Source organism: Ceratosolen solmsi, unplaced genomic scaffold (assembly GCF_000503995.2).
Source record: "Ceratosolen solmsi marchali unplaced genomic scaffold, CerSol_1.0 scaffold15, whole genome shotgun sequence".
Classification (NCBI taxonomy): domain Eukaryota; kingdom Metazoa; phylum Arthropoda; class Insecta; order Hymenoptera; family Agaonidae; genus Ceratosolen; species Ceratosolen solmsi.
The window spans coordinates 3,684,487-3,752,454 of NW_011948434.1; the positions used below are offsets into that span (position 1 = coordinate 3,684,487).

At 30.1% G+C, this 67,968-nt stretch overlaps 5 protein-coding genes across 6 annotated transcripts; 2 read left to right on the forward strand and 3 right to left on the reverse strand.

The window, feature by feature from the left end:
• Positions 1 to 3,835: 3,835 nt before the first annotated feature.
• mRpS30 (mitochondrial ribosomal protein S30) lies at positions 3,836 to 6,237 on the reverse strand. The gene is made up of 4 exons (XM_011502833.1): positions 5,640 to 6,237; positions 4,932 to 5,536; positions 4,333 to 4,723; positions 3,836 to 4,098 (listed from the first exon to the last, which is right to left on the reverse strand). Exons 1-4 carry the CDS (start codon positions 6,149 to 6,151, stop codon positions 3,846 to 3,848), a joined length of 1,761 nt encoding a protein of 586 aa, XP_011501135.1. The 5' UTR covers positions 6,152 to 6,237; the 3' UTR covers positions 3,836 to 3,845.
• Positions 6,238 to 7,485: 1,248 nt separating this feature from the next.
• LOC105364807 (uncharacterized) lies at positions 7,486 to 8,938 on the forward strand. Its single transcript, XM_011502834.1, has 3 exons — positions 7,486 to 7,659; positions 7,900 to 8,061; positions 8,435 to 8,938. The coding sequence occupies exons 1-3, from the start codon at positions 7,590 to 7,592 to the stop codon at positions 8,665 to 8,667; spliced, it is 465 nt and encodes a 154-aa protein (XP_011501136.1). The 5' UTR covers positions 7,486 to 7,589; the 3' UTR covers positions 8,668 to 8,938.
• Positions 8,939 to 10,059: 1,121 nt separating this feature from the next.
• Positions 10,060 to 22,319, reverse strand: LOC105364808 (uncharacterized). 2 transcript variants are annotated; one of them, XM_011502836.1, is made up of 5 exons: positions 22,239 to 22,319; positions 14,220 to 14,460; positions 12,622 to 12,938; positions 11,161 to 11,497; positions 10,060 to 10,352 (listed from the first exon to the last, which is right to left on the reverse strand). In XM_011502836.1, the coding sequence occupies exons 2-5, from the start codon at positions 14,299 to 14,301 to the stop codon at positions 10,228 to 10,230; spliced, it is 861 nt and encodes a 286-aa protein (XP_011501138.1). In that variant the 5' UTR covers positions 14,302 to 14,460; positions 22,239 to 22,319; the 3' UTR covers positions 10,060 to 10,227. The 2 variants fall into 2 exon arrangements, with proteins under 2 accessions (XP_011501138.1, XP_011501137.1); XM_011502835.1 differs by lacking the exon at positions 22,239 to 22,319 and adding an exon at positions 15,967 to 16,310.
• A 26,047-nt stretch (positions 22,320 to 48,366) lies between these two features.
• Snx17 (sorting nexin 17) lies at positions 48,367 to 51,621 on the forward strand. Its single transcript, XM_011502838.1, has 8 exons — positions 48,367 to 48,998; positions 49,100 to 49,215; positions 49,429 to 49,794; positions 49,865 to 49,952; positions 50,026 to 50,273; positions 50,512 to 50,721; positions 50,916 to 51,197; positions 51,273 to 51,621. Exons 2-8 carry the CDS (start codon positions 49,156 to 49,158, stop codon positions 51,459 to 51,461), a joined length of 1,443 nt encoding a protein of 480 aa, XP_011501140.1. The 5' UTR covers positions 48,367 to 48,998; positions 49,100 to 49,155; the 3' UTR covers positions 51,462 to 51,621.
• Positions 51,622 to 55,891: 4,270 nt separating this feature from the next.
• Positions 55,892 to 60,078, reverse strand: hpo (serine/threonine-protein kinase hippo). The gene is made up of 10 exons (XM_011502839.1): positions 59,918 to 60,078; positions 59,061 to 59,141; positions 58,504 to 58,684; positions 58,051 to 58,278; positions 57,584 to 57,902; positions 57,369 to 57,502; positions 57,135 to 57,297; positions 56,868 to 56,959; positions 56,569 to 56,763; positions 55,892 to 56,484 (listed from the first exon to the last, which is right to left on the reverse strand). The coding sequence occupies exons 1-10, from the start codon at positions 59,929 to 59,931 to the stop codon at positions 56,326 to 56,328; spliced, it is 1,566 nt and encodes a 521-aa protein (XP_011501141.1). The 5' UTR covers positions 59,932 to 60,078; the 3' UTR covers positions 55,892 to 56,325.
• Between the last annotated feature and the right edge of the window lie 7,890 nt (positions 60,079 to 67,968).

Sequence of the window (67,968 nt, forward strand, 5' to 3'; positions counted from 1 at the left end):
TCTGTACAGTAGGACATATAAAAATTAACCTCAAGATGAATAAAAACATAACAACAATTCCAACGATATAATACAAAATATCCTAATAGCGCGTTCCTACGAACAATTCTTTTAACACCAAGCGTATTTCATTTTACAAACAAGATATATTTATATGCGAATCAATCCTTTGTCCACTTTCATCATTAATTAAGTGTACACTCATTGCAAAAGTCGCTCTTCTATACTATAGTGTATGAATATAAATATAATGGAACAAATTTCCCATTAAAACTAATAAGAATAACATAATTTCTAGATGCATTTCAACTCATTTAAAGTTGAAATAATTATGTCAATGAATTTCATTCATCGTAATTCAAGAAATACGATAAATGAAAAAATAACGAGAATTAAACAATGCGATACAAAATTGGGACAAAATTGTTAAAACCGAAGCATATTAAACTATCGTTAAAATAAAAATAAAAGTAAAATTTTATTTAATTTTAATGTAAATAGTTCATCAAAAATTTAGATATATATTCAATGTTAATAATGATACTAATAATAACACATGATAAAAATATTTCCATAATGAGTAATCGCTAATTACATAAATTTTTGAAAAACAAACAAAATTTAGAATCTACAACAAATATGACCTTGCTCTATTCAAAATTTTATAACGCTACGTATAAATACATTTCAATTAATTCTATTGTACTAATTAATTTATGCTAAGTATTAATATATTAACTATTAATACAAATCTTGAAATTAGACAGATTTCATAAAATACTGCTATTTTTACTTTATTAGTTGTTCAAATTAACTCTGAATTCTCTTTTAATAAAAATTACTAATATTACTTTTTGATTTCTATTTATTCATATCCAAAGATATACAATGAAATAATATTTAATAATACATTTACCCTTTTCCTTGTAAATATATAGGCAAGCATTGTTATCTTTCGATTAGTAATACCAGCAATCATTTCATTAATGTAGCACATGAATTCATTGATATTTGAATAGTAAACTTCATCTTTCTTTACGATTATTTATAAGCTCACAAACCGCTTTATCAAAGAAGGAGTGAATAGCAGTACTATGATTTAAATAAATGGATAATAATTTTATTCTGAGTGTCTTTTGAATATTTTCTTCGTTTATGCTCGCAATTCTTCAAAGCATTTCAACTGTTCCAACTTTCGGAGTGAGATAAAGATAATATATTGCACCATTCTCTTCTGACGTATTAAAAGATCAAGTTCTTATTGTACTAATTTTTTACACTTATAGCAACACCATAGGATCTCTCTCTCTCACTATATATATATATATATATATATTGGATATATATATATATATATATATATATATATACATGTATACATATATATCCAATTCGTTTCTTACTAAAATTTGCTCTTCAACCATGACATAGTATCAAAAAAGCATACGCCAACTTGAATCTCATAACATTCTGAATAAAAAATTTTAATTTATTCCAATTATTCTCATATTCACTATCTAGTTGTCTCTTTTGTACAATTTCATTATATATATTTTATCAAGTAAATCTGATCGCTATAATAATATTATAAAACTACAACTCATTTATCTCTATGAATAATATTATTGAGACAAATAAAATATATTATATATTATTGATATATATATAACTTTGATTTAAAATTTATCATTTATTAAAATTATTGTGCGTCTCTTTATTAGAATCATATTATTAATTAATTTTTAATAGCAAAACAATGCTAATAATCACATCATCGATCCTTAAAAGTTAAATGTCTTTCGATACCTGTTTATTATTTTCAAAAAAAAAAAATTTAATTTACAAGATATGAAACCAATGAATATATAATATAATATAATAAGCAATATAACAAAATTAATCTGAATGAATAATATTATTTATACAATAAATAATCCATAGAAAAACGTATCATAATAAAAGCAGCTTATCGTGTTAACCAATTACACGTACATTAATAAGAAAAATATAAGAGAAATACAAGAAAAAAAAAAAAACATTTTACAAGTAATTCAATAAAAATATTTAAAATTTGAAACGAAATTTTAATAATCTTGTCAATATTGAGGTATACGAGATAACATAAGATTTCTTTTATTCGTTCAATTACATAATATTCATAGTACAAAATTAATTTTTCCTTTATATTTCAAAAAACGTAATTTAACATGGAAATTAAAAATTAAATTCTTATAAATGAACGCTATCATTTAGTTTATATTATAATGATATGATAAATATATTACCGTAAGTAACTCATTATATTTGCGTTCGACTGCCCATGTTAAATCGTTTTCTTAATATCTTTTAAGGAATAATTTGCAACAAAACAAAAAAAAAAAATTCCAATTAAAATATAAATAGTTTTAATAGCCCTATTGATTTCACTTATCAAAAGCGATAATGTTGCCTCAATTTCTAGAAAAATTCATCAAACTTTACTGTTTAAGCACTCACGTCAACTACAATATCATACTGCCATTGCCTATAAAGCAATTATTGCGCTATATTAATCTACTGTCATTAACATATTCTTTTTCGTTCGGTACATTTTTGTTTGTGCAACAAATACTTTTTATTTAATTCTTAACAAATAATTATCATATTTTCAGCTTTGTGTCTTACCTTCCCTAAGTTACATAAATTTAAATCTATTATATCAATGCGTTCTTTCCTCGCAATTATTTACTGTTTAGTACTGCTGACATTTCACAAATAACCTTTAATATTCAATAAACTTTTTAAGTCTCTATAAAAATCGATAAAATAAACTTTGAAAAAAATGGATGCTTTATTATACTTAACTTTACTAAAGCTTTAGATATTATTTATTAAAATTTTCGCTAAAGTTTATTTAGTAAATTTATGCAATGTCAATTGCTGATAAAGAAATAAATAACTTTTAACTTATGACTAAAAACATCACTTCGAGCATATAAAATTAAAAAGTTCTAATAATTTAGTTAATAAATATGAAATTTGTTATTCAAAAATATCAACTTGATATGTCAATCTTAAAAATCTTGTTAAAATTTGTGAAAGCAAAATAAACGATTTTCATAAAACTTGCAACTTATACTTACTTTTTTATCAAGAAATTGTCAGTGAATATCAGTTGGAAAATGGTTTGTCTCGTGTGACATCATGTAATGCCTAATTCAAATTTCTCGGAGAAGGTAATTTGAAAGAATAAACGATAAGAAATAGACGATATTATCTACGTTTAAGTAAAATATTTTGATAATTTGAAAAGACTCCTTATAATTAAGATTGAAGATAATTTTCATTTTACGAAAAATGTATACGAATCAATTACTAATATTACTAATGACATACAAATTACGCGTGAAAAATAAAATTACACGTTATGATCGATTCCACGTAGATCAGATAAATTAATACAAAAATTCAAAAAAATAATACACATTAAAATATACCTTGAATTGTATCTAAGATATTTTAAATCACAAATTTCTACAAATGTGTGCACAGTTTAGTATCATATGCAATTACCATTAAGGTGAATATAAAATTAAACTATAATTTTTAATACGCATTAATAAAAAAAAAAAAAAAAAATGCGATTTTTGCAATAGTATGATTATTAAGAATTTTAAAAGGATTATAGGAAAATAATTCACTTTACTAAAGCATCTTGTACTATTAATATTATAATAAATAATAAGGTACTTATTGTAGATATATCTATATACATATTCATTTATTTATTTATTTATAATTATATGTTACAAACGACTTTTATGTAATAAAATTTATATTTATAAATGTTTCTCGACTAAAATATATTACCATAAAGTAAATATCGGATTTTTCGTTAATTTTGGCGTTTTCTTTTCAATTTCAGGATAGAAAGTTTTACCCCACTTCAATTTACGATTAGTCCTCAGACATCTGGGTATATACTTAGGAGTATGGTCATCAAGTTTTCGATTGTACACATTAATTCCCTTATCATACGGAGATTTTCTGTACCAAGGCAAAAAATGATTAAATTTCCTAACATATATCCATTGATAATGATATTGTTCTGGAGGTAATCTGCAAAAACAAAATTTATTTAGTGAATTATAAATTTGTAACAGAATAGAAATTCATAAAAATAGATAATCAAAGTATATGTGTGCGTAAAGCAATAATAATATTTCATGTTATTAAAATTAAAATTATATATTATATAAAAATTACATAATTTCAATAAATGTAGACTTGGAAACGTTTTGCAATGCCACTTTGTAATTAAAATAGTAGAGTTAATAAGTTAATAATGCTTACTTATGTCGAGGTCGATTTGATAATAAATGTTTATATTGTTCTTCAAGCCATATTCTACGTTCAGAATCTTCGATATTAGCAATTAATTTTTCCTTTTCTAAATATGGTTTCATATTCACGCCTTCTTTTATTTGAGGTACATTTGCGTAAAATTTAATTAAATTCCTTAAAACATCCTCGTTAAAACCTTTAACCTCCCCATTCTCTATGCGATCAAATAATTTCATCGAATCAGTTACCCAACATATATTTTTTCTTGGATTTGTCTGAATGCAATCTTGATGCATTGTTGTTGTATTAAGTTGATAAACACAGAAATTCCATAATTGACCATTGGTAAGAATCATTTGATTTACCAAAGGGTAGGTAGGATCTTGAAAGGTTGAAAATCCTAAAAGATCAAGTATTATTAACGTTAGAATCATTTTTCTTTCAAGTATTTGTATTTTTAAAAAAAAAAAAAAAAAAACTTTTATATTCAAAATTCATTGCCACTTCATTGTGATTGGAATACAATTTAAGTTTATGAACGACTCTTACTGGTTAAATTTATAAACATATTTCTAATATTGAATAAAATTTTTTAAGATGTTTTATACCCTGATAACAGGCTTGTGTATATAACCAACTATAGGAACCAAATATGGCTTGAGCAATTATGGCATCGACATTATCATTGAACTGTTCTGGCCTATTTTTAAGATGTCCAATACTATGATATGATAAGAATCCAAATTCACTGTAATCTCCAGGCCAGAAGCCTGGTATAATCGTTGCTCTTTCACGACTTTGAAAATATCCCATTTTTCTTAAATCAAATTTGTTAATAGGAATATCTAACTTTTCATCTTCAGAATCCTTCAAGGATATTATTTCTTTCAATGGTAAATTATGCCTTAAATGTAATATGGGTTTGCCAATATATTTCATATATTGATTAAGACGTTCAGGATACCGACGATGAATACGAGGATTACAAAATTGATTGAATTTTTTATATTTTTCCGGTTGCTCCAGACCACCAAAGGCCCAAAAAGCTTCGATACGAGGTTCGATATCTATTTGTGTGTCTATCAAATGCACGTTGGTTGGACATAAATTAGAAATTAATATGCTATTAATTTGTTGACTTACGTTCTTAGCTAATACATTATCCATAAAACACTTATCATTTAATTGTTCCGAATTATATTCATGGTCTCGGCTATAAATATATAAAAAGAAAAGAGAAAGAAAAAAAAAAAAACAAATCAATAAAAATTAAAGAATAAAAAATTATTTCATAAAATTGTAATAAATACACTTACTTTCTATAATAAAACTCAAAAACTAAAGCATCTTTGACCTGATTTTTGATCTTTTCAACTAAGGAATTCAATTCTTCAGCGCTCAATACAGAATCGTAATATTTGGGTAAATTGACTGTATTCGCTAAATGAGTCCTTGTGATATATTGTGCTTGCGGTAATGGATCATACGGTAAAACACCTTCTTCAATTTTATTTATTTTCCATCCATAATACTTTGGCATATTTAATTCAAAAATCTTTTCCTCTACTATACCTAATTGCCTAATTTTATCAAACCATCTTTGACGCTTACGCTGCTCTTTACCAATTTCGCTATTATCAATAATTGGTGGAAATTTGACATCGTCTTCTTCTATTTTTTCTACTTTTGGTTTAATATAAGATTCAAATAATTTCTTATCGGATTCATCGATTTCAACCTCAGCAGGCGCACTTAAATATCTTTGCGTCTGGCTAATTAAAGAATTAAAGCGCGACAACAGTCGTGAATTCACTTTATAGCTATTCATCTTATAAACGACAAACTAATTGACCCTTATGAATTTCTTTACATATTTTCTACAAACCACATTACGTTTTTTTTTAAATATATATTTTTAAGTACCAGCGTTAAAAGCACACGAAGTAAAATTAAGGTTATGATGCTGGCAAACATGGACGATGAACATCACATCGAACACGTTAATACATACAAATTGGTAATAAATATAAGCCGCTCAAGCGCACGATTTAAACACTCGAAGAAGCAAAAAAACATAAGATATCTAGAAGAGTTGTATTTAAAAGCATTCGCAATTAATATAAAAATTACCTCGAAGAAAAAATAATTTATCTTTTAGTAGATGATGATAGATGAAATGATGGGCATTAGACATTAATCATGAATTTAAAATTATATAGTTTTATAATTAACGAATTCATTTACTTCAAAATAGTAAATGGCTATCAAGACAATGTTTTCATTATACGTATAGAAATTACTTACAATTATACAATTGTCAAATACAATTGTAAGTTAGATTATTACACGCTACTAGGCATGATCAATTTAAAAAAAATTAAATTTTCAAATGACCCTTAAAATTGTATAACTTTAGATTTATTATCTATCGAAGACTAATTATCGTCACCTCGGACGGACGAAGTAAAGCTGATAAATGAAAATGAAAATGAAATTAATAATGCATTTAATGCTGCATTAATCGCATCTGGGAATCGCTATTTTATTAATACATAATATTATACGTATATATATATATATATATATTTTAAGACGATTGAGTTTTTAATACTGAGAATATAAAATGGGCTGACAAAAGAAAAAAAAAATATTTCTTTTTATGCAAATGTTTAAAATTACCTTTTAATTTTTAATTACCCCTACACAAGTTTCGTAAAAACGCTATCTACTATCGAGGGCAGTGTGCACGCGTTTGTCGATCCACTCGGGTGATGTTTGCATTCCGCTGTATTGGCTCTGGTTTGCCAATTAATGGCAAAAAGGCGGAGAGGCGAAGGGAGTAATAAAATAATAGATGTGATATAAACATTGCATCCCTCTCGTTTCTATTCGTTCGTATTAGCGCTTAAGCGCTAGTAGATCGTGCTTGTAAGTAAAAATTGAGCTCTGACACGGTCGATGACGACTTTAATAAGTGAGCCTGTACGATTTGGCCTTTCGGCTTACGGCGAATACCAAATGCCGGGTGTATTAATTATAAATATTTGTTTGGAATGGAATCGATGTCATGGAACGAAAAATTTCATAAATTTAAAATAATGTAATAAGGTTAATTTTATAATGCATCACATGACCCGAAGAGGACCGAACTTAACCGATCCAATGCCTTAACTGAAATACCAGTTTAATAATAATAATCGATGTGTTGACTGTAGGCGTGGTTCTACTGGTGATTTTTCTTACTTTTTAATTTTAATTTATTTAAAATGGAGTACAAAAAAATTGTTTGGACGCAACTAACTGTTATCATACTGCTCACGTGTTTCATTGAAAAAGGTATGTATATTATATTGCTTAAGGATCTAATTTGTAAAGTAATATTTGTGAAAACAATAACTTTCCTATTCGTCAACGTTTTTCATAAATTCATTAATATTTCGTTTAACTTACCTCGATAGCTTGTCGTTTAATATGACATTTTCATAAAATAATTTCATTACTTTAAGTTAATATTCAGACGACTTAACCTTACATTTTAGTCAATACTATTTAAATTACAATGATAATTTATTGCAGGAACTTCTATAAAATGTTGGGTATGTCGTTCCGATTCTGATCCAAAATGCGCCGATCCATTTGATAATTCGACAGTTCCAATTACTGATTGTAGCCAAGAAAAAGAATTAGAACACTTGCCTGGAGTTAGGCCAACAATGTGTAGAAAAATTCGTCAAAAAGGTATATTAAAAAATTATTATAAACCAATAATTTAATGATAAATAATTAAAGAATGTCGCATCTCAAATATTTAATTTCTCTAATGAACCTTTATCCAAATTATTATTATAACATCGCTAATTGACATAATATAAACTTAAAAATTAATTGAATACCATAGAACATTTTTAACGTTGACAAATATAATTTATAATCTTGCATAATACGGCTAACTATTTTACAAATATTTAAAAAAAAAAAAAAAAAAAAAAAAAAAAAAAAAAAAAAAAAAGCATATAGTAGAACATGCTATTTTATAATTTATATATTATTTTATGTTCCTTATTCAGTTGCATTATTTATTGCTTTTATATATTATATTTTATTTATATAGTAAGAGGGGAATGGCGATACTTTCGTAGTTGTGCATTTATGGGTGAACCTGGTATCGAAGGAGATGAAAGATTTTGTCTAATGAGGACAGGTACATACAATATATTTATGGAATATTGCACGTGTAACAGTAAAGATGGATGCAACTCATCTTCAGGACTCCATTGCAATTTATTCCTTCAATATGGTGGAATAGTTGCGATCATTGCCATGACTTGGTTCATAAGAACCTGAAAATTTAAATAAAAGTAACTGCTATCGTGTATATGAAAGCCAAGTATACCAAGTATACCAATAATGTAATAATTAATTACAATTATCCTTCCAAGATTTTTTAGTCACTGCAATCTTATATTCTTGTGACTAAAAATTTATTTTTAGAAAAAATTTTTTCATTAAATATTGTGCCTCATTAGAGTAATAATTACATAGATAATGTTACTGTTATAACTTGGTAAAGCCTTTAATACAGTATAAATTTATTTACGGATCTTATTGGTCAAAAAAAGAAAAAAAAATAGATTAAGTACAACAGGAATTAAATTAAGTAAAAGATGTGTTTATTTCATTTATTTAATTTTCTTGACTCTAAAAAGAAAAACATGGATTTATGCCAAATAATTTTAATTATGTTCTTAAATATTACATAAATATTTCCCAATTTTATGAAACTCTTACTTATCGTAAGTTATTGAATTAATGCAATATTACATTAATGAAGCTACATATAATTATACACATGTACACTAAGAAGACTGCCAATTCCGTCCAGAGTAACTTAGTTCATGACTAGAATAAGTATTACTGTAAACGACTAATATTTTTTTACATAAAGTTGAAGTAATAAGGCTTTTTTGCCAAATAAAACTTTTTTGAATTGTGTACATAACAAATTAGATTAAAAATTTTAACAAATGGAACATACGAATTTTTAATATCTATGCAAGACTAATTCTTATAAATGTACAATAAATAAATAAATATATAATTAATACAATTAAATTTATAGCATTATTTTCCATTGAACAGAGTTAAGTTTACATATATATGTATGTTTGCGCGCGACGTGTGTGCTGGCGTGCGTGTATGCATATACATATATATGTATACGCATATATTATATGCGTATGCATATGTATGTGAATGGATATCGCATACACTAAATATATTCATAGAAAAGAATATAATGTATTAATTGCAATTAAATATACATACGAGGATATTGTTAAAATTTATTATGTCACTGAATTTTAAATACAATAAAAAACGAAATTTTACCTTAATAAGATTTATTTTTTTAATATAGGTACAATGTATCGTTTGGAGAGAAAAAAATGTGAAAGTAGAAAAATAAAATATGCAAATTCTTTAAAACTATATAATGGCATTAGTGACAGTAATGAGTAATTACCATACAAAACAATATCATTTTTAAAACACTTAAAATCTTATAATTTGATTGCTTATGTCTTACAGTTATAAATTTTACATTTGTACATCAACGAATTTCATAAACACTTAAACAAAAAACTTAAGAAATACCTATCTGGCGTTTTCAATTTAATAATATACAATTTACAACATGTAAATTTACATTTCATATAAAATAATGGACGGTTATGCATTTATCGTAATAATTATAAGTAAGGTATAAAATATGCTAATTCACTTATATCAGCATAACGTCAATTAGTGTAAGAAATTATTTTTCAATGAAACGAGATCATTGAGGACAAGATTCTAAAAGATTCATTTAAAATAAACGGTAAACATAATGAAGCGCTCCAGATCTTTTTATTCGAAAGACTGCCATTTCACGATTTGCTGTCCTGGTTTAGCTAAAGCTTGCTTCCATTGATCACTATATGCACCACCAACTTCTGATCCAATTACAAAATGCCCGACAGTAATTTTCTTACCTTAAAAATTAATAGCAATTAAAAATTCATTATTATGGGCAATATATGTTTTATTCGTAAAAATAATCTTTTATTAACGGTTAATTACAAAAATATAATATTTTGTTCGACGTGCGTATGTGATTATCAAATTACTTCATCATTTCATACATATATGCAAAAATCTTTTAATAAGTAATATTTAAAATAACATAATGCAATGCTTTTATTAAATAGATGAATAATGCAAATAATGCAGTTGACTTTTCAATACTTCTTATTATATCCTCTAATGTACAAATCTCGAGTCTCATAGATTACGTATTACATGCTTCTATTACATTATTATTTGCAATTATCTATTAGACACCATTGCGCAATTTTTTTTTTTTTTTTTTATTACATTAAGTACAGATAAGGGTAAAAAAGAAATCCAAACATAATTAAAATAGATTGAATTTTGCAAACATAAAGAGGACGAAGATTAAAATCTATATATGATCAAATCTTATAATTAATGGCAATTTAAAGCTTAAGAGAAGAAAATAATGAATAGTGAATTAAGCTTTAAAAGTTTCCGTACTATCAAGTTACAATTTTCTCTATACAAGTAATTTGACCTTATTGAGTAAACATTGATATAGAAAAGGTGAAATAATTGAACTCGGGCCATCCCCCCTGCCCCTGCCCCTGCCCCTGCCCCTGCCCCTGCCCCTGCCCCTGCCCCTGCCCCTGCCCCTTCACTAATCTGCTATTAACATAAGGATGCGAAGCTCTAAAATATTTATAAGAACCGTAATGAAAGACTCGCTGGCGAATGTCTACCTACCGATCTTGTTCTTCGAGACGAATTTGATAACGAAGCTAACGTCGTTGAAGGCACCCTCGTAGTGATTCTCCGCAATGACCTGCGCTTGCTCGGCGTCGAATTTCATGGTGACGCAGGGCGCGAAGCGATCGCTCTTCCAAAAGTGCGTCACACGGGCCCCATCTACCACCGACATCTTTATGTACATTTGGCCCTTGAGGCCCTCGTGCTCGTGCATCGACTGCAGGGAGCAACGCAGTCGCAGCAACGTCAGCACCAGTCTACCGTTGCTCACGTCCTTCTTATCGCTCCTCTCCTGGCACAGTGATACCTCCACCTGGCCTTTCTTGTTCTCCCTCTGCAAGCAGCCAAGGGGATTAAATTGTTAAGGCGGGCCTTATCGAAGCATACATACCGAGCTACAAAATCCTACAACCAACTATCGATCCTTCGCCATTTACAGACATTGTCTCCAAAATGATATTCGTTGACACTTCGCATCATAATATATATGTTTTTATAATAAAATACACGTGTGTTAGACACCCACAGGCGATAAAAATAACTTTAAAAGCTTTTCCCTTTAAGTCGCAGTCTCGATAATTATAAGACACCGTAGGCAGTCTACTCTTTTTTTATTACTCCTTTCCCATTATTTACCTCAAACCGAGTGCCGTGCATTTTGTCGAGCACCTTATCTCCTCTAAAGAATAAATTATTACTAAAATTAAATAAGTTACCGAGGCAGAATTTCCTCGACGTTTCCAATAAAATTAATTCAAAAAAATGTTTGTGTATCTTTTATTTTATACCAATGCAAAGTTTATTGCGACGCTAAGAAGGCATTAATTATTTAAGCGCGTTTAAGCTTTCAAGCAAGAAAATAAGCATGCGAACTTTGAATTTCGAATAAATAGTACAAATGCTTTTCGTCCGCATTAATCAACATTAACACGTCATCTTTATTAATTGGCTCCATTAGATTTTAAGCCTTCGTTATTTGGAAGTTACGTCACCACGCCTGAATTGTCAGCGAAGCTTTCTTAAGACGTGTCTGAAGCAGATATTTTAAAATAAATTCACACTTTCGTACAAATTGAGTGTAAAGCAGTAAAGTCTTATATATCTGCAAATGTTGTTAATTCAATACAGAATAAAATCTAAAAATTATTTATCTAATAAAAACTTAAATTAATATGAAAATAATGAATTATCCAAATTTACTTTTATACCAGCTAAATATTAAATTATAATCGTAAAATGTTAGTATGTTTTTTTATTAATATCAATATACGATTTCACAAGTTATGAAAAAAATGTTCTAAGACAACGAAAAATATTTAATTATCAATAGAATTTGAAATTCATATAATAATAATTAAGTGAAAAAGGCCTCGATTCTTAAACTAATTTTCTATGCGAAGCATTAAATCATGAACATTGAGGGAGAAGTGCAAGAGCGATTGAACATATAATACTAACGCGTTCTTCGGCCCCGGAAATGCCGCTGGAAATGGGCTTAAGAGTCCTCCACATGTCGCCAGTCGAGACATCCTGCGGATGTTTGGGCTTAATCGGCTTAGTCGTGAAATTCCGTTGATCGAGGGGAATCGTTGTTGCCCCAATTGTTCGCCGTTTTTCGAAAGCCTTCCTTTCCGAGCCCACGGACTCGCTAATCTTGTCCGACCCCTTGCCAAAAAATTGGCCAAACAGCCTACCACTTTTGGACTGCTCTGGCGCCATCGTGGCGTTTCCGGGATTCCGGCTCTCCTTCTTCTTCGTCTCCTTCTTGTCCTTCCCTGCGTTTCATTTCATTATCAAGCCTTTATTCTGGAATTTCACTGTTACGTGATTGTAAGTGCCCTCTTTTTATTTCTTTTTTTTTTTAATTTTTAACAAGATGTCTATTATATAAAAAATAAAAAAAATAAAAAAAACAATTTGCCCAATTGTGCTTTTTATTTAGCATTATTATTGACGGTCCCACAAGTATATTATATCATGCGTTTATATTTTAATTTATAACAAATGCAAATATTCATACAAATTGAAAAATATATTAGTGCCATATCCTAAATAACTTAAATGTATCAAATCATAAAATATGGTTTAGTATTCCAATTGATAATAAAATCATACGAAAAATGCATATTTTTAAATTGAGTGCAAAAATATAGATCAAATAAAAACTGCAAATTCTTTCAAACAACTATATTGATTCAAACAATGACGTGCACTATCCTCAAGGATGAAATACCGAAAAATTCGTTCTATATAAAAGGACATATTTTTCTTATTAATACCACAAGAATTTTACGTGAGACCATAAACGAAATTGCGAAATAACCAAAAATTATATCCCAATGTTTTAATCAACAACTAAGAAAGAAAGCGTGTTTATTTACAGAGGTTAATTGGTATTAAGCATTAATAAAATTATACTCGTGTAAATAATTTCTTATAACTAAATGGCAATGAAATAAGTTTTAAAAAATCACAATTGCCATAATATTAAAAACAAAATAATAATTTAAATAATATAAATAAAGCTTAATACTGCATCGAACATAAGTTTTCAAAAACTGATTAAATCATATTATAATATTCACATTATATATATATATATATATATATATATATATATATATATATATATATATATATATAATAAGGTTAAGATTTGATTTAATAAAAAAGATATATTGTATCAGCAATTAAAATTAAATTTCAAATTGTTATCTTGGTTAAATATTTAATAATTTATCGATTTATGCCTATACTCGTTATTGTATATTATTGTTACTATTTATTCTATTATTATAATTAATGATTAATACTGTATGTCTTTTTCATTACAGAAATTATGCTGAGAATATTAAATATATATAATTAATATATATTGAGAATATTAAATGAAAAATAAAAAATAATATGCAATAATTTATATTTTGTTAACGTAACTTATTTGTTAACGTACAACTAAAGATACGTACACTTCTATAAATCGGCATGATAAATTAGAGATTTGAAAGGTTCCTAAAGTAAAATTTATCAGTTAAATTATTTCAAGCCATCTTCACCTTTATTATCCTTTTCATTTTCTTTTTTCTCAGTAGCTATCAATGGTTTGTCTTCTAATATGGCATATAGTGTTGCAACCATAAATTTGGATGCCCCGATTTCTTCCTCCACGATTTTCGATTTACCAAATTTCGTCTTTATCTCTTTTCGTAAGGAAAACACGAATTCCTCGTTCCACTGAGGCCATGATTCATTGCGCGTCGTGGTTTCGAATTTTTCTTTACCAGGAATAAGTTTTACCTTAACAAAAATACAAGAATTAACAATCATAATTTATTCATAAATTTATATAAATTTATTCATTATTATATGAGTATCAGTTAATTTCAGAAACAGTTATTGAAATGCTATTTTTATTAAATCATTGTTCGGTTAGCTCATCTATGCGAAATAAGTTATAATAATGAATTTTTTAAAAAATCAATGTATTGTTATTTAGTAAGTTATTTGACATAATATATTTAATCTATTTCAATTATAAAAATAAAATAATGATATTTATTGAAAAGATTGTGGTTATGTATTGTACTACAACTGAAAATGTAAAACTTAATGATCACAAGACTGAAAATAATATAAATATTTTATATGACAAAAGTGTCAGTCAAAGTAAAATCAAATAAAAATAAACATTAAATTATATAAAGTAATAGTAAAATTGTTTATTTATTTTTTTTTTTTTTTTTTTTTTTTTTTTTTCCCTTTTAATAAAATTAATAAATAATATTTTATTTTATTTGAATTTCAATATAAAGTTACTTCCCTTAAACGAGTAACTTTTCATTACTTCTCTTATGAGAATAAAAATAAATTATTTTTTACTCTTTTATAAGATTAAAAATGAATGTAAAATGATAAAACAGTAATGAGATAAGTGAAGAAAATTACTTATACATCAATTAATTATTTTCAATATAATTTTACTTTTTAATCGAATCTTTTATAATCAAAATTGATTTATAATTATAATGTTATCGAAGTAATAAGTCATATATTAAAGTAGATGTAACAGCAATAATATCGAATTTACAAATGAATTATAAAAATAAGATAAATATTACTATTTACATCATAAAATGAAAGCATTCGTTCTCTTGTCAAGGATTCTTAGTCATTTAGTAAATTAATTAATTCAAAAATTAAAAATGTAAATTTTTAGTACTTTGATTAAATAGTGATTATCTGACATACAGTATTCATTCATTTGTGAAGAAGCAAAATTAAATTCTGTATACTTTCTCTTCTGCTATTCGCAATTTTACAACTGATAAAATTAAGACAAATATTAATATTATATGAGAAATAAATATTTATCATTATAATAATTATGTAAATTCAAATTTACATACTAATTTAATTTAATTTGACTAAGCACAAATACTTGTATAATGCATTAAATTACTTTCAAAGAAATTTCAATATTTTATCTTTAAGCGCTTGCTTGATGTCTTGACATTTATTACGAAGGGAAGCGTAGAATTTTTCTATGACATATTTCACTTTGAATTAATCTTTAATAATTCGTGTTATATTTTAAATATAGCGAGGATCAATTCGTCGCACATTTATTAATCTGCAAATTAATCTCTAATTTCAAAGAGTCAAAGAAGTGAATTGAAAATCAATGTACCGTGCCTAGGCTTCCCCTTCCGCTTAACAGATAAGTGGCAAAGCCCGAAAGCGAATAACAGTCGAGTGCCTCGTTATCTCTACGTTTGACGAGAGCGACAAGCGAGTGTGACGTACCTTGACGACGTAACTGTTGACGCGCGTGAAACCGAAGTTCTGGGGCAGGTGCCGAGCACCAAGTACCGTCACCCTTAGATTCTTATCGTTGGGCGAATGAACGATTCGCAAGCCAACTTCCGGCTCCAGAGTACTCGTTGTCCGCTCGAGGGGCGTCGAGACCGTTTTCAGACTCGTGTCTAGAAAACTCTTAATTTTCGCTATCGCCATTATGGATACGCGCGAAGTAGCGCCGGGGCACTGGTGACGAAAGACCCCTTATCGTACTCGTTGCTGCTACTAATGTTGTTGTTGCTACGGCTATTATTGCTAGTGATGCTGCTACTGCTACCGCTACCGCTACCGCTGCTGCTGCTGCTGCTGCTGCTGCTCCTCCTCCTACTGCTACTACTGCTACTACTGCTACTACTGCTACTACTGCAATTAACTGCTACTGCTACAATTAACTGCTATCTGCTACTCATTGGTGCAATCGACATGGGCTACGGGTTGTACAGCCAACTGTGCGTTCGCCTGCAAAGAGATTGAGAATTCGTTACTGTTCGTGGCTCGTAGATTTATTGCAAGGGCCGAGCGAAGGTCAAAGGGGAATACAACTAATTTATTCGAGAAAATCCAAATGCCTCGCTCAACTAATCAAAGCTCGTACACCTATTTACGCTTGGGTGCACGATCCTCTACATCGTTTGTAATAAGTTATGTACGAGGACTCTTGGCAACTGATATATCACGACTATCGGAAAGTCATCCCTCGATTTAGCGTATCGCGCAAATAGTTCGCCCTGCCATCGACTTAAGCATCGGCGATCAAGGGAATATACGAGGCGACTTGCCGAAATACCCTCGAGGCGGATTCAGCCGATCCTTGCAGAACATACAAAATACATTCGGTAACGAGAATCTACCGGGCGTCGTCAATAATGAACGAAAAGCTGCCGAACGCATATTGCGTTACTTAATTACCCCAGATATCTAGTCTTTGTTTTCAATAGCACACCTATACAAGAGCACGTGTATTACAATGTAAGTGCCCTCCATAGATTTATCCATCCTTTTTTCAAACAATTCTAATTAAAAGCACTGACCCCGTTTGTTCGATTGATGATTAACTTTGGTAGTGCGCTTACACCGAAAGTAGAAAATCACTTTAAAACTTTAAACTGTTCTCTCTTTCGCTAAAAGCGTTAATTTCATATTAGCTTAGTAAAGTCTGTTTGATAAAATCTCGATTCACAATTACTTAAATTCGATATTTCATTTTTACGTGTACAGATGAATCATACACCATATCCCTGAATCCATTTTATTAATAAAACACACTAAATGTGTGCTTTATTTCAAATAAAAATGTAATAACTTGGAAAACAAAAATAAAAAGCGTTAAAGCTCTAATCTTTTGTGCAACGGATATATCTTCTACATTTATAAGTTAAATTATTTCACTTTCACCGTATTTCAGAGCTAAGAGTTATAAAATGCAAGGAAAAATCGTGTTGTTTATCATAGAAAAGAGCATTTATTAAACGGCATTGTGCACCAGTTGAGGGAGGGGGAGGGGGGGGGGGAATAAATAAATTCGCTTGCTACACCATACTCATAAGTTCGCTTAACAGATGGTCAAAAGGCCGCAGATGCTGGAACGAGCAAGAAGCTGTACTTGGATATTTTAGCCGTTGTGGTTATTGAATTTCATGAATCTTCGTTTTCGTCGTCATCGTAGTCGTCGTAGTCGTCGTCGTCGTCGTCGTCGTCGTCGTCGTCGTCGTCGTCGTCGTCGTCGTCGTCGTCGTCGTCGTCGTCGTCGTCGTCGTCGTCGTCGTCGTCGTCGTCGTCGTCGTCGTCGTCGTCGTCGTCGTCGTCGTCGTCGTCGTCGTCGTCGTCGTCGTCGTCGTCGTCGTCGTCGTCGTCGTCGTCGTCGTCGTCGTCGTCGTCGTCGTCGTCGTCGTCGTCGTCGTCGTCGTCGTCGTCGTCGTCGTCGTCGTCGTCGTCGTCGTCGTCGTCGTCGTCGTCGTCGTCGTCGTCGTCGTCGTCGTCGTCGTCGTCGTCGTCGTCGTCGTCGTCGTCGTCGTCGTCGTCGTCGTCGTCGTCGTCGTCGTCGTCGTCGTCGTCGTCGTCGTCGTCGTCGTCGTCGTCGTCGTCGTCGTCGTCGTCGTCGTCGTCGTCGTCGTCGTCGTCGTCGTCGTCGTCGTCGTCGTCGTCGTCGTCGTCGTCGTCGTCGTCGTCGTCGTCGTCGTCGTCGTCGTCGTCGTCGTCGTCGTCGTCGTCGTCGTCGTCGTCGTCGTCGTCGTCGTCGTCGTCGTCGTCGTCGTCGTCGTCGTCGTCGTCGTCGTCGTCGTCGTCGTCGTCGTCGTCGTCGTCGTCGTCGTCGTCGTCGTCATCGTCGTCGGCATTTCTGTCTGTACAATTTTATTTTGAGCGTTTTCGAGCAACTTGTTTACCGAACACGATAATTTGCAAAAATCCTAAAGTCACACATACGTTCATTCGCTCGTTCCACCGACAAAAAAATTATTAATTCATTATACAAATTTTATAATACTTATAAGTCTTGCCGTAACAAACTATACGGATAATGTAGAAACTTTCGGCAGGGATGTTTTTTGCTTCCAAACGACGTCACTACCGCGTATTTTATTTACTCTCATTTCAATAGCTTTCGATAAATGCAAGACTACCCTACCCACCCACCCTGTTTTACTAGCACTAAAACATTCTCGACGTAAACGAGCCATTGAGCAATATATTTCGGTAAGATTCGAATTCAATTTTTAAAAGCAATATAATGTCAAGTGCTATTAACGGCAGTACATTGGTCGAAACTTCCGCTTAGCAGAATTTTATTATTGCTTCTGATTGTCAATGAAATCATTGAATGATCTCGATCCCATAAAGGTATACAATAATAGTGGATAAATGCTTTCTCAATCGTAAATCAATAATAAGCTCTTGAAATAAATATAAAATAAGTAATATAAAAATTTTTATCTTACGTGATTTCTTATTTTCTTAAGCAAAGGAAACGTTCAAACGTAGAAATTAATTGTGACAATTACGGCGATAATAATTATGATTATGATAATAATGATAATACTAATAATCATTCAATTTATGATTAGAAATATTAGAGTATTTTTTTCAAATATAAATTTACTGTATTTAACAACTGCAATGGCCATGAAATCAAAGTTGTATCATTTATAGTATAAAAAAAAAAAAATTTATTTCGTAATAACACTTTTCATACCTGCAATATAATCAGTCAATGCGTTTTATGTTCTAACAAATTTATCATTATACCATAATTTCTACAACGTCGTATATACAAAATTATGTAGAATTTGCATCGATACATTAACGATTTCGACTCTGCCTTAATTCTATTAAATTCTAACCACTTTACGAAAAGTCGAAAAATAATGATAAAAGGAATAGAAGATGATTATCCTCGATTCGATTATATTATATAATACAATTGATATAATCTTGATATAATCTTTTTAAATACTGTTATTATATATTATATATTGCTGTTAGAATATTGCTTACAAAAATCTTTTTAGTAACTAAAATTTAGTATTTGTTGTAAAATTATTCTAAATGGACAGTATCTATTAACGCTAACATATAAAATAATATAATATATATAAAACAACGTCGACAATTGTAAAGGAGATGAGAGTAGAAAAATAATTAATATTCTTAAACAATTTTTACAAATTTCATTCAATAAAGTAATATTATTTTTGAAGATCAATTCCTGCTCGCGACAAATTAATGGCATTATACAAATAAATATCGAATAGCCTATCTTATAAAATAAAACATTTTGTCAGTATTTTAACAAAATCATGAAAAATTTACTTCTTTATAAATTTAAAGCCAGTCCTTAACTATTTTATAAATTACCCTTACTACGCTCATTACAATATAATACATAGATTTTCACGTCAACGAGTAATTTATTTATATATATATTTTTAGTCTCATTAACCAAACAACGTGAGTAACACTAAATAACGTAATGTATTCGTTTAATCCGCAATGCCATTTACACGAATACTCCCTCTCTGTCACGATTGATTAAATTGTTAGAAGAAAAAGTGCCGTAAATACATCGATCCACTGTGATGCAAACTTCTAAGTAAAAAGTAAATATCCTTTAAATTGGGCAAGCGACTAACAAAAGGACAAGCGAATATATACAAGTAGAGGGATAATTTATACGAATTTCGGTCTTAATGAAATATTAACGCACTTATTAAACTGATCACGCTTAACACTGTAGTCAATGAAAACAACGAGACGCACTTTCATAATTCAACTGCTAAAGGCACAATCCGCAACGTTTGTCGCGCTCTATATATATATATATGCGCTTATGATTGCAAATTGAATAATTTACTTCGATGTGCTTTAAAGAAGAGTTGCATGTCATGACCTACGGTCGTATAATCGATTCTTTCAACCTGTAAAAACTCGCTTATTTTTGCCTAGTGTATAATAAATAACAAGCATATCAGTGTAGATTTCGAATATTTTAATACTCAACGGGATTCGTTTTTAATTTTCTTATTATTATACTATTTTTGCATTAGCTTAACTATTAATTTTTTTTTTTCTTTTATAAGTAATTTTATGTTTTATATAATATGTCATAGATTGGAAAATTACAAAGCAAACAAAGACAGGTCAATTTTTTATTCCTGTATTGCTGAAATTATCAAATTCTAAGGGTATTGCAGTAAATTTTCAAGAATATTTGACAAAAAACTTTTAAAGCAGACCAAGATAAGTCTTTAATTCGAATAACCTTCGATAGTTTATGATAAAATTATTATTATTATGAATTATTATTAAATGCAAGAATTAACATATTTTTACAATTAATAAACGGTATAATGAAGAAGAGTAATTGTTGTATTTAATTAAATATTACAAATATGGTATGTCTGTTAAGATTCGTATGTAATCGCATTATTGACCATTTGAATACTAACTTAAAGAAAAATATAAAACGAATGGCGATCAGAATGGAAAAAAGAGATCAACAAATCAAAGTAATATTTTTAAAACAAGAAAAGAAGGAAAGTGCGCTGTATTGGATTGAAATAAATTACTGTATAAGATTGATAATAGATTTTTTACTTTTTACTTGAATTAAACTTAGTTCGAACATATTTTCCAACGCATATTCCTTGAAATTATATTTTCAAGATCGATGACAACAATTTACTCGATAATTATTTAATCAATCGATGTGCAACTTTATACTGCCGTTTTATCTTACATTACAATTCATTAAATTAAATTTTTTTTTTTTTTTTTTTTTGAGACATCTATCCAGTTTATCCAGTTTATATTAAAATGAGCTATTTTTATTGCATTGTTTTACCCTTTTAAATGTTTTGTATAAAATGTTCGTTTAAAGAAAATGTTTATAACTATTTTAAAATTTTACAATTTATCCTCATATTTACATTGAACATTATTTGTGCTATGTTGTGGATTCAATTATATAATAATAATTTTTATAAAAGGGAATATAGTTATAAAATTTATAACATTGAAAAGAATAAATACTTTTAGGTTAAGTATAATCAGATAAATTAAAATAAGATAAAAACTTTATTGCATACATATTATTCTGATTTTGAAATATTACTACTCGTATTATGAAAAGAGTTAATAAGCACTTTTGCTCCTTTGTTTATATCGAATGAATTATCTCAGCTGTAATGTGAGTTAATAGACTTTGTACATATCAGAAAAACGATTTATTAACCATAGTTTTATAACCCGCCCATATGGATGCGAAGAAACGCGGCTAAGTGCTAAATATTTTAGGATAGAAATACAAAAATTCGAGAGTCGATTGAAAGTGAAGAAAACTTTGTACTAAAAACTACGAATGATTGTAAATAAAGCCATTATGTATTCCATGAAACGAAAATTGGAATGAATCATATTTTTCTGCACTTAAATCGTTACCTCGTACCCTCTAATAAAAATTTTAAATTTAATTTTTTCTATAATCTCCATCATCTTGGTAAAATAAAATTTAACTTAACTGTTTATAAAGTTAAAAGGTTAAATCTAATTTAGAAAAAAAATGCTTTATAACTGGTATATAGTAATATAACTATGTATATAGTTTTATAAGTTATGGAAAAAAGCACATTGCCATCAGTCAAAAACATCGACTTTCCTTTGAGAAAGATCTTCCGTGGTGTAGGATTTTTTTAATCAGTAAGAACATTATTTTAGATAAATACCTTGTGAAGCCCTATTACATTTAAAAGAGCATCGCTCGTGCCATTGAGATCAATTTCATAACTTCCTGTGCAGGAGAATCGTTAATATAGCTGCTGAAATGCCTCGTCCCCCAAAATTCACTTCCCACTTTACTCCGATTACATCCAAAGACACACGAATGTAGTATTGACGCGTAACATAATATATCTTTGAATCAATGGGCGTTTAGCTAATCGCGCACTTCGCTGCATTTACTTTGCGGGATAGATAGCCTGCAAAATGTGTAAATTTTCTAGGCTGAGTAGGTAGCGAAATACTTCTTCGGACGATCCGTTAGTTCGCATGGAGGAAGTGTTGGCGCACCGTTCAACGTACATTCCATCGCCAATTGCTTCGAGTAGTCAGTACGTGCTAAACGCATCCTCGAACTTTCTCACCAAATAAGCTGCCAAGCTTAGACCATGGAAAGTACTAATAATTACATTAGCATTTCTTCGGCCGTTAAGCTGTGAGTTTTGCAACCAATTATATTTAAATAGACTTTCGAGCTTTAGACACGATGTAATATATTTATGCAACGAGACCTATACGTACCTATATATATATATATATATATATATCTATTATTTGATAATAACGATATTTTAAGATTTATTGTCAATCCAATAGTAAGTATAGAGTGAAATTTATTTTACCGTTTAATAATGATTGGTAGCGTTTCCATTTGTACGCTTCATCTAAAATTTAAGAAAATCTATTTTATGCATAGAATAAATCCAGTAAATTTTATAAAAAATGTCATATAATGATTTAAATAATAATCATCGCATTATCAATTCAATTATCGTGCTTATAAAAGAACCGTTTTTAGAGACGTTGATAGAAAACGAATAAATAAGCGACTTTTGCTTGAGAAACTTTATTGCCCATAGTTTTTTCTCATTAGTTGAAAAATACAATAAGATTAATTACAATAAATTTTATAAAAGTCGATATTGCGTTGAGGTAAGTAATAATACATCGTATGATAATCAACTGCGCAATTGTGGACATTAATTAACTGGTTCCTTTTTCAAACAAAGAAAGACAAATTAGTACATTTTGTAGCTTTCTCATTAGCTGTGTGCAAGAAAAGAATATGATTTTAAAAGAACGTAACGATCCAAGACACATGCATACTTTAAAGGTTGAGCGACTGATTATTTAAATTGCAATTGAATTGAAAAATAATTTAACATTAATAATCTAACTGCTGATGAGTGGAAGGAAAATTATCTCGTGATTCTTCTACATTATAATACGATTTCACTTTCAACTAACAAGAGCCTTTACATTGAAGAACTCCATTCTACTACGTCGAACAAAACACACAAAACTTTTCAAATATTTATTTGCCATAGTAGCGAAAATTAATTCCTAAATTAATAATTGAAAAATATTATTAAAATAATTTTCAGTATTCGTGTTACATTTTCAAAAAAGCGTTGCATAAATATTAAAAAAATTAATTCTTAATTTCAAACATTCTTACGTAAGATGTTATTTTCCTATACGAAATTTTGATTTATGATTACATTAAGAAAAGTTTATTAAATAAACTTAAAATTTTTTTAATAATAGCTAAATGCAATTGGCCGATGCAGCAGCACTTACGTCATTAATTAATAAAATTATTGAAGAATTTGTGTTTTTTACATGATAAGAAGTTTGATGTATAAATGTGACTTTACAAATTATTAAATTAATATCTTTGTTTTCCAGAAATAATTCTTACACTTCGGCTTATCTGACCCATTAGAGTGATATTACCAGCAACGTATAAATAATTAGTTAATGGTATCATATAATTATAATTGTTATGTGAAGATTGTCTAACTTTTGAGAACTAATATTAAAACTATTTTTTGCATTATTTATTAGTGAATATTTTTAATTAACTAAAGTGATGAATATTCATGGTATACAATCATTACAATGTAATCAAATTGCAATTGATGTTAAATTAAATTAAAATACTATATAGTAATAAAATTTTTAAAATTGCAATAAGATTTTAATTCATTAAATCTGTAAAACTAAGCAAGCTTATAAACATTTTATGAAGAAGTTCCTTCTTTACACTCCCAGAGAACGAAAAACTAATAAAAAAAAAAAAATAAAAAAAATTCTATGTAAAATATATGCAAAAATTAATTCTTGGAAAAGATATCCATTCACGATACAGTGTACGACAATGCACTTATTCAAGAAGATAATTACACCGATTATCAAATGTAATTACATTCTTAAATTAAAATTCGAACTATTAAGACAAGAAGTCATTTCTTATACCTCAATAAGATAACATATTAAAGTTTAGAAATGAAAAATATAATGTAAGAGTGTGCATCTGTTCATCATTAGCTAAAATACCGATTTACCAACAACGTTTTAAAGTTGCATATATATATATATATATATATATATAGATAGAGAATGGGTGAGAGAGAGAGAGAGAGAGAGAGAGAGAGAGAGTTGGAAAGCTTTTGGTTATGAATGTATTCAAGCATTAATAAATCTAATATTTCACGTTTTTGTTTATAAAATAGTATTTGAATAATAAAAATCTTATAAGATATAATTAATTGTATATCCTTTAGGATACTGACTTTATAAAATTTGTATAGATAATGAATTGTATTCAATGAATTCAATTAAAAATATTCTTATTATTAATCAAATATTTTTATATATATAATAATTTTTACATGTTTAATATAACAATGGGCCATGTTTTTATGTAAAAATTAAGAATTTATTAACTTCAACACTAATCCGTAAATAGCTTCACAACATATTTATGAATTCTAAATTCGGAAAAATATATTTTGTTAGTGGATAACTATCGTTCAGTTAATTTAACTTGCATCTTATCTAATCTTCGACTGATTAGGGATATTCTTTCTTTAACGTAATTATATGTGTTTATATTACTATATACAACAAATCTAAAATATTCTAAAACTATTATAAATATCGATGAAACAATGGTATTTTAAACATTGATGTAACGATAATACAGGGCATGGTCATGCGCAAACAAATTTATCGAATTGAGAAAAATATTTTCTTTAATATCTTATTTTCGAATACTAAATCTATGTCCATGTCCTTCGATTATAAAATTAACAAATTAACGAATCGAAGATGAATATAAGAGGGGAATCCTAATTGTAATTTCTGTAAAATAAATGTCTTTAAAGAATAATAAATAAGAAAATCGAGCAAAATAATTTCTTGAAGCGTATTGTGATTCGAAGTCACGACGATCTCACATTAAGGTATCGTGTTTTTTATCTCGATATAAATGTAAGGCAATCGCGCATACGTCAAGCATTACGTAAACCTAGATGAAGGTTAGGATATACGGATGATAGAATAAGATTGTGAATACTGCAAAGTCCCAACCAAATTGGCGGAAAATCATTTTCATTAAGGTGGAATGTAATGAGAAGCAGGGATTTGAATGTAACTGTGCCTCAAACTCTCGGAGTCAAGGCTTCGACTCTCGCGATCGAGGTCAATCACAACAACGCACCGCACCTTACATAATCGAATCGGCCTTTCCCACTTCCGGGCCCCTGGAACACGTAAACAGCGGTGCAGCGTCCTCGCGACTGCCAATTTTCTCATAACGAGACCCTCTCGCTTTGAATTTCGGGAAGTGTGCATTGTGCTCACAAGATAATAATCCAAATTGTGAAAAGAAGCACGTACATATCGTGGGCTATTGGCTTCGATTTAACTATTAGGCTCGTTTGATCGAGAGCGAGCATACGCTGTAACGTGTATGAATTATTGTGGAAGGAGGCAAGCAATTGTTGGGATCATGAGTTCATTGCAAAGCTGAATTCCAAAGCAGGGATGTAATTTTATTTTTTGGCTACTGGAATGTTTCCTGGGCATGAGTCGTGAATGCTCTATTTATCGAAGTAATAGTCACGTAATTGACACACAAATTCGTAATTAGACCATTAAAAAATCAAGGGAGTAAAACGCTAATGAGAATTGGCAGTGACCGTTGGTATTAATAACGAAATGAAAATATGTTGACGCGGCATTGGCAGACAAAGGAAAGAAGAAAGCAGTGTGATAATTTCTTTAGAATAACAAAGTATAGAAGGAAGCTTTTATCTTTAATAATAAAATGGCAAATATTTGCGTGTTGGAAATGCATTTCATTGTAATAATGCACGATTAGTACCTTATCTTTGGCAAATGTACGTCAAGTGTTTGTTATCATATTACATCATATTTCATGAATAGAAAAAAAAGAGCTTTAAAAGTGATAAATCCCTTTTACATGGCTGACAGTAAAAATAAAATATATTCCTCATAATGTCCGGGAAGTCATATGGTTTTTTTTTTGTTTTTTTTTTTGTTTTTTTTTTTTTTTTTTGTTTTTTGGTTTTTTGTTTTTTTTTTTTTGTTTAAAAAAAAAAAGCTTTATATTAATTAAGACAATAGACAATTTTAGTAAATTTTATCGGGTAAGTGAACAGTGAACGCGGCTCTTTGACTTGTCACGACCTTCGTAATGACATTTGTATTATGTTACATGAAAATGTAAATTTTTTTAATTTTTTTGTTTTTTCACACATAGAAAACGTTTGTATTAATATTAAGTTTCATCATTCTGTGACTGTGACTTAAATTAATTATTTTATGGTAAATAAAAAGGATGATATTCGTCAAATAAAATAACAATAATAAAATTTCAAACAAAAACTAAAATTAAATAAAATAACTGTCTAAATTAAGAGAAAAGATTATGTAAAATACAAAATAATAAATGTAAGAAAATGTCATTACCAATTAATATCAGTAATGAATCGAGAATTCTTTTACTTCTATCGTTCGATACCTTTGATAATGATATTTCAATCTCTACTACCCTACTCTAGATTTAACATTTTTTTTTTTAATATATTATATAATAAATTATAAAATAGTTTACCCCTTGTATGTACTCTTAAACAATAAAATGTTTTATGTTTTTTTTCTTGTACAACAAATGCTCACACGTATACTTAAAAAGGAAACGAAGAAGTAAAAAAAAATGTAATATAATTTATAAGCCTTAAAAGTCAAAAAAGAGTTTATAATTTAATACAAGAAAAACTTATTTTATATTGTTTAAGTTTTACTTAATTCTGAAACACATTAAACTTAATAATATAGACCTAATATCGGTCATACTTAAAGAATGCAGAAGTAACAGTATTGATGAAGAGGTAATTTGAGTTATGTTCTCGTAAGTTTATCATTTCATCAAGAATAATTATTAATAATTTCCTCAATGACTAATGTCAATAATAATAGAAATCATATTTGGACTTTAAAATTAGTCGGTATTAAGACTACTTACTCTTACAGGGTCAATTCTATTTCATATGTATTTACTCAGTCCTATTACATATTAAATACTCATCAATATTACACGTACGAATAAATGCTTAATAGGCAGGCAGGTCTAATTAAACAAATATATTTATTCTAATAAAATGCTTAAAGTATTTAGAAATAACTTGAATAAGAACATCCACTCTTTCTGTCTCTCTCGCACACACTCTCTTTCTCTCTGCATGTGCTAATTTTTTTAATTAACAGGTTTATTACATATAGAATGCAATTTTGTATTCTATAAAAGTAATATTTTTTTTTTAACATCGTTGTATGCTACATAATTGAATATATATTATTTGGTGGAGAAAATATTCGACGTATCTTAGTATTGCAATAAATTAATAATGTATTTTTTGCTTTTTTTTTTTTTTTTTTTTTTGAAACTATTCGCTCTGTAATTGAACTCAAACCAAGTTTACAAGTTTAAAAAGTTTAAAAAAGAGGATTAAAGGAATTATCATCTGAACACTCAACATACAATAGAAACAAATAAACAGTAATATCACTTATTGTGACGTACACAAAGTTTTTAAATTAAAAAGATTTCTTTCTTATTATATTACTTAGAATTATAAACTTTGTGGCCTAAACTGTCATGCGCATTTATTTATCAGCAATGAAAGACACGAACTTCAGCTTTACGTAAAAATATTTTTCAAAATCCGTAATCATTTAATATGCTTGATAAGTCGTACGTTTAGGAAATAACTACTAGTAAAGTCTCTAATTTTAATCGGATAAAATTATACGACTCTCGTAATTACGAACACTTCGATTGACCATTGGGAGTTCTTATTAATTTAATGAACAATATAAATTAATAATGACGAGCTATATCGCGTTAATTAATTCGAAATCAATCGCTTTATCGCTCGAGTGCGCGTAGTTTATACTTATAATAAAGCAGCAACGACACGTGCGCTTTAGCATCACAAACGATAAATAAACCGTTCGGAGTGCTTGTTGTTACTCGAAACCAAGTGTACGAAGATTCGTACAACAATCAGTAAGTAAATAATAGTATAATCGTTTGTTATCGATTCATTTATTGTTACAACCCCACCATGCCCCAGGCCTCCCTCCAGCCACACGTAATGACAAACTTGAAAAATTTTATACAGTCCACCTAATGCGAATGTCGCGGTCCATCGAGACACGGACTTCACCTTCAACCCACAACTCGTACAAACTCTAATATCGCTGCTGCTTTTAAGCTTTAACCGAGCGACAAACGGAAGATCCGGTGCACAGTCCGGCACAGCCACCGACCTCCTGGTCGAGCATATCGAGCATTACATCAAACGGTAGCGGCGCCGCGGCACACGTCGTATCCCTTCCGTTCGCGCATCTCTCCCGAGCCACTAACAAACACACACACACACGCTCTCTGCTCTCTGCTCTCTGCTCTCTGCTCTCTGCTCTCTGCTCTCTCTCTCTTACTCTCTCCAGCTTAGGGACTTCCTACCGAAACAATCGAGGGCGCGAGCCGAGGCCCTTGAAAATCGTTGAACCGGCGATGGCGAAATGGCGCTACGGCCGAAAATAGCCGACATCGGCCAGTGAAATTCTCGCTAGCTATTAATAAATGTTCTCCAGTTGCCGATTCTTGGCGACTTCTATCAACGACGGCCCGCTGAGTCTCCTCAAAACCGCTGCTACGCTTGGACACACTCGGTAGCTGGGAAGACTGGACCGCGCGGCCAAGCCCCCGTTGTGCCGGCACTGGCTCACACCACCTACCTCCCGGTCGCGAAGAGACGTCGCGCGTCGGACGTAACGCGCGCTCACACGACACTGCACCACTGCTCGTGGCACGGTCTCCTCGATTTCTACCGAGCCTCCGGCTCCCGAGGCGGGGAGACGCTCGTCGAGGGAAATAGTTAGAGCCGTCATCACCGCCGAAGGTAAAGCCGGCCGTGGCTAGGCGCCTCCCCTCCTGCCCCGTCGGTGCCGTAACGACCCCCCCCCTCCCCCCGCACGCACGCATCGTTCTATCGCCATATCTCCTCTCCCGCTCGAACTCGCACTCGCCACTCGCTACTCGCACTCGACGTGTATGAGGAGTTGCGCACGATCAGGCGCGAAACGCGACCGATACAGGCCGCGTAGTTCCCCTCCCCCCCCCCTCTCTCTTCCTCATCATTCTCACGATCGCCGGCTCACGATGCAACGCCATTTAGTGTATAAATTTAGTGTATAAAGGCCTGGGAAAGAGAGAGAGAGAGAGAGAGAGAGAGAGAGAGAGAGAGAGAGAGAGAGAGAGAGAGAGCAGTACCACCAGCAGCTGCTGCTGCTACGGAGAAACACAATAATGCCGTAACATCGGGTCCCGCGCAAATCTACAAAGGTGCGGTCGGTGAAGCGCTCCTTGTCCTCACCAGACGAAAGATTTTTCATTCGGGACTCGGAATATTTGGAATCTTGCATTGGAGTTCTTGGAGGACTCGTTTAAGGAGCCAGGACGCCCAGTATTCTATATCTATTTTCATCGGATTAATTTTATTGTAACGTTATTTCCCCTTGCCACGCCATGTCTTTCTTATTCTCTGCCCCTACTGCAATTGCATTTGCATTGACATTACAAAATAATGGATACTTCAAATGCAAATTGCAATAACCAAAGCGTACGGCATAGAAAAGGTACATAACAAAACGATCGAAATAATTTTCTCTCTCTCTCTCTCTCTCTCTCTCTCTCTCTCTCGTATAGCGTCGTTTGAAGGTCATTTAAGAGAAATGTTTTTTGATATGGTTTAGAGTTTGAATGACGTATTGTCATTAATAATAGTCAATTACTAAGTAAAAGTCGACAACTCTTAAAAACGTGGAAAGAAAATGGAATATATAAGGAAGTCGAACGAAACGCTTCCGTTAGGTCCGGTGAATATTGAGTGATTTACTTGAACCTCGGGTTTGAATAGTTAATCGTGAAAACGGAGAAAAAAAATTGGTGCGAATCGAGCTCTGCCGCTTGGAGGCATTTTTCTTGAAAAATGCAAACTAAACAATTTCGGCCAATTCGAAAATCTGTATCGCCGCTTCGTCCATCAATTTGGCCGTAAAAAAAGACTGTGCACCTCCTATTTATATATATATATATATCATAGTATATGGAAATAGCAACAGGCTGATTGAATGTGCTCTTATCGGCCGGGAGATTTTATCTCGCGACAGCAGAGGACTTGGGCCATTATTACTCGCGACCACGACATCACATGAGCGGCCAGATAAAAGAAACCCTGAAATGTCGATGTATGCGAAGGACACACGCGAAGTTCCGTGGTCCTTCGAACGCTGCCGCCGAATCGAAATCAGATTGGCTCGTTAATGAAAAGGCAAAGTGTCGTGTGCGCACACTTACGTACCTGCCACGGCAGAATCACACTAAACACGTAATGACCAAAACTTCTTAGCAAATGCGCTCTGTACGTTCCCCAACTACTTACTTCGTTTTTAGCGTAAAAACTATTTCGCTCTTCTATTCTATTACTCCCTTGACAATAGTTATAGATCGTCTCACCGACTCGCGGCGTGTAAATATTTATTATTAACGACTGTCGGGAACGTAGACACTCGTAGGCACTTGACGATCTTGATCCGAAGGGCGATGGTAAATTATGTATTAATTAATTAATGTTAATTAATGTTATTAAGTTATTAAGTTATGCTAAAATTCATACGCAATGAGAAGATGGCGCTTAAATTCTATACACTAGGGGATCTTCCGCTATATTAAGGTAAATGGCCATACATAAATTTAGTGTGTAATAAAGACAACTTGAGAGGCATGTTCTTCGACATTTTCCCTCGTTAAGATGCGCTTAAGCAATCGTCTTTGTGAATTAAAACTGCATATGCTCAAAACAAACATATGAAATTTCATAGTACTTTTATTCGCATAAATGTACTGTTCCGTAAACACGACCTTAATAAAATCATGTTTACGTCAAGGAATATTGGCGTTTTTTCCATTTTTTTCTTTGTCTTTTTTTTTTTAAATTTTGATTAAATTACAATTAGAATAAAGCTGAACAAATATATATATATATATATAATTACACTTAATTATTCTTAATTAATCGCCGTAGTTAATTAAAAAAACACACAAGTAAACCTACATTAAATGTTCGATCTTATTAGCGTTGGTATAGAAATATATTGAGTGCATTTCATTAGTCTGAATAAAATCTTTTAAAGACGAACTTGTCTGCTTTATATAATCTTATGTAAACTCGCGCACGTGTAATTATAAAACCTACGAAGAGGCATTAATTCTCATCAAAGTGTCTACAAAACTTTTAAAAAATTTTCCCCAGCTTCCTTAAAAGAAATGCTTTATGTACTTTATTTGAATCAATTGATACTTTTGGATGAAACCGACAATATTTCTAAGTATAATCTATTGAGCTAATTTATCGACTTATTAATTTTCATATTAATAAAGTTAATAAAACAATTTAAAGTAAATGTTCAGTACTTATTGTAATATTAAAAAGTTTTTAAATAATCGAAGAACGATAGTAAATTTATCAAGTATTAACGTAACTCTTAAAATCCAATAATAATGCTTCTTTTTTCTTTTTTTTATTATCGCTCACAGTAAATGTATACTTTTATTTATATGAATTTTTCAGAAAGTTACAACTAACCATTTAAAAAGAATAATAACAGCGATACATTTAATAATAAGGACAATATTTTATTGATATACGTAATACACATAAAAATATGTATTATCACTATAATTAATTAAGTAAGAGTTGCGACACTTGTAAATTTATATATATATATATATATTATTGTAATTGTAAACTAGACATATAATTCAGTCAAATTTTTTAAGAATTAAATTAGGTAAAATTTACAGAATAATTTGTAGTTTATCGGCAAGGATTACTCTTATAATTAAAAGTCTTTCAAACTTAAAGATTTAAGAAAATTTAAAAATCGATAAATTAAAAATTTTTATAAACTTTTTGTCTAACCTTTGAAAAATCAAACTACGTTCAACTTCAACAACTCATGCATATATGCTCCACCATATTAGAAATAATTTAGGTTTTTCTGCCTAAGAAATAATACCAAGAAAATATGTAATAAATACTTACTTATCAATAATAAAATGAAAATGTTGCATGAAACACTAATACGACAAATAATCATTTTTCTTTATGTTCGAATAGCAAGGTATCCGATTTTTATATAACGTTACGTACTGAACTGTAATCTGACTGTAATAACTACACGTGACATCACGTTCTCAAGATATTCTATCCTACAAATATAAAAAAAAACTGCATTTCTTATATATTTTCTTAAGTCATAATCTTTTATTAATATGTACCACAAATTTTTCGATTACATCATAATAGAAATTAGGACATATTCCTTAAAAAACGTCGAAAATAAAAATGTAACTTTATTATTCTAAAATCTAAACAATATTAAAAATTCATATCATAATATAATAATTCGTAATATAAATATTTATAAGTATGTATACAACAAATCCATTATTATATTGTTACAATTTTAAATGACAAGTGCATTACAATGAACAGTAAATTAAAAAAATTTATTACTATTTGTAGAGAATGTAATTTTTCCATATAAATTATTTAAAATAAATTTTATCCAAATTTGTTATATAAATGATAATTTTAAAATTTCATTTTGAGCCATAATCATTTATATTACGTCCTATCTTAAAGTTATGACTTGTGAAAAAAAAATAAAAGTTTTTCTTTTTTCACCTACAAAGATATCTCAGAAATTTAACTCAATTTACTCTTGATCACTCCGATGATACTCTTTTATGGTCAGATTTGTAATCAGTGCCAAAGTCCACAATATATACATATAAATTACTAATAAAAAACATAAAAAGTGACATCACATTTTTCGGTGTACTTGTATTCGAGAAAGTAACTTTATAAGGAAAGATTAATTTTTATATTCTGAGCTATTAATATTTTATGTATGGCATATCTAATGTATCATTGAAGAAGCAAAAGCCGAGATTCTTATTTATGTCAATTTATTCAACAAAATAAATATTTCTAATAAAAAGAATATACTGTACTGTACTATAATTAGAAGTGCAATTACAAGTTATTGACATGAACTTCTGTATAACTTATAGTATTTATATTCAATAATATTCTAATTTGTAAATATAAGAATTGAATTTAAAATAAACTAATGAATTAAAACTTTGTTTTTTTTTTTTTTTGTTTTTTTTGTTTTCTACAAAAACCTTGTAAATCCCAATTTCGTCGAATCAAGGCAAGTCAATTTATTTCATTTTATTTTGCACAAAAACATTTTTATCATAAATTTCATCAACTCTCATACGCATCTCCATTAAACTAACGCAACAACAATAGAATTTTTTAAACAGCACAAAGGAATGCAACTCGTATATCGCACGAACAATGAATGGCAATACACTTAATTTAAATATAAGCAATATATCGATTGTGTGTCAATCTTCGGAGCATTAATTGACAGGTTGCATTTAAATTTATAAAAAAAACGACGTGAAAAGAGTCAACGAATTATAATGTGATTTATATTGTTTGGGGCACAGATTTTGCTCGATGCTGAAATAGTCCGATATAGCTCCGAGTAACCTAAAATGTTGTTCAGTCAATTCAATGTCAGGATAACTACTTCAACTTAGCTTTTATTAAATAATAAATAAATAAAGGATATATAAAATATAAAGAATATATAGAACTTAATTAATGGATAGGGAATAATTAATTATTATTATCTCGATACACTAGACTAGGCTTACTTTAAGCTTTATGAAGCAATATATTACAGCCCTCCAACTTTAACGCAAAATTATTTAATTTTCGTATAAGATGAATATTTTTAAGGTGAATTAAGTGAAATAGTAGTGAAAAGCGTCAATATAATTTGAAGTATTCTCAAATCTGACAAAATTATATGATTTTCATTTAAAATCTGACATATTAATAATAATAAATAAATGAAAAGTAAATAAAATAGCTTTTCATTTTAAATTGTCATTCCTTCGTATTAACGAGTCTTTGAATTTTTAATTTCCTAAGAGAGTTTTAATTGCACTTAGTTTATTGCAATATAATGCATTGGTAGATAAATTTAAAGTTCAAATTTTATATTAATGAAAATAATACTGCAATTTAAAATACTGAAAGGCTAAATTATTAATGAAAAATTTTTTATGTTGTTTAAAAGCAGATTATATCATCATATTATAGAAAATTATATTATATGCAATATAATATGCTTGAGTTGCAATAATTATTGACTTCTATAAAGAATATGATTACAGGATATCTGTTATTAAATTTGAAAATTTGGCAAATTAATATTATTTAATATCATTTAAATTTTCATTGAAAAATTAATTTTAAAAGAAATACAATATAATCGTTAAAAATTTATAATTAAATTTTAATCGTAAATTAATGATGAAGCAAGTACATTAAATTATGTTTCAATATGAATGAAATGAACAATCCACGAATGAAAAATAATTACAAAAATGATAAATAATTAGAAGTAATTATTTCAAACTAAATAATTAAATCAACACATTGATTTTTATGATACACATACATTTTAATTGAAGTTTAAAAAACAAACAATATATACTATGATAATAATTTATTTATAATTAAAAATTAAAAAATACTTATCATCATAATATTATATTTATTACTTTAGTTTTATTTATTATTGCATTTTAATTGCATTTTGATTGTCATTTTAATTGTTGAATTATTTAATTTTACCTGCATTTTAACTTTCTTTTATATAATTAACATTTATCGAATTGCACTTAATTAAAATCAAAAGTTATGGAGAATAAGAATTGACGTTCGAGCTTTTATCATTAATTGACTGGCAAATAGTTGCTTAATCATAAATAAATACTGTTTATATGATGTTATGCGATATATGTCAATAATGCGTGTCCTGAAAATTTTAAGATTCTAATTTATATGAATTTAAATTGTAATCGAAGTTAAAGCAAAACTTTTTTATAATTTTCACACATAAAGGCGACGTAAAAAAGTTAAAATTTAATAATATAATCGCTCGCTTTATATTTAATTTGATAATATTCATTTTTAATTTTATACCATAATTTATTTAATAATATTGACATAGAACCGATACATTTATTCAACTAATAATAAAAAAAAAATTTCTCATTGAGAATTTTATTATCTATATTATTGTAACAATTAGATTATGCATATAATTATATTGTCTGTACGTTAAAAACAAGCATGTAAACTCGTACATAGTAACGACGTTTCGACATTGACTGCAGCTTTTAATTGAAGTGGAAAAAGTTGTAAGTACCATCGCCGCTAGATATAATTGAAAACGAATTTTCAAACTTACCAAGTTTCAATTTTATTTTTGTATTTTGGACAGAACAAAGAGGAAAATGATATTAGTATGTGAGGTATAATCTCAGGTAGAATCGATCACTAAATAATGATTAGCCCTGAATAAATCGACGCAAGCAATTCACCAGTGCGACTCTTAAATATCTAATGGTGCTCCTAAGCATATCTAATTGAGTTGGGCGAACGTGACGATAATCAAGGCTTACAATGTGTATATACGGTGACCTTCCTTAAAGAAAAGGCACCACAGACCCGCCCTGCGCTTCTCCTTGTGCAACTTCCTTATGAAAGCGATCGGTTGCTTCAAGCATATTTTGATGCTGAATAGTCAAGTCGGCGCTTCAATCAGGAGCCTTTAATCAATATAAATGCGACGCAAATAAATAGTATTCATTAATGGTAGGGGAGAAAGAACATTGATAAAACACCGTACTTATGGATTTGAAGTAGATTTTATTTTTCTCTCCACGGTAAGGGAATGAATCATCACGCTCCATTCGTTATTTTGACGGGAAAATAATTATCTCGCGTATAAAAGCTTCACTTTACTATTTACGAAGAAAATCTAAAATGCGAATGAAAATGTTCTGATGAATTTTCTAATGCGCAGCCAAATGAATGAAAATACTTAGCGGTGATGAGAGTTGTAAAACATTTCTTAATTATTTTTAAATTTTCTTTTAACTATACTAAAAGTTTAAATATTATAAAATTCATTCTAGTCAGTAGTTAATTCGATTTTATGGATGATATTAAATTTGATTAAAATACTAAATTTATCATACCTATTTATTAATGTGTCGTAATTAAACTTTTACCGTTTTTTTTTTTCAATATATTTTAATTGTGCAACAAAATTTTGTGAAAATTACTTATAACAGTTGATTGGTTACTGAAATTTCTTTTTTTCTATTATACAGAATCTCTAAAAATGACAACGTTTCAACTAATATATATTATTTTACTTTCCAATAAATTTTATATGATAAAATAAATAAATTATATAAATAATGCTCTCTCATAACTTGCAATTCATCACATATTCATTTATTATATTTTTATATAGCTTACGCATATTTATGAAATTTAGGATTGACGAAAAGATGACATTATGCAAATGATTCTGAAAAAAAAAATAAGTTTGAAAGACATTTTGTATCTTATTTTTTTCAATCATAAAAAATAATATCCAAGATTTAATAAAAGAGAAAGGAGAAAAAAAATATGAGAGAGAGAGAGAGAGAGAGAGAGAGAGAGAAAACTGAAAAGATACTTCAAAGGTTCATTTCTCATCTGGGCTCATTAAATGTTGATTTAATTAAAATTGAAATTATTATTACATGATGCAAAATTAAAAAAAAATGTTTCCTTTATGTACGATTATTTCAACGTATGAAAATTTTTTATGTATCTTATATATATATATATATATATATATATATATATATATATATATATATATATATATATATATAGAAAACAATTTCGGGGCATATTTAATTTAATAGGTAAATTATAAATAATTTAAAAATATAAATGCAGATTAATGATTAATTTCAACTGTCCACAATTTTTAGAGAAAATTTTTTATTAGAAAATGGTAAGATATTGTAATTCTTTATGTCGCTGTAAAATTATAATTTAATTCAAATTTATAAAATTTCTGAACTTGACATTTTAAACTTTTTCCCTTTTACGACAATAAAATTATCATTCATTATTTACATTCAAAATAATTGAATTTAATCGTAATATAATTATAATTATAATGTGATGGAATTAGAACTTAAAAGAATACAAGAATAATAATATTGATCCAGATAATCGCATGAATTGTAAAATCACAATATAGTATCTGAAATTATTAAGTTTACTTAAAAGCACTGTAAAACAACTCTAAAATAGTCGGTTTATATTGAAAGAAGTATTTTTGTTCGTGTCTTACCAACGCACAGGCTATTAAAATAAAAACTTCATCTTTGTATATTAAAAATTCTATAATATTTTAGTTTCAATTTTCAAGTTTGCTTGCACCCAGTAGTGAGGCATACAACGTTTTGTCATAATCATGGATACAGTTGTTCGTAAAATATTTTCTTTACTATAATGAATTATTATTTTTGAAATTTTACTTTTACGTATTATCGTCTTACACAATCAATTCGGTAAGTAATTTTTATCGTGAATTTTTAAATAACCTTTCTAATATATAACTTTACTATTATGAATTTTTCAATCGTAAAAAATATATATTCTAAATATGTAATATGCAAGCGTTTCACAATACACTTTAAAACAAATTATCGTTTCGTGTTGGAATGCAGTTTATTAAACAAAGCGACGCAGTTAATATTATCATCATATTAAATTAACTAATTTGTAAGTGCTAAATTAATTATTAAATTTATGTGATTATAAATATTGCATTAAAGAATTATTTTTAAAAACATTTGTATAATTTGCCGAAGCGATTCTACAACATCTTTTCTACACGGCTAATACGTTATTATTATAAACTTATATTGTAGACGTATATAGACGACCGAGTGCCAGTGAAAATATTGTTCAAAACTTCAAAGCAACGCTTTTGTTTGAATATGGAACACTCTATTCTATTTGTATAATATATATCTACGTAAGCAATTTATCAAATATTTATCTGAAAAATATTCAATTACATTTAAAACATTTTATTATATTTTTGTAAATACATCTTATTGATATTTTTATTAAATTTCTTTATTGTTCGACAGAATTTATACAAAATTAAAAAATTTTAAGCTATTAAACAGGAATTTTTTACTTTGTATTTTTTCATTTTTCACTTAGGAATGTTTTACTTTATTGAGTATCTATTGTAACTTTACAAAACGAAAAATTAATGTAATATGCTGCAATGCTTAAAAATACATTTATTTTTAAGCTGTGAGAAATGCCGACGATTCAGAAACATTAATGCGGAATGAATAGATAGAATTTCAAGATATATTTAAGAGTATTATGGCGCCTGCGCAAATTTCCTAATAACTTACTACAAATAATACTTATAAAAAATGAAAAAGGTCTTGTTAAAATTGTTTAACTATTATAAATAAAGTATTTCAATATAACCAATAATGTTAATCAGTGGACTAAACTCATTTAGAATAACGAAAAATTTTATAATTTAGAGCACTAGTTATGCCGAGATACTGATTACACCAAGTTAATGCTGATAATTAAAAAGTAACAAGAACATTCTCTTACTAAAAAGTACTAGACTCATTGATTGAAGGGGAAAGAAAAAAATATATAAAAGCGCTAACGCATAATCAAAATGACGTTCTTTGAGGAATTTGTTAATCGATGTAAAGAAATAATGAAACGAATCGTACATGATACGATCCCACGATGAATGATTATCTATATGGAAGTTTTAAAATTTAAAAAGCATCGATAAATATTATTATATTACAACCAATTCAACTTATAGTTTACAAAAATTTATTGCTTTTACATATTAGTTTATAATGATCTTGGAGATAATGTTTAGAAAATTTAGGAATATTCTATAAAATTATGAAAAACTCAATACAAAGCAAGAAAACATAATTTAAAATATTATTTACACTAAGATAAACAAGTTTAAGAACGACTTACTTAAACGTGTATTAAGATTTATACAATCAAATAAAACATTAATAGATTGTTGACTCTTCTACTTATTATGGCACAATCTGTTACGCTATCTAATGCAATTATAATAATAAATCTCGTATAAAATATTTAATAGAAGCAGTAAAAAATGCGAAAAAAAACTATTTTATAGAAATAATAAAATGTAAACAACTTTTTTTACATATATTTGATATTTTTATTTTAAACGGAACAGTTGTCATAAAATATTATAAAAAATTATAATCGAACGTTACGATTATAATTATTGAAAAGTGAAATAAATAAAACAAGCTATTTTCAATTACGATAAAAATTTGTCGAAGTTTCAAGAAATTTTTTGCTAATAATTTTTTTAAATAGGTACTTTAAGCGTGTAAATTATTTTTTAAATATTGCCCTGAGTTCTCTATTAAACAAAATATTAGAAACGGTTGGATAAAGGTTTAACGTTTATATTTTTAAAAATTTACAAAAATGCTCTTGATGATATTTCTAAAATCATGGTCATTAAATACGAACCTGGAAAATGGAAAAGTATATTTTTTTTTTTATGTAGGAATATGAATTTAATAAGATATAGTAAGCTATAAATTTTCTTGAAATTCTAAATTTTTAATGCAATCAGACTTTAAAATAAGGCTTGCTAATCATAAAAAGATGCTCGGCTCTGTAAAAAGTCACGTCAAAGGAATCCAAAGTCTTTCTTTTATGCAAAGATTTACAAGGAAATACGCTACTAAATATTAAATTATAACATAAACTATTTATTTATTTTACATTATATAAAAATATTATTTAATGGAATTAATGAATTTATTAAGAAAAAGTAACTTTTCATTGAATAGGTACAAATGCGTTATAAATAAACTTACAAGTAGAGTTTTAATGAACAATCGAATAATCTAGTGAACAATCGAATGATTTTCAAAATAAAATTTTTATTTAAGATTAAAAAACACAGTCTACGTCTTTTTATGTACTTTAAATATTTTAAATAAAGTTTTTAAACAAATCATAATATTATAATTTACTGTAAAGTGGGTGTATTTTTATTTCAGAATTAGTTGGAAAATTGGGAAGATGTATGAGAAATTTAAAAGAGAGCAATGAAATTTTATTTCCCTGCCAATTTGTCTCGCGAGAGACAAATGTAAAATGAATAGAAAATAGGCTATCTCTCTCTTTATGTATATATATATATATATATATATATATCTAATTCGGTCGATCTTTCTTTAAATAATCGTTTTAGCATGGTACTGGAGAAAACGCATAGGAAATTTCCACCTCTTTTCTTTTCCTTCGTAAAAATATTCGCTTCAACTATACTCACATTTTTCATCCTTCTATAAATGATAACTCGTTCCAGATTAGGGTTTTAAACGAGAAGGACCAAGGGCCGACCTTGTTTGAGGCAACGAGGCGTTTATCCATAAATGTAGATCGCACTATTATACGTAGGATCGAGATAAAGCTGTAGAAAACTACGAGCTCGCTCCTTAATCTGCTTCTTCAAGTATCTATGTAGGAGTGAATTTCCATAGAAGCTACTTTCTAGCTGCCATTGCGCAATCTTCGCTCGATGCGTATCATTGAAATGGTTATTACGCCTAATCGCGCGAGACAATACACGTGCCCATTATACAAAAAAAAAAAAAAAAAAAAAAAAAAAAAAAAAAAAAGAAATAAATAAAGAAATAAACGTAAACTTCTTCAATGTGTGTAATTGGTATTACTTCTGGTATTCTGACAAATGCAGCAACAGTTTTTTCCTCGACAAACTAATAACCCGGCTGCTTAAGAATTGATGTGACAATAAAAGATTCGAGGTGTGCTTTGTTACTTGCTACTCACCAACGATGGCAATCCCTATTTTCCATATGGATAAAATTAACAGTCACTTTGAGACGAACATTACATTAAAGATTGTACGGCTGCTAATTGTACGACTAAATTACGAAAAGAAATTGCACTCATAATAGGGCATTGGTGGAGAACTGCAGCCGAAGAAATATCCCGTATGTATGTCGACGTTATATTTCATTAGATTAAATAAAAGTGACACCTATTAGGCTGTAAATTCAAGTACTCCGAGCTCTTGATAGTACTTACGTGTAAACATGCGCTTATGAAAAACAAATGAAAACTGGAATAAAGTTTGCGACTAATATTTTCATCTAACATCACGTTCCTTTACTACTTACTATCTTCAACAGTATTTCCCGTTATTTCATCTAGCATTTACACACTTATGTGTGCAAATTATATACAATCGCGCATTCATATTAATTATAATAACAAAGAAATTCAAATACAAGCATATATAACTTCTTATTTAATATACGTCTGTATGAGCTTGAAATATAAGTAAATCAAAGGATATTTTTCTTTATAAGCATAATCAAAACTAAATATGAAAATATTGATAGAGGATATAAATAGATGGTATCATTATTTATATAAAAAATTTATAATCCTATTTAAAATTAATAACTTACATTTTCTGTTTTTTGAATGTTTGTATAATTTTATATTTTTATTTTAAATACATAAATAATGTGTCGTTGAATAAATATTAAGTATTCATTTACATTTCATGTTAACAATGCAGTTTATTATTATAAATCGAAAAGGTGAATATTTGAAGATAAAAGTAGTTGAACGATGTGATGTAAAATTACGCAAAATTATTTAAAATAAAACTAATAATAAAACTAATGTATAGAAAAATATAATATAATTTACAAATATTCTTTCTGCCAAAAGATAAATATTTTTTATTATTGAAATACTATATATACGAAATTAATAATACTTTAGAATTATATAATCTGAATAATCTTGGGAAAATGTCATAAATGTTTCAATCATAAACACTTTAAACCGATAAACTGATGGAAATATTCTTTATCATAAGATTTCATTGTGAATAATATTTCTTAAAGATTTCCGGCGTATAAAAAAACATTTGCTGACTTTAAATTGAAGACTTTATTTTACAAAATTAAATTATACAAATTTTAATATTATAAATATGATTAAAAATATCTCATGACATACAAATTGAATAGAAGAATAAATTGTATCAAATTGTATTATAATGTAAAGCAAGAATAATGCACAATAATAATAATAATAATGCACATTCGCTATAACTATAAAATGTTTTATATTTAAAATGCATATTACTAATTGAATAGAAAGTGTATAAATTATAAATTGAGTATAAATTACATATTTTGTTTCGAATAAACTACGGTTTTTATAATATAATGATTATTTATAAAAAAAAATCAATTCGTATATAACATTTATTATTCATATAACATTAATTAGTATTGAAAATTTACATTGTTTTAATTATGACTAATTAACGATTAACTTTAATCGATTGTTTAGAGACTACTTAGATTATGTAGAGATTATTATTCTATAAAAATTGTTACACAAAAAGATCTTTTGCATGCGGAAAATATTTAAAAAAAAATATATATATAAGATGTATAAATTACAAAATTAAATTAGTCGTTTAGCCTATTTATTTTAGAGGCAATCAGATGTAAAAGTGGTTTTGTATAAATAAAAATTTCTGTTTAAAAGTATTATGTAGTTGCTCGTCACACGAAAGCAATATGAAAACAAGATATCTCTGGTTAAAAAGATTCATTATTTATTTTTAAAGCACTCGCGTACACAAATAACAAAAAAATGTAGGTTTCAAAAAAAATGAAAAGCTTACAAGTACTTAAGGAAGAAGAATAATGCATGTATTTAATTTTTAAATATTCAAATATACAAAAATAATTTGAAATATTCTAAAACAATGTTAATAAATTAATTTCTTTTTATTGTTCTATCATTTTTATAGTATTCTAGATAGTCGGTTCAGACGGACGAAATTTTTTAAATTTAGAAGCTATTAAAGCTTTTTTACCAGTATAACACCATTCGTTCAATCATATATCTAATCAATCATATATATATATATATATATATATATATATAATAAAAGAATATTTTCTATTATTGAATACTAATAAAAATACTATGAACTTTTTTCTAATTACATTTGCGAAATAAAATATTTATTTTTATCTATTTATTTAGAAGTAGTTAATGTTTTAGGTCGATAAATTATAATAACAATATTATCAATTTTCGAAGCTTTTTTTAATATAACATTGTGGAATTATGTATTATGTAATTTATAATTTTTTTTCCCTTTAAAATACAAAATCTTTCTTCCTCTCTATTGACTTTAAAGGCATAGAAAATCAATGGTTTCGCATTCAACGTATTAAACTTCTTAGAACACATCATCAATTATTAAGACTTCTAAATATTATTTTTGCAATATAGTTTCAAGTATTTAATAATCGTATGTAATTATCATTGACCTCTATAAAACATATATCTACATGATAATTGAAACATACTCGCAACCAATATTCGCTTGCCAAGTGAATGTTATCCCAAAAGTATCTAAAGGTTGCGCGTTAGTTGCTCGATCACGATGATCGGAATAAAGATTTAAAGTCATGAAAGAATAATGATACTAGTATGATTTAAATAGATGAATAAAGCGAGAGCGAGAGAGAGAGAGAGAGAGAGAGAGAGAGAGAGCGAAGAGTTGGAGTTGAGGAAAATTGTTTGATCGTAAAGAGAATAAAAAATGCGGAATCATCACCAACTGTCATATAAGACTTTTGAATTATCTAAAGCTAAAACATTAATTTTTCTCCACGAGTTAATAACAATAACTTCTCTCCTGCATATCCTAATTAAGCAACAATTCACGCAAGACTTTGGTAGCGTCTCTTTAAGATTCATTTTAATTAAAGCTCACTTTAAGTCGATGAGCGTATGCTCTTTTTTATAGTTTTGAAGCGCTGTGGCTTATCCGAGAGACAATGTATCTCTGACACAGGAAATTTGCATTGATTTGGGTATATACTTACAGTCCGTGAAATATCAAAAATGTATGATCGATATTAAAGGTGGATTATTGATGTATTTAAAAAGACATTGTAAACTTGTATCAGTAAATTATTAGATTTATAAAACCAATGGCATAAAAAAAAAACATTTGTTTATATTATAAGGCATCAATAAATATTTCAGTTTGTTTTTGTACTTTGATACATTTACTTCAATAAAGCATATATCGTTTAGCTCAAAATCGTATAAAAACGTTTATTTAAAAAATTCATATTTAAATCTAATGAGAACGAGTTAATGAAAAATGTAATATTAGCTCATATGCAAATGTTATAAAAGAAAAGGTTTGTTTTCTCGTGTTAAGCAAAAAAAAAAACTACTTCTCAAAACAAAAATAAATTTTTAATATAATTTAAAGTATCTTTACAGTACAATAAGTGCAATACAGGACAATAAGTAGTTTCAATATAACAAGAATAATTTTAAATCCTCATATTTATAACCATAATGTTAGATAAACTACATTTATGTATCGAACCCTTTTTAAAATAAAACTAAATTCATAAAAATTAAGTTTTTAACTTTAATTAAAAAATGAAAGATCTAATTTGGAAAAACAAAACGATATTACGATCAATCTTCATTATTATAAGAATAAGAATAATAATAAGAATAAAAAGTAAATAAGATATTAACTATAATATAGTAGTATTGGTATGGTAAAATACTATATCTCACGTATTTAGAACTAATTTTAAATATTTAAAAAATACATAAATATAAGGATACATAATAAAAATCATGTTTTAAAAAATAATTCTATAAATTAATCAATTCAGAATTAGAAATATTATGCAGAAAAACAATTGTCGATATAAGCTGTGCTAATATTAATAAAATAAGGGATATAATTAATATAAAAATTATTAACTATATCACAGTTGCCTATTAGATTTTTCACAAACAAAATATTGCGGTGATATGTGCACTTGCGTGCATACATGGCTAGTATTCGTAATTGTCGCTACTAATAATTATTAATGTAATTGTTAAAATTGAATTAATTCAATAATATTACAACAATTATGAAAACATAATTAATTGATATTAATACATATTTCATTTAAAAAAAAAAAAAAAAAAAAAAAAAAAAAAAAAAAAAAAAAAAAAAAAAAAAAAAACCATAGTTTTATTATATGCGATAAACTTTCTGAAATAATTATTTTATTAAATAATGAGTGCAAGCATACACAATGTTTTATAGACATTTATTTCTATAAGCATTTACTGCACTAAAAATATATATTAATCTACATTCCAATAAATTTATTTATAAATTTAAATTTTTATTTATAAAAGCAAATTTTATAGCATTAAAAACATTAAAAAATATAATACATACATCCAAATATTTGTTAAAAATATGGAATAAAATGAAATGATCGAATCTATTATTAATGAATAACATATGAATAATATACTTGAAATGAATCAGTATTACAAAATAATTAGATTAATGTTACAAGCCTCATTACATAAATTAGTCGTAAATTATTTTTTACACTTTTAATGTCAATGTGTTTTAGAAATTTTCAATTATTAACGTTCGTTTAAAATTTTAAAAACTAATTTAAATTGGACCGCTCTTAAATTTTCGTCTCAAATTTTTATTACAAATTACATGATCGATGTAGTACATTTGTTCCTGAATAAATTGCAATTTAGTTTTTAAAATTTTCATTTTTTCCTGATGTACTTCAGCCGCAAAATCCAATTGCATTTTGTAAAGTTTCATTTTCTTCTCGTGTTCTTTTCGTTTTAATTCAAGTTCTTCGTGAGATTGTACTTCAAAGGTTTTTAAGAGTTCTATATCAAAATCATTTAGATCTAAGGGACGCTTTCTTATGTCTACTACATCTTGATCATCATAAACAGTAGTATTAAATACATCATTATCGTGTAATAAATAATCATCAAAATTTTCAATATTAAATAATTCACTAAAAAATTATTTTAATAACTTTTTTTAACGATACGAAATACACCGATTTTTCAACATTATCTTACTTACCCATTTATATTTACGTACTGTATTTCATCTTTATTGTAATCTTTAATATCATTTTTTACTTCAAAATCATCCTGTAAAAGATTATTAAATCCAAAATGATTAATTAACTGTCATTAAAATATCTATCCATTTATTTTTATTTATTTATTAAAAATTATCGAAATTTAATGTTTATTGTGAGGGAATTAAAGTAATTCTGCATAACCGTTATTATCATTTTTTTTTTTTTCTTTCACTTTCATTGTAATATTAATTTCTTAACTACAAAAATCTAAAAATTATTTGTTTTAGCCACGGCACTAGTGACAGCGATTGAGGGAAGTGTAAAAATGCAGTTCTCAGTAAATATTAAAATGAAATATTTCAATGGGGCAAATAATTAAAATAGACATATTGAAAAAAATTAATACGGACCACAATGTCGAAATTTTCCACACTATTCTTACTGTCGTTATGTTCTTCTTCATTTTTGTCTTTTAAAATGATCGAGTTATTATCGTCCTTCTGCCATTCAATATATGCGTCACGAATCTCTTTCCAATCGTGATTTATCTCGTAGCCCAACTCTTGCCATTTTTCCTCGTTTTCCAGTATCTTTGTATCCAAGGAATTTTTCATAATAAAAAGCAATATATGTTTTTTTTCTTCAAGTGAAAAACTCGACATAATTTTATTGATTTTATAAGGTACGAACTTTTCAAGTGAACTCAATTACACGAGAAGTTCGAGACAGAATAAAAAAAAAACCGTTAATAAATACTTACAAAGTAGAATAAGAATATTTGTTGTGTGTGTGTGCGTGCGCATATATATTAAATATATATATATATATAAACACGCGCGCGCGCGCGCTAACTTCATGTCGTAAAAATTTTATTTCGTCTTTCCGCAATTAAAGTTAAATTACTACTAAATTACCACTAATTAAGTTAAATATCCATACATATAGATATTATGCTATAAATAGTCCTATTTAATTTACAAAATCTTTTATTGTTCCCATTTATACAAGTAAGGTTTATTTTACATTTAACGACTTAAAATTGGAACCTTTTGATCAAATACATACACACGATAGTTTATTTGTTGAGGTGCGAGGGATGAGCAGAAATTTGTTAATTTGAGAGAAGACATGAATTTGAAGAATTAGACAGTGATAAATTTAGTCACAAGGCGTCGCTTTGATCGTTGCAATTGTACAGAGGCGAAATTGGTAAACAGAATCCGGTTTTCGACCGCCGTATTACACTAATAATGTAATGTAAATACATGCATATGCGCATTATTGTATACGCGCATGTACGCATGTGCACATGTATATATAATAATGGGAGCGCTCGTGCGTATGCGCGTATAACACTCCATTGGACACATTTAACTATCTAACAATATTGCAAGAACAATCTTGAAGGAAAAAAAAAATATGTAATCATATCGTTTTCTCAAAGCCGTCAATGCACTATGTGTGCATGCAATTTTACTGTTTATTCAATTAATAATGCGATTAGGCTATTAAATGGCTTAAACCCTAAACAGTCCACCGTAATCTAATTGAGCATTCGAGCGACGAATGCTGTTTTAAACGAATTAGCCGTAAATATAAGACGTCTCTACAAAGTAATTTTATTACAACGGTATAAGTATCTTAGATTCTATACTTCTTCTCTCACGCATACAATGCAGAGAACATAAAAATTATTAAAAAACAGAAGGAAAAACGACGAATGATCTTTCGCTCTGCTTTGCAGTGGTGCTTGCTACATATTTCATACGGTCAATGGATATTAATGCATACTGTGCAATTTTTTCTCTCAAGTGTTGGCTTTTGCAAAGTGTATCCGAAGTCCAGACCTTTCTCCTTTTCCACCTACACGCAAATATTTTTACATACTTGCGTTGCAGAACTTTGCAAAAAAAGAGAAAACCTGCGGTAGTTAATTGACGTTCTCTTGTGTGGGTGATCTGGAATATCAATTGTCAAACTTTCATTACAAAGTTAAAATATTATCTTGAAGCTTTTTCATTTATCTGGCAATTTATAGCTTTATAAAGCTTAGCTAAATAAAATGAAAAGAATAAAGTTATTGTTAATTGCTTAAGACGACATGGGAAGAAATGGTCAGTTATTGAGGTTACAAAAGTGCGCAAGAATAATCTGCGAAGCCCTAATACAGTTCGTTGCTATGCTGTGAAGAAACTTTAATTTTTACTTCTATTCCATTATAAGTGTGAAAGTCTTATTGAAACTAAAACTGGTAAGCTCCATATTTAAATTTTATTTAATTTTAAATTTAAATTTAGCAAGTTACTTCATATTTGAGTTAAGCCTATTTAATCCATTTTCATACTATTTTAGATAAAGCTGACTATGTATGAAAATAGCTAGACAACGAGAAGCTGGAAATTGTAAGAATGCATTTTTCTGTGCCAGATACGCAAGAACTTATCGACGAAGCTGGCAATGCATATTTGGTAATTTTTATATCACTGAGCTTTCAGGTCTTTTTATATATTAATATAAATAATTTAGTAATTTAATTCTTATTACATTTTTAGTTAACCATATATCGATATTTTAAATGAATGAAATTAAGCCATAAGACTTATAAAGTCAATTTCAACTTAAAATTATAATTAAAAAAAATTGTAATACTTTGTTTATTAATTATAAAATTATTATTATAGGGTTATAATGTGCATATCAATGGTTTATTTCATTGTACCGTCAGATACAAACAGCTTCATAATCTCCACGAACAGTTGACAAAGGATTTGGAAGTACCTTTACCATCTTTTCCTCCAAAGAAATTTTTTCCTTTAACAATCAATCAACAAGAAGATCGACGATTATCGTTAGATAAATATATTCAAACAATTGGTCAAAATACAAATATTAATAATTCTGAGCTTCTAAACGGTTTTCTACTGAGTGCTCAGTTAGAGAGCGCTGCAGGCTTGATTAAAGATGATAATATTGATATCTTCCTGTTAAATGGTACGAAAATTAATCTTGATGTTTCGATAGCCGAAAATTCTGGTCATATTTTAAAGGTAAAATTTAATCCAATATTACCTTTAACTTTAACGAAAACATTCCATCAAATTCTGTTTTCTATTACAGAAAGTATGCAAGCAAATTAAATTGGATGAACGATTTTGTCCATATTTTTCGTTATTTATTGTTTTTCAAGATGGAGATAATTTCATTGGTAGATATTTGTTTATGTAAAGTAGTAATTTTGTTAACCTTGTACTTATATTTTCATATATTTAACTATTTAGTTCTACGAAAACTTCAAGATTTTGAATCGCCTATTATCACCCAAAAAAATATACATAAAGTTGGCACTAAAATAATATTAGGAAAATGGTATTGGGATGTTGGATTTGATTTAGAATTAGTTAATGATTCGGTAGCTTTAAATTTATTACATATCCAAGCAATGGCTGAAATAGAAAGAGGTTGGATTCCTACGACAAAAGAACTTAAGTATCGTTTGAATAATTTACAAGAGCATAATAAAAAAGAAGTAAGTTTATTAATGCTAATACACTGTACTTTTCTGCAGAAAACCAGTACCGTAATCATTACCATCGTAGCAAATAATATACTAGTAAATAAAAATAAAAAAAAATATTACTTCAACGAATAAACTATTTACATGAAAAAATTGTCATTTTTTGATGAATATTTTTTATAATGTATTGATTTTTCTATAATTATGAATTATCACTTTAAAAAGTATTCATGTTGAGATTTAATTTCAGTATTTAGAAATTGTTCAATCGTTAAAATACTATGGTTATATTCAATTTGCACCTTGCCAATGTGATTATCCAGAAACTGGTTCAAAAGTTTTAGTATCTATTGGAAAAAATGAATTAAACATAAGAATTTCTTCAATTGAGAATGCAGAAGAAGAAATTGGATTTAAAGTTACTAGAATGCGTTGTTGGCGCATTACAACACTTCACGAGGTAAAATTACGTGTTTAAATACTTGTAGAGCTTGATAGTTTTCAATTTTGATCAGTATCTTCAAAATTTTAAATGTTTTTTAATTTCCTTGATGAATTTTTGTTTAGTATTACCATGTGTTATTATTGAAATAATATATTTAATATTAAGTTACGATTTATATACGTATGTGTGTGTGTGTGTGTGTGTGGTAGGGAAGTGACAGACACGAAGAAACATCTGACTGCAGTCTTGAATTATCATTTGAATATTTAATGGCGAAAGATCATTTACAGTGGATAACAATTTCTTCAGAACAAGCTATATTAATGTCTGTATGCCTACAATCGATGATCGATGAGCTTTTATTAAAAAATGTTGGAGGCATTAAAAATCAAGTAGAAACTGGAAAGACATGGACGTATATTACAAGAGATGGTCATAGTCGAACTGTCATAGGTTCTTTATCAGCAGAAACTTTCAACAGAAACTTGAAAGTCGGTTAAGTTCTTTTTACCCTGGTAAAAATTATATATGGCAAAAAGTTTTATAAAAAATTTTTATTTTTATAGGAAAATGATATCAATACTTGTGTAAAAACAGAGCCAATTATTAAAAAAATCACAGATAGGTTTTCTGCTACAAAAGTTAGAAAACCAATGTTGGTCAAACCATCTATGTACCAAGAACAAAGGCATAATATTGACGGAGATTTATTAGAAAACAATGCATTTTGTATGATAGGCGATGATGATCTATAAAAAAGAACTATAGATTACTTCACAATTCCATACTAGTTATTTATATACTTTTTCATAAATTTAAATTATGAAGTTAATAAAATTTGATATAATGGTTTTAATTGAGCTTTAATTAAGCTACTAATGATACTAAAATTTTAATTATTTAAAAACGAATGAGTAAAATATAAACAAGTCAAAAATGTTAACTCAAACAGTAATTACACATTAAGAAATTGATAATCAAAACTTATTAATAATATATAATATTTTTACATAAGTATAATAAAACGTCTCGAATTTTTTTGTAATTTTTATAATAGATGAAAATATTTTTTCGTATAAAATTGTTCTGATTAAAATAAACATATAATAAAGCTAATCGAATTATTACGATGTGTGAAAAAAAAAATAAATACACCAGTGGCCAAATTATTTATATATACATATACGTATATATATATATATATATATATATATATATATACATACATATATACATATATTTATATTTATTTGTGCATCTACGCATGTATGTATGCATGTATATGCATGCATAAATGCATAAAGTAAAATTATATTTAAAAATGATGTGAAAGATACTCAGATCATTCGATACTTTTAGTGTTTGCGGTTGTACATAACAGTGCCTGGAAGTAGGGATCAGATTAAGAAAAGAATTGTTTCTTATATATTTAATCATAGAAGTTTAAAGAATATCGTACATTTTTTAATAATCATTCGATGTCGATAATTTAAATAGTAACCATATAATTAAAATTTTTTAATTCAAAAGTTTGAAAAAAATGTTTGATTTAAATAACTTATTTTATCTGAACTACCTCGCTTGTAAATAAAATATTCACTTCTGTGTTAATAACATGATGTAATTGTATTGTTACATACTTTCGAAATATGTCATGCATTTATCTTCGACATTGTGAGATTATAATGAAATAAAATTCCTGAAAGTAAGTCAATTAAGAAACAATTTTGGCATACATATCATGACAGTTTCAGTAGAAATTGTTAATTTCAATGTGATAGAGACACTGTATCATTATTTGTTAAACGAAATAAATGAAATTTTATACAACTTATTCAGAATTCAAAATTAAAATCTCTCGTGTAATATGTACTTCAGCACACAATTATGTGAATTATAAATGCGCATGCATGCTGAATAAAAATGAATTGTAACATATGATGCTATAACTGCCGCTTGTTGTATAAATCAAATATTAATAAATTTATATATTCTTATTTGTAAATTATGAATGCATTTATTTTAACATCCACTTTATATTAATTATCATAATCAGTAAATAAGGTTTAAGAAAAATAAATAATTTGCACAAAATGCATTACTATTTTATAATTTTTCATTCATTTTTTTTTTTTTTTGTTTTTTTTTTGTTTAAAGCAATTAGTTTCACAAAATTCTATATTTAATTAATGGTTGTTTGTTTTCTTCTTCTTCTTTTTTTTTTTTTTTTTATGTAATACAATGTTTGTCTTATTGACATTTTATAGATTTTTCGAAAATAAGTTGATACAATGTTCGACGTTTCATTTAATAAGTTTTATATAGAAACCTTATTGTAGATCGAGAAGGCGCATGGTTTATTCATTTCTATATCAAAAATATGTTATTATTTTATTACGATTGTTTTTCAAATGAATGTACGGTAAAGTTTCAGTTCTTGTTATAAATGCTCACACGACATACTTATATTTCTCTTATTTTTATTTTACTTTGTAAACGTTAAAAAAAAATTCAATTGTGTTCAATAATTTATCCACTCAATAAATCAAACAAAAAACAAAATCTAAATGTTAATTATAACACTAAATAATAATATATTATTATAATAAATCTATCACTGCGACTTTCTCGTTAAAAAAAAAAAAAAAAAAAATTTATAATAATATATACAACTAATGTTGTAACAATACCTCAAAAACACTTTATCTGCATGATTACACGTCGCATAAAATATACAAAATTCATCGTTGTATTCTTTACCATAAGATTTCTGTTTTTCTTTTATTGCGCTGATTTAACAATACGATTAATCTCAGACATTTTCGAATACATTTGTAACAAGGAAGACTAATACTAAAAAAATGTTTCGCTTTCGATAATTTCTGTTTATGCGCATGTTTTGTTCTTATGAAAGAATACAGTTGTTTCCTCGAAAATGAGGCGATACATTAATATACATCTACAAGAAAGACGTTCACACAGGGTTTACTCGCAAAAAAATTACATAAAAACAAAAAAATAAGTTAAGTGCGTAGTTGTCATTATTAGGCAAATTTCTTTACTATATATGGCGGTAGAAAGCGATTAATTCCCAATGCAATGTGTTCTTCTTTTCTATATTAAATTAAAGTAAGATTTTTCCCATTTAAGTTGATCAGTAAAAAAATACTTATATGGGAATTGTCTGGAGTTTAATGCCAACTTTTGAATACATCATTATAATTTGTTATAATTATCATTTGTATAAATAAAAGTTTGACGATTACTACTCCAGTATTAAATATACTCAGTATACAAACAAAATATTTGTTGTTTCGCTTTGTTTTTAATCTCACATTTTTCGCATTTCAATTAATTAATATTGAATAAATAAAATATATATTCACTATTCTCTATAATAGCGTATAATCTCAATATTCAAAATTTTAGATACTCTCAAAAGATTCTAAATATGTAAATGTCATCATCTTTCTAATGTTTTATTGGTTTCCCATTGTGACATAAGGTGCGCTTAAATACCTTTAAACGAAAGTATTACGGTACCTAAGTATTATAAAGCATATATTATATTATAAGAATTACAGCTTAATAATAATATAATTTAACTGAGCTAATCATTTGCATACAATTGTATAGCAATAAAATAAATAGCATATGATGCAAGAAGAAAGACAAATTTTAATTCAATCACCTACCCATCAATACTACCTAAATATAAGTTCTGATTTACTGGAATTTGAATTGAATTGAAATTCTTTGTTTTATAATTATTCTAAAAATCCCAGAGACAATTATTTTCAATCCTTGTATAAATATTTAAAATTCACGTCAATTTACAAATTATCTTGCATTAAAAAGTAATCATACACTTCAACGAACAATTTTTAAAATGAGAAGAAATTTTGCAATGGAAAGTTAACATCATCGACAAGGATTCGCCATTGTCGTTAGAATTCACATTTTCCATTTAAACGTAATATCAACCATAAAAACAAATAGTTGACTCTATCGCTTGATTTGATTTTTATTGAAAGAGATATTTATTAATCTAAAACAACTACGAAATTTTGTAACATTTATGGCACGATTTGAAATTATTATCCGAGTTTGTAGTAGAAGCTTAAGGATCAAAATGCAAAATTTTAAAACTTGAATTCGAAGTCCAAAGTGACTTACAATTAAATAAATTGAAGAAAATTATAAATAAAACATATTTCAATAGTAATTTTACATCGGTATGGCGAAACGTGTGTGCTGAATGGCTTGTAGTAAAGAAATTTTGATTAAATTAAATTAAATTTAAAATTATCGAAATTAAAGTTATAAATTATCACGAATGCAAACAAATAAAGAGTTCGAATCGATGGAATGTAATTCAAACGATTAGTTTAGAAAACTATAAAAAAAAGTAAGAAAAGTACCAATAACCCCTTATATTTCTCATTGCATTAGAATCAAGTGAAATTGGATAAGATCGAGTTGAAATATGCAGCAATTCATTAAATATAATACAGCAAACAATTTGGCAACGAATTTTTTATAATTAATAAATTAATTATTAATTTCAACATAGGAATATAAACTGAAATAGGTAAGTGATTTGATTCAATAATAGGAATTGTCCTATTTACATTCCTACTCGGCTCCAAGAAAGTAAATTTTGATATATATATAGTTTTTCCACCATTTCATCGTTTATTTAATTTTTACCTAATTACTCAAATAATTAACTTTAAACAGTTAAACTATTTACACTGTTACAATGACTTATAATACCCAGGGTACTCTTTATAAGTACTTTTTATAATATCTTGCGGATGGATTTTATAATACTCGTGAATGGCGGATTTTTAATCGCGCCTTACGCCATACCATATTTTAAATTGTTTTACAGTTAAATCAAAAGTTGGTATTAAACCAAAAGATTCATTCTTCTTTAGGTTTACTTTAATTTTAGACCCAACATGAACGCAATCGCGTAATATTTAAAAACAACATTGTTATTTGAGATAATATTATGTATATATCACCGAAATGCATTAAAGAAAATTCATTTAAATTATTGCTATAAAAAAGGCAATCTGATAAAAACCTAACGGCTCGACATATAAAATCTATCCTGATTTTTCAAAGACTTCCTTTCACATTAGGATTTTTCTTCTCGCCTCTATTATACTATAAATATTATAAAAAATTTTTTCGTGCAAAATTAGCAGTCTAGCTGTCATATATACATACGCATCGATATACATCAATGTGTTATTATTTTTTTCTCTAATCCGCTAAACGGCATTATATCAAGTATTATATTTCTATAAGAATAGTATATTTAACAATAACTACGTTCAAGTAATAAAAAATTAAGTATTATCGTAGTTCTTCTTATCTGAATCATGTAAAACAATTTACACTGGTGACGTGAAATTATTGGCTAGTATTCCTTTATATTCCTTTCATTCACTGATTTCGTAAGGAAAAAGCTTTATTAATATCTCAACGATATTGTTTTTTTTCTTGCGAAGTCAGAACTGTGATTATAGAATATCTATGTATTTATACATCTGTACACCATCGGATCTATCACACGCGTTTCATATTTAATTAAAAAGTTCCTAACCATTAAAAATTTTGTTGGCGCTTTCGTTTTGTATCCATGGCATCGAGGATAGGTTGTCTTTTAGTTTGATACCTTTTTTTCAATTCGTTTATTTCTTTCTCCAGTTCATCGTCAAGATTCTCCATTCTCTGTTGCAATTCTTCGAAAGAAAGAAACTTCAACTGTCAAAAAATGCATTAACTGTTATATTTCCAAAATAAACAATAACTGATTATAAAATAAAGGAAACAATAGTTATTGCTTACAAAATCAAATTCACGTTCATTAAATACATTTTGTATTTTTGATATGTTGTTAAGAGGCTGTTCTGGCATTGGATGTGAAATTTGATTTAATTGTAATTGTAAATGGCTTTGAAACCTCTGTGATTCTAATGGACTTTGTACTTCTGGTTTAGTTTCTAATTCAAGACTTTGTACCAAATGTATTTGACCGTTTCCCTAATAAAAAACATAAAAAAAAAAAAAAAAAAAAAAAAAAACAAACAAACAAACAAACAAAAACTTTAATTAAAGAACATTTACTTATTATTATTTAAACTCACTTTTTCCACTTCTGGTGATTCTTTTTTATCAAAATGGTCAAGAAATAAAGGACGATACTTTTTTCCTGATTCAACTGATCCAGTATTGTGCCCTGTTAAATAAATTATATCACTACTTAACTTGCGCCTTAAACAATTACCACTAACTTCTTTAATACGTACATGTAATTTTCAATAGTTAAAAAAAAATTTATAATTTATAATCTAATAATCGTTAAGTAGTTTTTTAATTGATGCAAAGAGATAAGAAAGTTAGATTTCACATACTTTTCATCGTTGCTTCGGTATCAGTATCACTATTTATAACCATTGTCCCTAAATCCAGCATAGCCGAAGTAAGTGTTCCTGTATCTAGAAGATCATGACTTGGAACCAATGTTCCTTGATCTTCCGGCAATGGTTTCATAGTTCCCGTACAATCGTCATCGTCCTTTAATTAAAATATATATTCTTTATAAGGATTTCCTAAAAAAGTATGCGTAAAAGTGAATGAGAGATTACCGAGTCATCGGCATTATTTTGTCCCTTAATCGCTACATTATTTATTATATGAGCACGATTAGTACTTTGTTTCTCTCGGATTTCATGTGCATCCGTGATCATTTGACTAAGAATACTTGGCTGTTTTGCGTTGCCTAAAATAATATCGTAAAAATTTAAATATAAAAATACAATCATAAAAATTTTTAAAGCGAACATTAAACGTCAGAAATGACCTATGAATTCGTGATTCAGTAATTCACTAGCAGTTGCTCTTTCCTCGGGATTTTTGACAAGGCACACACTAACAAAATCGATAAATTCTGGACTCCATTGATCAGGTTCTCTGAAACTAGGTGGTGGTTTTGTTGGAATCATAAAAATTGCTCGCATTGGATGAATATCACCATAAGGTGGCTTGCCTTCAGCCATTTCAAGAGCTGTTATACCGAGGGACCAAATATCTGCTACACAATCATATCCTATTTCTTGAATAACTTCTGGAGCCATCCAAAACGGAGTTCCAATAACTGTATTACGTTTTGCCATTGTATCCTATAGAAAATATAATTTACAAGTCTGTCACATTTATATTATAATGTTGAGTTTTATTCTCAAACATTCGTCATAATTCTTGTTTTAGGCTCCCCTAAAGCGCGAGATTAAACAAAATTAATGTTTAGAAAAATTCTCCTGCACTTACTGTTAATTGACCCGCAACACCAAAATCAGCTAACTTAGCGTGTCCTTCATTATTCAATAATATATTTCCCGCCTTAATGTCTCTGTGTATTTTTCTTCTTAAATGCAGATATTCCAAGCCTTTTAACGTATCACTTAAAATTGTAGCAATCTCGTCCTCTTGCAATGTTTTCTTTCTTAACCTCATAATATCACTAACAGATCCAGCACCACAATATTCCATTACAATCTATTAAAGCATAAAATTGTAACGTTAAAATCCATAGAGGAATACAATATTTAGAACGCATTGTCATATAAAATTTTAATTTTCCAATGATTCAACTACTTGTTAAATATGAATTCGTATATCGATTTATAAATATATTTTACAAATATATTTCATTGTATTGGCGTTGGTTTCTAATTTTAAAAATTATTTCTATAATAATATTGCTATATTATGAATGCATACCCATAAATCAGTATTTTTGAAATAGCTTCCATAATATTTGACTACATAAGGAGAATCACATTGCTGCATGATAGAAATTTCCTTAATAATTTCTTGAAGATCGGTATCGACAGGCACTTGCTTAATTGCAAGCACTTGACCACTTTCTTTATGTAATGCCTTATATACAGATCCATATGACCTACAATTAATAGAATATTAAGTTCATACTTGAGCATTCTATTATTATTATTATTATTATTATTATTATTATTATTATTATTATTATTATTATTATTATTATTATTATTATTATTATTATTATTATTATATCTATATTATATCTATAATATATTTCAAATTATCGTTTAAAACTATCAAATAGCAATAGAGGATGTTAATCTTGTATAGTAATTTAAAAATCAAACAATAGGGAAAACTTTAATACAGATATTAACAGAGGATAATTATACTTTTCATTATTTTAAATAGTATGCAAAATAAGTAATATTTTAATGTTAGTTGGCACGCATTTGGCAACAGACTAATTACTTTATCTATTTGTATTATATACTCACCCCTCTCCTAATTTACATATTATATCAAAGACTTCCTCTGGTTGTCTCGTTAAGCTCTCTTCTGATAACTTCTTAAGTTCGCTAACAATATCAAACATTGATTAATTATAAATTATTGTTAAATTTAAATTAATAAAAATAACCAAAGTATCATATAAAAAGTAAAACATAAAAAATAGCTGTTAATTTACACGACGTTTAAAAAGATATTTAATTCTAAAGCATCGAAAAACATAAATGCAAAGAAGATGTATTACAAAATTGAAAAATAAGCTTTGTATACACCATGAGGCGTTAATCCAAAGTATTCTTACTAATTAATCACCAATTGAAATGACCCACTCTCAGAATGACTTATTAATGCATAAAATGATTTGTCCTCCCTCTAAACAACTTACACAGTTTACTCTTGAAATTCGTTATAAATGGTAGGAAACTATATTGTTTTTATTAGAAGCTTTGAAAAATTTGTAATAATTATCGAACGACGTAAATAACCGGACAATAGAAAAATCAAAAGCTATGAAACATTCAGGTTTTTTTTCTTCTCTCTTTCTTTTTTTATTTTTTTGTTTTTGTTTTTGTTTTTGTTTTTTTCTTTTTTTCTTTCATTTAGAAGGTGAGAGAATAATGCAGGTTAACAAAGAGGAACTCGGTGGACGTAAAGAAATTCGCTTCCATCACGGGAAAGACGAGCATCTTTGACAAAGCAGTGTCGTCAATGGCATTTTTAAATTGGATATTCAAACTTACGCAATTATGAAATTCAATAGTCAAACGTATGTATTTACGGAACATGTCTCTTGGTATTAAAATAAAAGAAAAAAAAAAGGGAGAAGAAAGGGAAAATTAAGTACCTCTTAGAAGACATCTTCGCCTTTTACGTCAACACGTCGCCTCGCGAGGCAGCGCTCAATTTTCTTTCTCAAAAGCACATACAAAGCGCGACGCGAAGAGCCGACAGGCTCAAATGTTCGTCAGCGCAGAAATTTAATTTGACATTTTCGACGAATGTTGATTGATATATATATATTACATTTTTATATTGAATTGTAAATGCAATCAGAGAGGCCGAAACATTGAAAATCCAATCCGACCGTCGGTCATTATAGATGGCGGTTCGTCGTGCTCGCGTTCTCAAACACATCGGGGGTGGGACACGTCTCTTTTTGGTTATACAGGGCACATTTAAAATTAGACACTTGAAAACTTAAATAAGAAATACAAAAATTCAAATACGTTCAACCATTAAATCAGCGTGCTCCATTCAGCCGAACTTCTCCTCATTGAAAATCAATGGCCGCCTGCGACGAAAATTATCTTCCAATTCAGTCCGCTCTCTGTTTTATCGACTATAATATTTTATAATTCATGGGAGCGCTCACACGCGTCTGCATATTTATATATTAATAATATTTATCAGACCTGTCGTTGGATGATGCAGAATTGAAAATCTTAGGAATTTGTGGCTTTGAAGTGCCGTTGACGAACGGTCAAAATCAAGCAATTGTAATCAAAATTACGAGGGCATAACATTATTCATTGCGTAGCATCGTCAAAATTATTAGAAAGATTATTATAAGAAGGAGGAATTATTCGTTAAGTTTTGCGATATATTTCTCTTTCTCTGTCTCTTTCTCTTTCTCTGTCTCTTTCTCTTTCTCTTTCTCTTTCTCTTTCTCTGTCTCTTTCTCTTTCTCTGTCTCTTTCTCTTTCTCTGTCTCTTTCTCTTTCTCTGTCTCTTTCTCTTTCTCTGTCTCTTTCTCTTTCTCTGTCTCTTTCTCTTTCTCTGTCTCTTTCTCTTTCTCTGTCTCTTTCTCTTTCTCTGTCTCTTTCTCTTTCTCTTTCTCTTTCTCTTTCTCTTTCTATGTCTATTTCTATTTCTATTTCTATTTCTATTTTTACGTCTATTTTTATTCCTATTCCTACTCCTACGAATCCGATGTTACGGCTTAAAGTGCTGCACAGCACCGAAATCCAATTTGAAAGCGCGAAAGTGCCGAAATGGCGAATCGACGGAAAAATCATCGAGCGACACTCGCACGATTCTCGGTAAAAAAACAGTGTCAATGTAAAAAATAGTTCAGTCCCTTCCTCCAAGCTCCAAGCTCCAAAATCGCAAGGCGCCCATTATTAATGCAAAACGAATGTAAAACAAGACTCTGGCAGGCGTATTGTAGTAGTACCCTTTGTAGCAACCCAGTGACAGCCGATTAAAGACATTTAGATAATATATTGCAATGCGAGACCGACAGGCTCGAGGGCACGGGGTTTGGGCGCGAACCCGTGAAATTCGAAAATCGCCGACCGCTTGCACCGTCCCGAAACCATCCGCTCGGCCGTTTCATTCGATCCGCTGTTTGAATCGCCTATTTTCCCGCTTGTTCGTCACGTGTCCATTTAAAAATGGCTCCGCGCACACGACCCGGGATCGTGTGTGCCCCATTGGGCCGTGCCCACTCTACTTTAGGAACGCATTCCTCCAGTCTAGACTGCACGCAAATCGTAATATATACATACAGGCCCCGTCGCAGTCGCTGCATGCGCTTGGCTCGCTCGGGAGAGCGAGTAAACGGTGGCATCGACATCGGCATGCAGCCCCCGTCACCGTAAGGCGGCCCGAGCGAGAGAGCGGGAGGGAGGGAGCGAGAAACCCGAGAGTTCAGGGCACTCAGCACATCGTGCTCGTGGTGAATCGAGCCGCTGGGTCAACCCGCCCCTCTCCAATCCACTTGACTGCTCTCCTCCCCCTTCGCCGGCGCTCGCTCTCTCGCTCACTCGCTCATTCTCTCTTCTCGCCTCTCGCTACTCCCTCGTTGCTGCTCAACACACGCTACCGCCGCCGCCACCGCCGCCGCCGCTGCCGCTACCGCGCCGACATTATATTCCGACGAATGTATCTCTTTGCACCCACCCCTCCCCCACCGACCGCCGCTCGCTCAATATTACTCTCTCGCTCTCTCTCTCTCTCTCTCTCTCTCTCACTCTGTTTCTCTCTCACCCCCGCCCCTAATCCACCGTGACCATGTATTCCCCTCGCTCGCTGGTTAGTATACCTGCCTAATCTTCATTCCCTCTCTTTTTCTACTTTTCAGTCTTTTTCATCGTGCACTCTCTCTCCTTCGCTCACTCGCTCACTCTCTCTCTCTCTCTCTCTCACACACACACACACACACACACACACACACAGAGAGAGAGAGAGAGAGAGACACACACCTATTCTACATTATCTTCGTCTTATTTATTCCTCCCTTTCTTCTATTCTCTCACTCCTTTTTCTCTCTTTTCAACATCTCCTTTTTATTCCCAGCACTTGTTAAATCTCCTTTTTTCATCGCTTCTCTAGAAATTTTGTCTCCTCACCTCTCATATTTTTGCCATTTCTACTTCTCCTTATTGTTTTCTAAATTTCTAAAGCTCCTTTTTCGTAATTGACACAAGTCTCATTTCTATCTCGTGTAGTAGTAGTAGTAGTAGTAGTAGTAGTAGTAGTAGTAGTAGTAGTAGTAGTAGAAGTAGTAGTAGTAGTAGTACTAATTTCCTTAATACACGGAGATACTTAAGCACAAGTCTGTGCTTAAAAACAGCTTTTTTGTTTTATTTTTATCGTCTTGTTTTTGTTTATTAATTTTAAAAGATCCGCTTTTTCCTTTTAATTATTAATTTATTTAATAATACAATTATTCTTCGATAATAAACATGTAGATAGTAAAAACTTTTTCTCATTTATTTTTGCGACTTTATGCTGGTAATTTACTTGTTTTTTTTTTATTGTGGTTTTTTTTTTCAATTTAAACGCTATCGACATGTTCGTAAATTATTGAAACACAGAAGATGATAATTACATGGTTCACATGGCATAATATTACTTGAAACAACGATTTTTAAAAGAAAAAGTATATTGGCCATTAGTAGTTTGGATGAAATATGGATGAGATAGCGAACGATTTTGCATCAAATAACGAAAATTTGTAAATATATTTTTAAAAAATATTCTCTCCCGTTCACCCAAAAATACAAAATCTCTAAAATTCTAGCTTCTCTCATTAAATTCTAAACGTATGTAGAATAACTGTTAACGGTTAATTAACAATCATTCGGTCTGTTTCCACCATTTCGAATATTCAAATTCTGCAATATTTTACAAGATAATAAATTATACCCACTAATTATTCTATATTGCTTCGGACATTGTAAAAAGATTGCAATCTTTATGGAAATGAAGGAAAAAGTAATTTGATCAAAGAAAGATGAGATTTTCAAATTTCCATTCGTTCTGCAACATAGTGATTTCTCTTTTTCTGGATCTCTCTCTCTCTCTCTCTCTCTCTCATTTGTGGCTTCTTCTTCTCGAACTCCTACTACACATCACTTTAGTGGAGTCACGTACCGAAGAGGTAAGAGTATAACCCAGACAAGACGGTTAGAGCAGGTAAAATGGACCACCTCAATATTTGTTCAAATGAGCTGTTGTAAGAACAACCGATGACGCAATCTTATGATAATCAATTCTTGATGCGTTAACATTGATAAAGCCTAATGACCCTATGAAGAGGAAATAAAGATAAAAATGAACGTCTTCCGGCTACAATGTCATCCATTTTTTTTCTTTCATCGTCGACAAGCGCGTGACAATTCTTTTCAGCAATTTTAAGCAAAGCCAATGTTTCGCAAAGTGCCTCAATAGTCATTTGTGTTTTTTTATTTTTTTTTTTTTTTATTTATGGTACGGCCGAAACCAATCTGTACGAAATGAAGCGTTATATTTCCAAAGAAATAATAAGAATTCAAGTTTTCAATATATATATATATATATATATATATATATATATATATATATGCGTGCGTGTGCGTGTGTGCGCGTGTGCGTGTTTGTCTTCTCAAGTTCGAAATTGCTTGAGACGAGCATTAAAGCAGCAATTTATCATTTCGAGTCGTTAATTTCCCTATTTTAACAATGCTAACGTCACAATTGTACGTAAATATTATGAAACCATTAGAGCTTTCGAACTCGGAAATGACGTTCATTAATATTTATCTATTAATGCTTATAAGAGATTTTTTTTTTCCCAAATATATTTTGATGTTCATGAAACGTAACGAAAAATGATTTAAGTAAATAGTAAAATTACAAAAAAAAAAAAAACTTTGAGAATTTCGCTTACTCTGCGATATTATATGCCGTATTATATGATAAATTAGAAGATGCGGTCGAAGAAAAATGTATAGTCTGCTTTTCTCTTACCTCTTTCACCCTTTCTCCGATGCATCAATCTGTTTTGTTGCAGTATTAGGTCGAGAGTAGGAGGTAGGAGGCTGAGGCAAAAATCAACATCTTTGTATTCACTACGTTGAATTGCATATCGCGTACGTAAAAAAAAAAAATGTCTCTCAATAAATCTCTAACCGCCCGGATGGCAGTATTAAGTTAAGATTTTTTTTTTTTTTTTTTTTTTTAAATTCATTAAAATGCCTTAAATGAGAAGAAGGCTTTGCATTAAAATGAAGATTTTCCACGCGTCGATTGTTAGGAAATGCATTTGTTCGACTCAATCGCCGAAACTACGTAATTTGCGTGCACGATAATGGAAGGGAAAAGAAATATTTTAACGCGCGGCTTTATCCTTGCTGCTATCGTAATTCGTAATTGCACATTAAGGTGGTAATAAATAATTTGCTATTTAACCGATGGATAATAAATTTACGGCAATATAATAATCACGTCGTTTTTCGTCAAAACCCATTACAAAATTCACTTTACACATTTTGTGCTCAAGCTGTAGAAAAACTTTTTAAACAATACGTAAAGATAGAGGATCAGCAGTGCTCAATTCGTCCTTTGGATTATTAAAAAAATTAGCGCTGATTGGAATATAAACGTATTTCATAAACATCTTTTAAGTAATTATAAATAAATCGCGTAACGATTTCCCTGATTTATTATTAAACGACCCAACTATTAATGCTACTACTATTAGAGCTATTGAGAATACATATGTGCACTGTATGAAGTAGTGGTTATCGCCGATAACAACAATACGCAAATAAATAAACATTGTCGATGCTTTAATGGCATGAGAATTGAAATGGAATAAGAGATAATGGGCTGGCCTTGGTAAAGATAAATTTAGAGAGCTTTTATTCGTACGAATAACGATAGGGAAGGAAGGAAGGAACGACAGTTTATATCGCAAAGTAACTGGGCAAATGTTAGCTGCTAATGAAAATTGCAATGCCGGGATGCGGCCGAACGGAGCTGGCCGCTCCCGCGTGAAAATCTCTAAAAACTGACATATTCATCAGGACTGACTTCTCAGCTACGTGAGCATTGAAAAGTGATCGTAAATTTGTCAATTTTGGCGGAGGAAAGTGGTCCAGTTTTATGAACAAAGGCCGACTTTGTTTATGACAGGGAGTCGGACGGTGGAAGGCCGATGAAGGGTCCGATCCCTCGGGGCCCGCGGAGTACCCTGGCCAGCGGCGCCAGGAGCGCTTGCAAGGGTGAGACCGGGACTCACTCAGGAGGTGGTGGTGGCGGGTAACGGTGACGGCCACTCGATTTCAGGAGTGGGGGCCTGAGCGCCGCTACCACCGCCACCAGCGCTTAGAGCGCGCGAATCGAGCGAAAAAGAGCGACGGGCCAGTGTACGCCTCTCCGCGCTTCCTGGGATACTTCGGATGTCACGGCGGTGCTCCGTAGTCGTTTAACCATTCGAGGGTCCTCGCTTTCCCGCAAACGGTCGTCGCGCTCGAAACAGGTGGAACTAGAGGTGGTGTCGAGCCCTAGAGCACCCTAGAGCCACGGATGCACCCCTGCGATCTTTTCGCGTCCCGTCGCACATTCGCATATTCGTAGCCGCGGATATAAACACGCGCGCGCGCGCGCGCGATAATCGACAGGGGAGTAAAAGAAGAGGAGGAGGAGGAGGAGGAGGAGGAGGAGGAGGAGGAAGGAGGTGGTGGAGGAAACAGTCGACGGAAGGAGTGGTGGAAGCGACGGAGGAGTTGGTGGCGGAGGTAGCGGTGGTGGTGGCGGTGGAGGTGGCGGCGGTTAAGTAGTGGTGGTGGTGGTAGCGGCGTTGAAGGAGGAGGAGGTCGGGGCGGCGGTGGCGGCGCCACGAAGAATAGGTGGGGTTGAGAACAGGCTGAAAGCCGAAGTAAGCACACGTATGCGCGAGAGCGCGCACACGCACACGTATATCGCGAGTCTCTTCGTGGAGTCGACGACTCCTCGTTCTCTTCTTTCTCTTTCTCTTCGTTCTCTTTACGCTCGCTTCCCCTCCCGTGACGCCTTCCCCTTAACCCTACGGCGCACACACGCGAAGAGTCGGCCACGGAAACGGAGTCGGTGAAATAGAAGGAGAGAGCGAGAGAGAGACAGACAGACAGAGACAAACAGACAGAGACAGACACACAGAGAGAGAGAGAGAGAGAGAGACAGAGAGAGAGAGAGAGAGGCGCGCGCGCTCTTAGCCGCATCGACTCGTGCGTCTCCTCTCCTTTCCTCCTCCTCCACCACCACCTCCCTTCCACGCCCCCCACCGTCAATGTTCTCGCTCTCTCTCTCTCTCTCTCTCACTCTCTCTCGCGCGCACAAGTTCCCCGAAGTGCCGTCGACATTTTCCTCCGCGGGCCGCGACACGCATACGCGAGGGAGAGCCCGCGCGAGAGGGACCGCGTCGCACACCTCTACGGGCGTTCGTGTCGGTGGGCTTGTACGTGTGCCGAGGGCCATAGTGCGCGTGTGAGTGTCTAGAGATCGGCCCGCGTACCGTCGAGCCGTGGCTCGGGTAGCCGCCGACATCGAATCAGAATAGCCGACTCCTCCTCGGCCAGAGGTAATATTACTAATAATAATAACCAATAAATCAATAAATAATAAATGACAAGTAATAATAATAAGGGATAGTAAGAAGTAATTGTGAGGAGTAATGATAATAACAGCTATGTAAGTAGCTCTGATAGCGATTAATGCATGCGTGCGTCCCGACAGGCGGCGGAGCATATTTCGCTCGAGGGACTCGCCTCGATTGCCACTCGACGCAAGGAAAGAGCAAGAGAGAGAGAGAGAGAGAGAGAGAGAGAGAGAGAGAAAGAGGAGAGATAGAAACGGATGTGCCGCTCAGATGAATGAAAGGAGGCTGCAAGGTGCCACCACGGCTCTCTCGATTGTTCGGCCTCGGCGCGTATAAGACAGAGGTCCGCGCCGCTGCCACCGCCGCTGCCGCCGCCGCCGCCGCCGCCACCGCCGCCACCACCACCACCACCACCACCGCCGCCGCCGTCGCCGCCGCCACTGCCGCCGACGCCGCCGTCGCTGTCGTCAGGTGTATACGTAGCCGCCGAGAGTCGAGCAGGTAGCGCACTCGCGGCACCAACGACCAACGAGCGGGTGCGCGCGCGCGCGCGTTCACGGAGAAGAGGAGCGACGAAGAGCGGAGCGGCGAGGAGTGGCGAGAAGCGGAGCGGTGTGGAGCGGTAGAGGAGCAGAGAGGAGCGAAGAGCAAAGAGAAGAGGAGAGCCGAGAGGAGCGAAATACCTGCTGCAGGTAGACGAGCCGCGATAAACACACGGCCAATGAGATCTACGATCCCGTAGTCTCCGCTGCCTCTTCTCTCCTGCACCGAGGGAGAAAGAAAGCGAGAGGGAGCGAGAACGAAGTCGAGCCGTTGTCTCTCGCACACGCAAGTGTAGAAGGCATAAAAAGAGAGATAGAGCGATAGATAGAGAAGAGGGGGGAGAGAAGAGACAAGACGAATATAAAAAAGGTAGAGGAGGAAGAGAGCGAGTTCCTCGGCTCTGTGTACGTGCGCTGCAGTTGAGTGTATGTGCGCGAGCGAGAGGAGTCGTAGACGAGTCAGCAGAAACAACAGCAACAGTAACAGTAACAGCAATAACAACAGTATCA

Excerpts from the sequence above, each read along its gene's own strand:
- mRpS30 (XM_011502833.1), bottom strand. The coding sequence starts at position 6,151 with ATGAATAGCTATAAAGTGAATTCACGACTGTTGTCGCGCTTTAATTCT. Across the intron at positions 5,537-5,639 it reads TTTGAGTTTTATTATAGAAA|CCGAGACCATGAATATAATT; the intron begins GTAAGTGTATTT and ends ATATATTTATAG. Across the intron at positions 4,724-4,931 it reads TACACAAGCCTGTTATCAGG|GATTTTCAACCTTTCAAGAT; the intron begins GTATAAAACATC and ends TTGATCTTTTAG.
- LOC105364807 (XM_011502834.1), top strand. The coding sequence starts at position 7,590 with ATGGAGTACAAAAAAATTGTTTGGACGCAACTAACTGTTATCATACTG. Across the intron at positions 7,660-7,899 it reads CACGTGTTTCATTGAAAAAG|GAACTTCTATAAAATGTTGG; the intron begins GTATGTATATTA and ends AATTTATTGCAG. Across the intron at positions 8,062-8,434 it reads TAGAAAAATTCGTCAAAAAG|TAAGAGGGGAATGGCGATAC; the intron begins GTATATTAAAAA and ends TTATTTATATAG.
- Snx17 (XM_011502838.1), top strand. The coding sequence starts at position 49,156 with ATGCATTTTTCTGTGCCAGATACGCAAGAACTTATCGACGAAGCTGGC. Across the intron at positions 49,795-49,864 it reads ATTCTGGTCATATTTTAAAG|AAAGTATGCAAGCAAATTAA; the intron begins GTAAAATTTAAT and ends TTTCTATTACAG. Across the intron at positions 50,722-50,915 it reads GCATTACAACACTTCACGAG|GGAAGTGACAGACACGAAGA; the intron begins GTAAAATTACGT and ends TGTGTGTGGTAG.
- hpo (XM_011502839.1), bottom strand. Across the intron at positions 57,503-57,583 it reads ACTGAATCACGAATTCATAG|GCAACGCAAAACAGCCAAGT; the intron begins GTCATTTCTGAC and ends ATATTATTTTAG. Across the intron at positions 56,485-56,568 it reads ATGAACGTGAATTTGATTTT|TTGAAGTTTCTTTCTTTCGA; the intron begins GTAAGCAATAAC and ends ATTTTTTGACAG.
- LOC105364808 (XM_011502835.1), bottom strand. The coding sequence starts at position 16,176 with ATGGCGATAGCGAAAATTAAGAGTTTTCTAGACACGAGTCTGAAAACG. Across the intron at positions 12,939-14,219 it reads AAATGAAAAGGATAATAAAG|GGAAGGACAAGAAGGAGACG; the intron begins GTGAAGATGGCT and ends AATGAAACGCAG. Across the intron at positions 11,498-12,621 it reads TTTCCGGGGCCGAAGAACGC|AGGGAGAACAAGAAAGGCCA; the intron begins GTTAGTATTATA and ends GGCTGCTTGCAG.